General features: G+C 32.1%; 7 protein-coding genes and 1 long non-coding RNA gene across 12 annotated transcripts; 3 read left to right on the top strand and 5 right to left on the bottom strand.

Moving 5' to 3' along the window:
• Positions 1–7,580: 7,580 nt before the first annotated feature.
• LOC148280024 (glucoside xylosyltransferase 1-like) lies at positions 7,581–9,607 on the top strand. The gene is made up of 4 exons (XM_088229040.1): positions 7,581–7,934; positions 8,057–8,354; positions 8,445–8,637; positions 8,983–9,607. Exons 1-4 carry the CDS (start codon positions 7,762–7,764, stop codon positions 9,462–9,464), a joined length of 1,146 nt encoding a protein of 381 aa, XP_088085166.1. The 5' UTR covers positions 7,581–7,761; the 3' UTR covers positions 9,465–9,607.
• Positions 9,608–16,762: 7,155 nt separating this feature from the next.
• On the bottom strand, positions 16,763–37,704 carry LOC148280023 (importin-13-like). Its single transcript, XM_088229039.1, has 17 exons — positions 37,348–37,704; positions 37,064–37,231; positions 36,294–36,410; positions 35,636–35,751; positions 35,368–35,523; positions 33,251–33,446; positions 32,553–32,825; positions 30,918–31,109; positions 27,824–28,091; positions 26,709–26,908; positions 24,381–24,542; positions 23,307–23,465; positions 22,395–22,532; positions 19,567–19,783; positions 18,691–18,828; positions 17,760–17,976; positions 16,763–17,012 (listed from the first exon to the last, which is right to left on the bottom strand). Exons 1-17 carry the CDS (start codon positions 37,498–37,500, stop codon positions 16,901–16,903), a joined length of 2,982 nt encoding a protein of 993 aa, XP_088085165.1. The 5' UTR covers positions 37,501–37,704; the 3' UTR covers positions 16,763–16,900.
• A 3,139-nt stretch (positions 37,705–40,843) lies between these two features.
• Positions 40,844–43,143, top strand: LOC148280022 (uncharacterized). Its single transcript, XM_088229049.1, has 2 exons — positions 40,844–41,367; positions 41,460–43,143. The coding sequence occupies exons 1-2, from the start codon at positions 41,150–41,152 to the stop codon at positions 41,815–41,817; spliced, it is 576 nt and encodes a 191-aa protein (XP_088085175.1). The 5' UTR covers positions 40,844–41,149; the 3' UTR covers positions 41,818–43,143.
• A 3,998-nt stretch (positions 43,144–47,141) lies between these two features.
• On the bottom strand, positions 47,142–51,634 carry eIF3g1 (eukaryotic translation initiation factor 3 subunit g1). Its single transcript, XM_088229047.1, has 5 exons — positions 51,485–51,634; positions 48,654–48,842; positions 48,116–48,383; positions 47,654–47,913; positions 47,142–47,413 (listed from the first exon to the last, which is right to left on the bottom strand). The coding sequence occupies exons 2-5, from the start codon at positions 48,840–48,842 to the stop codon at positions 47,267–47,269; spliced, it is 864 nt and encodes a 287-aa protein (XP_088085173.1). The 5' UTR covers positions 51,485–51,634; the 3' UTR covers positions 47,142–47,266.
• On the bottom strand, positions 50,031–51,307 carry Tmem43 (Transmembrane protein 43). Its single transcript, XM_088229046.1, is given in 2 exon segments — positions 50,031–50,240; positions 50,243–51,307. Coding segments are annotated over 2 exon segments (984 nt in total). The 5' UTR covers positions 51,159–51,307; the 3' UTR covers positions 50,031–50,172.
• A 3,213-nt stretch (positions 51,635–54,847) lies between the features above and the next one.
• LOC148280018 (bifunctional FAD diphosphatase/FAD synthase-like) lies at positions 54,848–61,475 on the bottom strand. Of its 3 annotated transcripts, none has more exons than XM_088229042.1 (5): positions 61,418–61,475; positions 58,986–59,084; positions 58,482–58,835; positions 58,244–58,365; positions 54,848–58,171 (listed from the first exon to the last, which is right to left on the bottom strand). In XM_088229042.1, the coding sequence occupies exons 2-5, from the start codon at positions 59,028–59,030 to the stop codon at positions 58,012–58,014; spliced, it is 681 nt and encodes a 226-aa protein (XP_088085168.1). In that variant the 5' UTR covers positions 59,031–59,084; positions 61,418–61,475; the 3' UTR covers positions 54,848–58,011. The 3 variants fall into 3 exon arrangements, with proteins under 3 accessions (XP_088085168.1, XP_088085169.1, XP_088085170.1); XM_088229043.1 differs by having other exon boundaries at positions 61,409–61,465; XM_088229044.1 differs by lacking the exon at positions 61,418–61,475 and adding an exon at positions 61,050–61,180.
• LOC148280019 (tRNA (guanine(37)-N(1))-methyltransferase) lies at positions 59,665–61,402 on the bottom strand. Its single transcript, XM_088229041.1, has one exon. It carries the CDS (start codon positions 61,286–61,288, stop codon positions 59,816–59,818), a length of 1,473 nt encoding a protein of 490 aa, XP_088085167.1. The 5' UTR covers positions 61,289–61,402; the 3' UTR covers positions 59,665–59,815.
• Positions 61,476–64,552: 3,077 nt separating the features above from the next.
• Positions 64,553–71,186, top strand: LOC148280017 (uncharacterized). Of its 3 annotated transcripts, none has more exons than XR_015822724.1 (5): positions 64,553–64,613; positions 66,261–66,402; positions 66,901–66,994; positions 67,124–67,225; positions 71,053–71,186. It is a non-coding gene; the product is annotated as an uncharacterized LOC148280017 (long non-coding RNA). The 3 variants fall into 3 exon arrangements; XR_015822725.1 differs by lacking the exon at positions 64,553–64,613 and adding an exon at positions 65,030–65,283; XR_015822723.1 differs by lacking the exon at positions 64,553–64,613 and adding an exon at positions 65,785–66,153.
• The last annotated feature ends 903 nt before the right edge of the window (positions 71,187–72,089 follow it).

Below are 72,089 nucleotides of genomic sequence, written 5' to 3'. Positions count from 1 at the left end.
AAAAAATATAAATAAAATGCATACTGCAAATAAATCATGTTTTCGTAATATCAGCATATGGTAATTTTGTTTTTCTTTTCTTTTTCTTTTCTTTTCTTTTCATGGTCATGTCATACCATATTTATATGCTATAAACTTATTAATAATTTAAAAAGGAATGGCCTACGCTCAGACGCTGAAGTCTTTGTGGGTATTTTTTCTAATATATGTTTTAGCTTAATTTTAAGATGCATTTTTCCAAAGTGTATTTTTGTACTTATATTTTTATGTAAACATATGTATGGAAAAATAAACTAATAAAATTAAAAAAATATTATGTATTACAATAAAACAAATGTTTTATTCTGTAAATCGAGAGAACTGTCCTCAAATAAATGCAATTAATTAGAGATAAAAATACATAATTCTCATTCTTTAAGGTGGAGCTAAGCAAACTCAGGAGTTCGGGACGTCAGGACGTCACTGCGACTTGTGAAGATCAATTGTGACGGTTCCCCGTGAATAGTTCTCGCTCTCTAAGCCTGGGTTTTTAAAGAGGGTGGCTACTGTGCGGAGGGCGAGAGTTCTCATTTTGCCAAATCTCCCCCTCCAAACCCAGATCTGTAAAGTATCAGGCTATTATGTAGGGGGCGAGCTTTAACTTCCTCGGGTTTAACCCCGAGGATACAGGATCTTTTATGATGTAAAGCATCACATTCACATATGTGTATATGAGAAATCAAACATTTGAGAGCAGAATTCAGAGTAGAAGAAATAGATAGTTTGAATGAATTAATTTGTGGTTTGAATTCCACGCATGGCGATATCGTTCTTTAAACATTCACCTCACCATTAGGACTTGATTGGAAATTACATGCTTCGGTGCTGTTAAATAAACTGGGTAAGTTCTAAAACAATGTAATCAAGCACCTGTTGCATATTCCAATGTACATGCCATGTATCAAAAGTCAAGGACAATAAACTGTTTTGGGGTAAAAACGATTAGAATACATTTATGAGGGTGGATTGGTGAAGTTGGCGGATGGTAGAGTGGGTTTTCGTTACAACATAACCGATAAATGAGATAAATGTATCAAAACTTTTACCTTTTAATTCGCCGAAATCTTTCGGAAAATTTTGAATATACACAATGTACGAGAACACGGAATCTGTTGTTTTAACTATCGTGATTTATGTGAAACCCTTCACAATACACGCCCTTTGAGTTATAAACATGTATTGTGATAAAATAAAATTGATTTATTAGCTCAATTCGAAATCTACTGATCAAAGAAATTGATTGACAGAATGGTTAAAAACACTTTTGTATTTTATAACATCTATAGGTACATCAGTGTCCTTGGCGTAACGCTTTCTACTTTCATTTTCTTCTTCGTCTAATAAATCACCTTTAAGCATAAGACTGATTTGATAACCTTACCTTCCATGTACCAAAAATTATCTAGATACACTACAATTGGAGTGCCAATGCATGACCTATGCACCACTGGATGCGAATAGGGGGATGATGATTATGAACTCACGTTTAAAAATACTATGTACATTTGTTTAAAGACTGAGTTAAAGACCACGGAGGCAAGTGGATGTAATGTCAAAAAACTATAAAAAAAACATCGACATCTTTTTGTACTTCGCAAACAGCGCGACGTTCAGTAATGTAAAAACTTTCCTCGCAATCTCCTATCCTATAGACGTAACTCAACCCGCATTCCTAGGAGTAGATTTATTTTTACTGAAGAATTCTTACAAAACAACTCGTAAACATGGTAAGTTTAATACGTCATCAGGTTGGAGTAAAAAAAACTCGCACCCAGTTGGAAGTTTCAAAATAAAATGACTGTTTTTGTGGGTAGCAACCGATTTGTAATTTTTTTATGGAGCAAACCATGAGGTAAACACACGAAGTAATCAAAATAAGGATAAAAGTCTGAAATATACGGTTATATTTTAAAACTGGATTATTATCGTGTTTCACATAAAATAAATAAGGTGGAAGTTATAAAAAATAATCAATTTTAAACATTTTCCTTTTCCGATTTAACCCGATATTATAATAAAAATAAACAATATTTTTTCAGTTTCTTTATTCACCAGGGCACTTATTTAATGAAAAAAGCTGATGGATTATTAATAATATATCAAAGTATCATATTATTCCGATTTCAGTGGTATTTTATTTTCCCCTATTCTATACTCGTCAATTTCCTTTCAGCGTATCCCCAACCTTACGAGTATTTTACCTAATCAAACGAGACTATTCCTCCATAGTTTTATCACCGTTTTGAAACACTTTTATCTTATATTATTGGTGAGTTTATAATATTGTATTAAATACTTTTTTTGGAAAAGTGTGGAATAATCGAAATTCTACATGATATTTATTTTTCCATTACAGGTTAAAATAAATTCAATGTGATCTTGTTTGAAAATAAGTAAAAACAAATTCGAATACTTTGCGGTTTGATAATTAAAATACTTAAATTAACCATCATTAAATTGAATGCATTTTAAATAATTAACCGTCCAGAATAACGTTGGGGTCATTTTGAATTAGAACGAGGTTCGAACGAACCTTTGGAGGTCCGCGACACTACCACGAGACCACAACCCGGTTCAAAAATACACAAATGTGACGTGTACCTACCTAATTAGATAGTATACAATATTAAAAACATTTATTGTACTCACATATTATTATTTATTTCGGCATGGAAATGGTCAAAATGTGATACTCAACCGATATCAAGGAATCATTGAAAATGTGAAAATTTAGGCATTTAAAGGTTTATTTATTTATTTATTTTATTTTATTTTATTTAGAAAACATACAGTCATACAAAATAAGTACTAAAAACAACAATTTTTTAACATAAAAAGACCAATTAAGTTTTCATAAATTAAAAAGATATAAACATTAAATGTGACAAAAAATAAATAAGAATTTTAAGTGAAAAAAGGATAATTGTTGACATTTGCGTTTTCTATGGAGGTAATAAATTAAAATAAATAAAAATACCGAATGCACACTCCGAGCCATCCACGCACACACATGAACGCACATATAAAATATACGCAAGCATATACATTACATGCGGCACATATACATAGCATAAACCACTCAAGATGTACATTCAGCAACTATCCCAAATAATCGACCCCATGAAGAAATTTTCTGTACAAATGCAACGTACAGTTAAAAATGTCTACATCAATACTGAGTCCGTTATAATTTCTACAGGTACGTCTGATGAATGAATTCGAGGTATAATTGTTTTGATTATGATTTGTCATTGAGTGGTATCATTCACCAATCTGCCTAATGTTTGTTATTTTCTCATAACCACAATTTTGAAAGAATGGTTGATCACATAAATAAATCAGATTACCATAAAAACAAAAAGTCAACAGATTTAGTGTGTAAGTGTGAGGGTAGGTGGGTGAGTGGATGTTATAATGAAAGGGGGGTGGACATGTGTGTATATATTATAGCACAAGTATCAAAAAGATATAGAATATGTATTTTATTAATTTGAAATGGAGAATTTACTTAGTATAAGAAAAAAATGTGTGTTATAAAATGCACATTTTAAACGTTAATTTATTACAATCAAAGGGATCAATAAAGGGAAAGTTCAAATTATACTCACGAGTTAAACGTATAAGTGGAGAGTTCTGGGTATAGTTTGTACGAACTCCCGGAACATGAAAAAGAAAGCTCGACGTGTGACGGGCGCGGTAGCCAGGGGCATTTAATGATAACTCCGACATAAGAGCCAGGCTATCAAGGCGTCCATTAATTATGTCATGAAGGACCCCCATGTCTAATAGCAGACGGCGAACTTCTAAACTAAGCAAGTGGTGCTTTTAGCAGGAAGACTATAATTTAAATCGGTAAACCTGATTTTTTAAATAGTATTCCGTCAAACGGTCTAGATCATCTTGAAGTTTATGACAGTCAAGCGGATCCTGAGCGGAAACTTTGAGGTATATTTTTTAAAAACTTTGCGTTCCTAAATACAACATAAATATCATAGAGATACGCGTTGTAAAACAATGGTCCCAAGTGCGATCCCTGAGGTACTCCGGAAGAAATATCAGTAAACTCAGATCTGAAACCCTCAAGAACAACAGCTTGGCTTCTATTGCTGAGATGATATGAGATCCATCTGTGAACGTCACCTTTTACATCCGAGTTTAAAAGTTTTATCATAAAAAATTACGTGATCCACTCCGTCGAAAGCTTTTTCGAAGTCTGTGTAGATTACATCAACCTGCTCGAGTGTATCAATGCAACGAAAAACGTAATTTATAAACTCGATCAAGCAGACGCAGCATCTAACAATAACATTAAATTCAATTCATTTCAATTTAAGAATAACTTACTAGCAGCTGTAAAAGAATTCAACGTGAAAAATAAAAAATGACAGATAAAATAAATACGACACATTGCTACATCAACGGGCCACCAACTTCAGTATTTGTAAGCAAACGTTGTACTTAAAAACAAGAATATCTTCACTTGTTAGCTCGCAACTTCTCCAAAGCTAATGGTTTCAAGTATGCCTGGATGAGGGATGGTCGCTGATTCCTTAGATAAACTGACGATTCTCCCAAAATACTGATAAAAAACGAGGAACAAATAAAAAAACTTCAAAACTTAAATAGATTTTTCACAGATCATATTATGTTGTATTGTGTATTGATTTCAGATTATAACTATAACAAAATCCTCTTTTGTAATGACATTCGTACTCTAAATTTTAAAAACAGTGGATGCAATTCTACATTTTTTCTTTTTTGTTTCTTCTTCTTCTTTTCCCCTCTACCAAGGATCCTCAGAACAGTGAACAAAATCTCATTAAACGGTACTGCCCATGTGTTTCTACAGCAAGGGCAAGCATTCAAGAAGCAAGATCCTGACTCGCGATGACACACTTGCCATGTCCGCCTAGATTATGCCATATGCTACCTTTTGAAAAATTAAATAGATTTTAAAACTGATTAGATTAAGTGTTATTGATGCCAATCTGTTAGGGCTTACATAAGCCTGTTGATTGGCTTTAAAAAAATTGGAGACCTTTTAGAAATCTATGTTGTTCAGAAGGTGTTACTTTAACTACGATTGAATAAATACAAGAATAAACCATTTTTTCGCACACTTTACTAAAAGTATTAGTACAGAAATACCTCAATATATAGAAATGTTATTTTTCGAACATTTTTGTGGATTGGTGAGATATGAGGTTCTTTCCATTTTAGGGGGAAATATCCTTGCTTGAGAGATAAATTAATTACTATGTTGAGAGGGATACATGGCGATTTCGCACATTTTACAATAAATTATGGAGGTACTCCGTTACTTCCAGCACTTCCATTTACGTCGAGTTGTCTTCTAGTATTGACAAGATCTTGCCAACCTCCCTTTTAAGTAGGTAGTTAAGATTTTATATATTAAACAGCCGTCATTACAATATGGCGGTGCAAGATGTTCTACGGAATACGAAGTGGAAGGTTTGTTGAAGCAGGACTAAATAAATCATTGAACCCTTGACAAATAGATTGCTCTCTGTCATATTTCTGATATTTATACTCGAAAGATTAAAAGAGTAAGCAGAGCCACCTCGACGTTCTTTTATGTATAACCAGAGTTGCTTGAGGTTGGATTCGATGTTATTTTATATAGATACAACTTTTTTTTTAAAGCAATTTTCCTGAAGTAATTTTTGCCGATGACACAACACAGCACACTCGTCGTAATCGAAAAGTTTATCAAACTTTTTCCATTTGACATGAACTTTATTTTTTAACAAAGAGTCGCTAAACTAAGTGGGAAATGATCGTTTGCGATTACGCGTGTCAAGAGGAATGTGTGTTAAGCTAGGGTTTCCTAGGACAGCGGTGCCCGTATCTTAACGGCCGTAGTGAACGGTGATGCGGTGGACAGCCGTCGTAGTGGTGACTAGAGAGTGGTTTTATTTTTTAACGGTGTTATCAACACCATTTTTATAGGAAACCACTCTCTAGTCACCATTACGACGGCTGTCAACCGCATTAATGTTCACTACGGCCGTTAAAATACGGGCACCGCTGTCCTAGGAAACCCGAGCTTTACAATCATTTCATCAATTAAATCATGAAGTCTGGAGACGGTATCCTCCAACAATAAGCGGAAGAACTGTTAAATGCAGTTCGTTTGAGATAACTTATCACTTTAATAATAACGATCTAATGATCGTAGTTTCCTTTCCGAAACCTTTGAATTGGTAATCTGTTTTCAGACAGTAAAATAAAATACAGTAAAAATATAATTAATGAAAAATTATAAGGAGGTAAACACTTTCCTTCACTAAAAAAGAATTAGAGCGACTTACTTCTGATGCAAAATTACTAAAAAAACAAGGTCGCAACAAACTGTTAATTAGGTAGTATTTGCATATTGCAAATAATATTACCTACATTCATGATATGAGAGTTAAAAATTAAGTAGGTATTTAGATTATACAAAAATGTGTTAACCAATTTATTTTATACAATAAAACTCCAATTATCTGGGTTAATAATAGTCAGATTTTATTGCGATATATATATATAGTGGAATTAAAAGTACATTGAAAACGTATTTTTAAACATATCCAACAAAATAAATTACGCAATTAAATTTCAATTTAAAACTTGTCTTTAATTTTATATTTCCTGGGATGGTATTCCAAACGCTCTCGCGGCAGTAGAAAAAAAGGTGTTATCTACGGCCGCAAGAGCGGTTCCTGATAACGGTTTGGATATTTGGCAATCCAAATGACCGGAATTTAGACAAGCGGAATTCTACTGATTTTTTTTCATCACAGCAGGCTAGGAGGCCCAATTACAGAACACCAAGGCTGGAGAAAAATAGCAAAAAAGATGTAAATTAATAAAATACGCCCTACGGTGAACCGTTATAGAAACACTTACCTACATTGTATCTGTGTATAATATCATCATCATCATCATCATCATCATTCCCCTTTTAGTTACATTGAAATATTGCGATTCGAAAAACCATTAAAATCAATATTTCACGTCCACTCAGCCAGGAATCGAACTCAGGAAACCAAAAATAGTAAGCGAACGCGCCAGTCACTACACAACAAAGCGAACTTATTTCCACTCGATTTCTTCATTCAGGATTTTTACCCGAAAGCAACTATCAAGTCAACAACACTTGTCTAGGGTTCTGGTTCTGGTTCTATTTCACACATATAAGTGTATTCTGCATCAAGCTGAACTGGACACAGAGACATGATTATTTATCAAAGCTTACCATATTTTTTAGGAATACCTAACATATTATTTACATTAAATTTTAAGTAAATAAGCAGACCAACACTCATTCCAATGTTTTATTTATTATCAGAATGTGAACTCTCCGAATTAAAGTTATTTTCAATATAGATACCTGCTTGAGTTTTTTTTTTATAAAACTACTATCCAAATCAATATTTTTATGTTCTTATAGTGTATCATCTATTTATAATTGCTACTACAATCTAAAAATCGTGGTCAGAATATAGTCAATATTGTCATTCATAGTTTATTTTGAAGAATGGTAACATTGTTATGTTTTGACAAACGTCAAAATTTAGATAGCGTGAAAAGTGAAAAATCGCTGACAACCGACAACAAATAACGGATACCGGCCAGTGATATTGCTTATCAGATGTCTTAATTCACGCCTTTAAGTTTAAAATAAACCACGCCAATTTATTTAAAAATGACAAAATCATGATATCCATGAGAAGAAACAATGTTGGCAAAATTCTGTTAGGTCTCTTTTTAATTTACATTTACTATTTCATTTTTAAATACATCTATAGTCTTTTCGGATCCTATGAGAGCCCGAAGGTTGTTCACGATGTTTCAATCCGCCCAATTTCAATGGAGTATTACCCCGAAAGGTATATATAATATATTTTTTGTTTTTTTATCAATACCAAATAATGGCTTTTGACTACAAAGTTGCACATATTTTATATTTATCTGTGATCCATCTATACATGATCGCTCCTGTATTTTTCAGAAATTATAAACCAACAGAAGAAATGGTTGTGGCTGTTGTCGCTTGCGGAGAAAGATTGCAGGAAACATTAACCTTACTGAAATCATGTCTCTTGTTTTCTATGAAATCTCGGTTACGTTTTGTAATAATAGCCGATGATGAACTAATACTGGACTTTAAGGAGAAGCTCATCGAATGGCAGCAAATTCTCAATGGATCCTTTCAGTTTGATGTTTTGAAATTAAATTTTCCAGAGAAGGATGCTGATGCATGGCGTAAATTATTCAAACCTTGTGCATCTCAAAGACTATTTTTACCTGTAAGTGGATTATATTCACACCATATTATAAGTTTATATTATGGTTACTGCTTTTATTGTATTTTTAATGTTTCACGCTACTGTTTTTAGGCATTACTTCCAAACATCGATTCTTTGATTTATGTGGATACAGATACACTATTTTTAAGTCCTGTGGAGTCTTTATGGAGACATTTTAGAGAGTTCAACTCCTCTCAAATTGCCGCTCTTGCATTTGAACACGAAGATCCTAATGTCTCTTGGTACAGTAGATTTGCAAAACATCCTTACTATGGGAAATTAGGTAAGATTAATTTTATTTACATTATTTAACTTTTATGCAGAAACAATAAACTGTCATTAAACTAGTTTACTCTGCATAATAGAGGTAATAAAAGTGCATTTTATGTGAAATATAGAATCAGCCAAACATATCCAATATTTTGCTCGCTAACAGCATTAATCCACCTCCTTTTTAAGTGAGTGACGTATCACATTAATCAACCCTTGATATGCAAAATTCCCAAGTTATTTTTAAAACTGCAACCCCCAACTTATAGAATATGTATTATTACAATTGTATTAATATCTTAAATTTATCTAATTAAACTCTACACCATTTATCTAAAAACGTATAATTTATCTTTAGGGGTGAATTCCGGTGTTATGTTGATGAACTTGACACGAATGCGATCATTCAAATGGGGAGAATACGTGACCAGCGTATATCGGCAGTGGAAGACTCAACTCACTTGGGGAGATCAAGACATCATCAACATTATATTCCATTATCATTCCGATAAGCTATTCCTGCTGAACTGTGATGCCAACTACCGCCCTGACCAGTGTACGTATGGCTCCGCATGCCCCGTAGCAGCTAAGGAAGGAGCCAGGGTACTGCATGGAAGTCGGAGTGCTTTCCATTTCTCCAAACAACCCGCCTTCAGCGCTGTCCACAAAGCTGCCAGAGATTATCAGCTCGGTACAGATCCAGTCAAAAAATTCCTTGAACCCTTATTGGAAAACCTCAAATCAGCTTCTGAATCTAATTGTGGTAAAATGCTTAATGTTTTCACAAAAATCCCAACAAAATTACTTGAAAAAGATAAATTCGAGATCTCCATCTCTTAAGACTCTTCTTAATATTTATTTCTACTTAAAGTGATACTTCTGTATATTCTAACTTAAATTGTATCCACACGCATTTTATAAGAAAAACTCATTAATTTATAACTCGAGGCACCGATGGTTTTGTCTTTTTCAATAAAAAAAAACACTTGAAATTGTAAAATGATGTATGAAAAAACTGCTTATTTTATTGAAAAAGCTCAACTAAATTACCATAAACTGTTGTCTATTAAAAATCCAAGTCTAATTTCTCTTCAATTCAATAAAATAAGCAGTTTTTATCGCCGTCTTGTAAAAATAAAAAAAATTACCGCAATATTGTTACTTAAAGGATGATATGTATTAATCTATAATTATTATGAATTACAAATACTAGTTAATATAAATATTTATACAAGTTATACTTTAACAAGTGAATAATAAAATGTACTCATTCCTCAGTGTGTGTAATATAATAATAATACAATTTTACTACTTCACATAAATAAAGGGAATATTCAACATGATCAGTATACACCTTCGATAGAAGTTGGGTATTGTTTTGCAAACTGTAAAGTGTTCAAACGTTCTGTTGTCTTAAAAACTAGTTATGTAAACATTTGAACACTAAAGCTCTGAAATTACCTTTGTCTAAACTAATTGTTTTTTCTTCTGAGATGAGTGTGTTCACTAAATGTAAATACTAATTTATTCCTTATATTGTGTGTAAGTTTTATTTATGAATGTAAATATGCTGACTTATTAAAATACTTATGTCGCTGACCTAGATTACTCATATTTAGACAGTTGAAGCACTCGGTAAATAAATGGTCGACAACTCTTCTAATGAACGTCTGTGTAGCCTTTTTTCCTTTTACATATTTTCTCTGTTTATACAAAAATATTGTTTGGCAAACAACCTTAAGTTGTTATTATTAATGCTGTAGTAGATAGTAAAATTAACTGAAGTATTGTATTAGTACATAGGTAGTATTATTAATTTTATGTTTGACACAAATATTGTAACCATGTGTACTTAAATAATTTCATTTTTATAAATTATTTACTTTTATTTATAATGTACAAATATAAGGCTCATGTACTGTATATAGTAGTAAAATAACCTGTTAATGTAATGATTCAATTAACTCTTTGATACTTCTCAACCAATTTTTATCCTAATTTTAAAAATCACATTTGTGTTATGTATTCATCTCTATTTTTCACAATACATAATTTGCATCATAGAAGTAAAAAACTCATTCTTAATTTGGAAAATACTACAATCTGTAATATAGAATTAATTAACAGGTTGACTGCCGATCATGCGTTTGTGTGTGACTTATCACCTTAGGTAGTGTGCGGTTTGTCAATCGCACATTTATGTACTTTAACCGTATGTCATTTTTATTTGTCAATATTCCACCGGTAACTGTCGTGGCAAATTGTTTATTATATTATTGTTATATCTGTTTACTAACATTTGCCGCTGCTTTTAGTAAAATATTTTACTAAAAGCAGCGGCAGTCAACCTGATCAATATTCTAATAATTTTAAATATGTTTATTTTTATAGAATTTTACACAGCTATGCGCAACTTAATTGTTACATACATTAACAATGTAGCATGAGAGAACAATTTCAGAAGTGCCATCTAAAATTTAAATTCTTGCATATGTAGGTTTTAAGTAAATAGATTTAAAAAAAACAATTTAATTTAAACTCTTTTATGAATACATTGATTAATTTATTCTGCATATCAAATTTCCCACCGCATTCGCAAAATCAATTGTGGTACCGATATTTTTTCTCGATCTACAGCGTTACGGAGGTTGGCCTGACTTGGTTGTGCACTAATCTTTAACTGAATGTTAAAACTTTCAGATCAAGCTTTCATACAGCAAGCGCAATATTCATTTCAGAAATCTTAAAACCATCAACACATTCCAAATATGTAATCATATATTTGAATGTTGTATATTTTTCACCCGCCCGTTCCTGCGAAGTAACTAGTGTTGCAAATTGCAAAATAATTAATCAATATCTTGGCGACAACTACGAATATTACCACATTTTTTTGTTATCTCCAGTAAACCTTAACACATAAGAAAAAAAATAAATCACTTATTTAGGTATGTTAGATAATTTTTAATTAAATATTTTGTCTATTGGGATCTCCGAAAATGACAAAATATCGAGTTCCCTGAGATAAATATATAAAACATTAACTTGAGAGAAAGAGATGTTTTCTAATTAAATCACTCTTAGCAAGACTCACATATAATTTTGACAAGATGTAGAGACGGTGATTATCGGGCTATCATTTCTCTAACCTCAGGTTACCTAAGGTAACCTTAGGTTACCACACCGTGATTCGAGGGAGTTTTTTCACTCAAAAGGTTAAAGGTTAACCAGGTTGTGGTTTGTGATAGTGTCGCAAACTCTAGATCAGAGGTCTGAGGTCTAAACCCCGCTTTCAAGCGTAAATATATATATATTTATATGTGTTGTAATACCATCCGCCTAGCCATAAATGTATACGTTATAATACCATAGACTAGCGGGACGCAAAATGTACACCAACTGCCGATCATTTTGCCTGCGCGTGCCGATTTTTAATTTTTTTTTTGGAATTGTAAAAACTGAACATAATCGCCGATGGATCGCAATTCTCGATTAGCCTCCCTATATTATATATATATTTATATAAAATATAGGGAGGCTAAGACTTAAATGTATATTTCTGTATATTTACACGCTTTTAACTCTGTAATAATGTCTATATGAGATTATAACACAAAATTCTTAGAGTGATAACCAAAGTTTTGTTATTTGTCTTACTACTACTACTACAACCATCACGCCATTTCTCCGTAGGGGTAGGCAGAGAGAATGGACCGCCACACACGTCTATCCTGGCATACAATCCTAGCCTCTTCCACATTCATACATCTTGTCATACATGCCCTTCGGTTCTGTCTGCTTTTGACATGACCAGACTTAAGATTTTGGTTTATCTGATCATGCCACGTCTTCCTTGGTCGTCCTCGTCTAACGTTGCCGTTCATTTTTGCCATATATACTTGTTTTACCATTCTCTCGTCGTCCATTCGTTCTATGTGACCAAACCATCTCAGAGACCCTTTCTTAATCTTATCAATTATACTTGTCTCAGATTTACACTCTCGCCTGATTTCATCATTCGTAATCCTGTCATACATTGATTTCCCACACATTCGTCTAAGAGATCGCATTTCAACCGCGTTCACTCGGCTTTCATCTTTCCTCTGCCAGTTCCATGTTTCACTTCCATACATAAGTGTTGGGACTAAAACTCCGTTGTGCACTGCCAGTTTAGCTTCGATTGACATATTTTTATTAGAAATTACTGTGCTTAGTGCTCTGTTCATTTTGTTGCCCGCATTCACTCTTCTTTCAACATCTTTTTTTACTCTTCCATCTCTTGAAAACATGCTTCCCAAATACACAAATTCTTCTACTTGCTCGAGACATTCGTTGTTTACATTTATTATGCAGTCAGTAACCTCACTATCCCTTTCAAATACCATCACTTTTGACTTACTTTCGTTTATCGCCAATTTGCTCTCCAGGCATACATCATACATTCTAGAGACTATTTGCTGCAAATCAGCCTTGCTGCTTGGTAACAGAACTGCATCGTCAGCATACAACAAGCAGCTTACTGAAAAATTATCCATTTTTGCTCCAATACCCATACATTCTATCTCTTTCATACAGTTGTCCATGTATAGATTAAACAACCATGGTGACATTACACATCCCTGTTTCACGCCTTTTGAGATCGCAAACCAAGATGTAAATCCCCCATTAACTCTTATACACGCTGAACTGTCCTCATAGAGAGACGATACTGCACGTATAAGTTTATTGTTTACTCCATACTTTTCCAACACGCCCCACAATTTCATTCTATTTACTTTATCATACGCTTTTTGCAAATCGACAAATGCGCAGAATAGTTTTTGACTTTTTGCCAAAAACTTTTCCGTTAGCATTCGCAGCGCAAAAATTTGATCTGTGTCTATCTGTTTGTCTTTCGTCACCTTTCTTACTTTCTCGATTATAATTTTCCCATACAGTTTACCGACAGAACTCAAAAGACTGTGATGGCCCTGCATTTTTTTTCAATAAAAACCAATTTAGGATATACAGGCTATCAAATTAGCAGTAAAAACAATACGGTATTCATACAAATACTTAATAAAATGAGCAACTTCCTTAGTCTAAGGTATTGATTTTCAACCAATCTGTACTGTACTAATTTATTTGTAAAAATCGTAATTTTGTTCTATCATATGAAGTATTATATATTTCTAAAATCTTTATAAAATTTTCAATAAACTGACATAAACAATGTATTAACTGTTGAATACTTTTTATAAAAAAGCCCACGTTTAATTTATTCCATGAACTGTCACTTTATTTGAATAAAAATATTGAAATCTGAAAATGGTGGTGATTTTGTTACTTAAATCTATCCCTAAATACAAACAATGAAAGAATACCTACATTTATTTTTGTTTTTCTGAAAAAAACACTAGTTTCGCATAATCAAAAAGCAATAAATGTTAAAATTGCGATTGCGTTGTTTGATGGATGGTATTAATTCATTTATCCAAAAAGAAGTAATAAAAATACATTTTAAGGCTTAGAGTCCCACAATGACAAGGAAAATAAAGAGGATTCGGTTTGAATATTTTGAAGCACAGATCTACGGTTCCAGCACTCAACGGTTACTGAAATTGATAGCTGAGATCTGCACTCCGGCAATCGAGCAGTTAAGTTACAATAAACAATGAATTTGGAAGTATGTATACTATATAAAATCATGAAATGATATTGTATCATACCACAAAATATGAAATGTTTTTAAAAGTTGTTTTTTTACTCTTGGCTTTTTTTTCCCGGACCAAACCTGAATACGCATTTTTTACAACAATCATAAACTGTACTGTACTGTTAGAAATTTTATATTTTTTTACAAAACCTAACGAAAAAAGTCATATTGTAAATTCAGTCAAATACATTTTAAAATCAAAATAATAAATAAAACTATTCTTAGATGATCAGTATGTGTGTATTCAGATTTCAATTTCAATTTTTTAAATTAATTTCTTTTATAAACGTTTATGTACATTACAAAAATATTTCAATGCATACATAACACAAAAAAATTAATACTAAAATTTAAATATACAAATATGGTTAAATAAAAATACCCAGCAATTATAGAAAAAGGATGCTATCCTCTCTGAACCTTTGTTCACTAATATGAAAGATGTCGATACCTGCTGCCCTATGTCTAAGGTAGTCCATTAGGAACATGAAGAAAAATACTCTCCATTAAACCTATGTTGATCGTTATACCACAGATTAATCGGAAAAAATACATAAGCAAGTATGCATTTCTTCTTTTCTCCAAACTATTGTAGCCAAGCTTTCCCAGTATGAAGTCAGACGGGTACAACCACGGATAGTATCCGCACTCCTTTAAGATATCATAATGACATTGATTTTGTAACAATTTTACTTTCCATTTTTTCCTGCCTATTAGTTTTAAATCTTAATAAATTGTATGATATATTTTACATGGTTTAGTCATTAGAAACTCAATAATACATATTCATTTTTTAATAAATACGTAAACAATATTAAATATGCCCAATTTTCTAAGAGTGATGCAAAATCTCAAGATTGGATTTCTACAAAATAGTATATAAATTTGCTATAAAAATTATAAAGTATAGCACAACCTTGCATTAAATTAACCTTTACACGCCCAGTGTTCCCGTACGGGACTGCAAATTTGAGTTATTCAATGCCCAACAGTCCCGTACGTATTATGGTGCATTTCACTATCGGATTACACCGATTTATGAAAATAGTATTCAAAATATGAATATTAGCTTACCCATATACATAATAATTAGGGAATACTGAATATCACAGGGCGTTCCGTTTGATGTTGGTACGTGAATTAGTAGAACGTGTTGGAATTAAAAAGGCAAATATTCCAACGAAGTCCATGACAGAATCTATTTTGCGATTGGGAATGAAACATTCGGAACATTGTCCGGAAAAACATAAGAGCAAGCTTAGGTGTCGCATATGCTCAAATAATAATAGAATTTTAAGGCTATATTTAAATGCCATGCCAAAAATGTAAAATAGGTATATGAGTAAAATGTTTCAAAATTTGGCATACGAAGAAAAATGTTTAAATTTAATATTTTCATTTTTTTATGTTTTTATTCTTTAACTTTGTGTGTAATTACTATAAAATGTAAAAAATAACAAATAAAGCTTTTTAAATTATAAACAATATTTCATTTTGATAATGCTTTTTATTTTACCTATGACTAATTTTAGAGATATAACTATTTTTAAAACAGCTGTGCATAGGTCGCAAGTCGCGCGAATATTTCACAAAAAATGCTTGGGCAGTAGGCTCCCTTTATTGCACGCGACGCACAAGCGTGTAAAGGTTAAGATATTTGACGTATTTTTTAAAACCTTTGTAGTGTTTTCGCCACTAACCATTCGACCCCTAAGAGTCAGGAGAAACGTAACATGATTTTGCTTACTTTACAAAAGAGACCAAAATCAGTTTTAAAAAGTAGTAAAAATTTTACCTATGTATTATTTATTAGAAACACATTTTTTTAAAACTAACAACTGAATTTTGAAATGTCTGTTTGAAAATAAGTTAAATTTTTAAAACTTTTTAAACCTGTTCTTGACCTCTACTGTAAAGTAGACAAAATTGAGATACATATGTTTCTCCGACTCTTAAAGGGGACACATTGTTCTACATTGCCAATATATTCAAGAGCCAGAACCGTCCAACTATTCATTGATTTTTAGATCATTTCTATAATTAGAATTTTTAATGTAAAACATTTTGATTTTTGAAACACAAAAATTTTGTCTAAATCATAAATAGTATGTAACACATTTTTAAAAGCATGAGAATAGAAATGTACATAAATTTGTAAAAAAAATATTGAATCAGACACTTTGTTCCTACTTATTTACTACTCATTTTCTACATACATACATACTATCATACAAACACAATTTACAAACTTAAATCACTTTAAATTACATTCCATAGTATAATTAGGTCGTCCTTAGATCAAACTTTAAAAATATTGTGTGTTCGGCACTCACTACAGTGGAGGGTTTTCTGATTCAAAATAAGAACCATTCAACGGTAAAGCCGACAGATGACCAAGTCAACTTGGTATAATTTATTGGAGCAAATAAATACTACATAGTTAATAGTTTACCTTCAAATCTTTTAATTCAAAAATAAATTAATTGTTTTTTTTTAGTTAATTGGTTTGGCAAGGTACACATGCAGAATACAGTCCATAGGTCAAGCCTCTTACAATGTGAAGAGGTGGAGAAAATAAGACCTAAAATAAATTTGTGGCTTGTGTCATCTTCCCATACTCTCCTAGGAGCCCTCTGCATGCAAGAGCGAATTCTCTAATGGCTTCAACTAACCGCCTCTTGTGTCCATAATTTCTGAAAATTAAACCAAAAATGTTATCTTTGTGAAGATTTTACTTTAAAAAAAAATATTTAAAGAAAACATGAATAAACTGCAATATTTGGCAAAAGCTGTATGGTATTTTTTATAAAAACTAAAGTCCCACGAAATTTTGACATAGCATTTAGGTGAAAAAAAAAAACCAACAATTTGCAGGGTTTATAACGATGGATCAAGTAAAATGGTCTAATGAGGAACTTCAGCCCTAAAAGAAATAGGAAACAAAAAATGTTTTCTTAAGCCCGGTAAAAATTTGAGTAAGGCAAAGTTTCTTGAAAATGTACGAAAAAATAATAAAAAACATTTTAATAGAGTTGTAAAAGACTTTCGGTTTACGGTAATTCAGCGGACCAATTGGCAGAACTGACCGAGAAGAAGCAGAAGAGAGCTTGAGACGTCACATGCGGAGTAATTTCAAAAATACAAAACATTGAAAAATCATAGCACTGAAAAATATTTTCAAAATAATTGTGTCTTAATTTAATTGTCTATTAACAAATAAAAATAAAAATCGTGTCTGTTGATAAAACATTTTCAAAAACACAAAAACATTCCGAAATTCCGGATACAACCCTCCAGAGATTTTTATATCAAGATAGATTCTTTTGAGAAAAGAATATAGCTCAGCATTTGGACTTTTGATTGAAGTGAACACATTTGTATCTGTTAAGATATCTTTCTTTGTATCATTATATGCTAAAATAAATTGCAATGTAGTTTACTTAATGACAGCCTTTATGAACTTGTCCTTGACTTGTAGTGTGGCATGATCAGAGGGAAATCCGGGATGCTGCAGGGCGTCCTTTAGCCAGGCAGACAACTGGGCTGGGCCCCGGAGGGCCTCTGACTCCCCGGAAGTAGTCTCGTCCCACTGCGCCTTTCCCAGACCCAACAGAACTTCAGCAAATGGGTCTATGTGAGATCTTGGAGTTAGAACACCTGTTTGATAAATTTTTGGTTTTCAATTATTTTTATATTAGACCGCTTGATCTTTGAGTCCATAAATATATTACATAGTGTTCCAAGTTCATTTTATAAGTCTAAGCAAATCAGTAGTAAAAAGAGTTTGTTACTTCTATTATCATCATAACCATTGGAGTAATGAGTTTTTTAGGTGGAATTTTGAAAATAAACCATTCTTGCTACACTTCGGCAGTGTAGTGTAATGGCTAAGACGTTTGACACATGCATAGAAGGTTTTGGATTCTATTCCCGGTGAGAATACAAAAATTAAATATGTTTTTTCTCAAGCTTGGGTGTTCTGTACTGTAATTCACCACTGTAATTGGGCCTCCTGGCCTGTTGTAGTACAAAAAAATACAAAATACACTCAATTAGAGGCATGTGACAATTTATGTTTATTTTTAACTCAAAAGTGCTGCCGAATCCTTCAAAGGATTTTGAAAAAAAGATACATCAATTTTAATGGTATATTTTTTTTCATTATTTTGAAAATGAAACCATTATCTATGCAAATTTATTCATAGTATTTTAATGAATCAATCTGTAATGATAATATAACTCTTACAGGATTTTTAAAAAATTAACGAAGTTTTTAAAAAACATACGTATTTAAGACATACGGCTCATATACATAAACTTGCATCAAAATAGGTACATTTAGTCATTATGTTTACAGATAAGCTATCTGACCTATGCAGTGCACGGTGCGCTGAACGAGGGTGGGAGCCTGTGGGAGAAGGTGCACAGGACGAACTCTGGCCAGTTGAGCCAGAAAGAAGCAGCCGGATCTACAAGGTCCTTGCTCCGGTAAACTGATGGCCATAATTCCTGTATAACATTATTTCATCTATTACTTAATTATTCTTTCCACAAAGACAATACATACATAATTCAAACACAGTTTATTATTAAATAATAATAATTTATACAAATTCCTATTACATTTTGTTTCAGAGTGAGAATTCAACTTAAAGTGATATCTAAGGAATTCGCCATATTATGTTTTACCATAATACTTTGATCACTGGTAGTATAACTGAATTACTACACTCTTTAGAATGCAAAATTTTAATGGAAGCCATATCTTCGGAATGGGGTATCAATATATAGTGAGGATTCAATTTCTTATGAAAAAAAATCATACATTCTACAAAATCTGTTTGAAAGCAGCAAATACTGATTGTGGGAAGGAACAAATATATATGTATATACATACATACTTTTAAAAGATTAATGTTTTGATTGCATATTTTTCTGTGTTTGATGCACTCGGTGCTGTGTAAAATTTTAATTATCTACACAAGTATAGGTAAAAATACTAAAACTAATATGTAGGAAAAAACAGAGAACAATATAAATATCATTTTATTGGCAATCGGAACCTCAACCATTTATCCGGTCCAGAGTTAATATCACAGTCATTGTGACATTGACTCATATTTGTTTTTTCATATTTCTCACTTTAAGTTTAAAAAAATATTATATACACAATATAATAGGTAAATTTTTTCCAATTAAAGTTATATGTTAGATAAGAAGAATACCAATGAGAAAATAAGACGTTACCTAATTGTATAATATTTTGCAATTGGTAATGCATGTGATCTAGAAGTTGGGGTTTTTTAGCTGAAGCTGCAGCTAAAGCTGAGAACAGGGAGTCTAGAAGCGGTGACAGTTCCGAAAGTGAGCGGCCTCGCGTCAGCCCAGATTGGCATTCCCTAACGACCGCCTCGGCTGCAAGACTCAATACTGATCCATAGACATCAGGGAACATAAGCGATATCTAAAATAATATTGCATATCTAAAATAAATGACATTATTATATATTCGTCTTCGCTTAGATCACAATTCACTATTATTTATATTGGTTTTAACAACATTGACGCAAGTCGAATCTCAGGAGTAAATTTATATTAAATCTATGTTTGCAAAAACAGGTAATGATAAATTATATTAAATGTACTATATTACATACTTAGTGACAGTAATGTTCTCATAAAATAATTAGTACAGTAAAACCTCATTTTTACATTCTTCAATTTTACGTTTTCCTGCTTTTTACGCCGAAATGTTTAAGTCACATATTTTTCCATACATTCTCATTCAAATATTCCCCCAAATAACGTTTTTTACGTTTTTCATAACCCCGGTTTTACGTTGAAAATTTTTCGATACTCATTCTGTCTATCAAAAGACGCCGAGCCGCGCACTGCCGCGTTTGCCCAAAATAGTGAATAAAATTAAGGTAAATAAAAAAAATGTGTAAATTGTTGTCTCAAACTAAATTCAAAGTAGGTTCATTGACCATTCTGTTTAAGTGTCTAATTTTGACATCTAAATTGTGACATAAGGTCGATGCATGTTTGGGAAGAATAAAATATTTACATGAATAAATTACGATGCAAAAAGTTAAAAAATTTGTCAATAGAAATATTATTTAAGTTGTTAAGTTGAAGATTGTTTAAACCATAGAATTAAGTCCAGAAACCGCATACGCGCATCAAATAAAAAGCGACTAAACTCTTAGACCCATTAGTTTCTTTGTAGACGTCGCTCAGTACGCAACTCCCGATTTGAATTTAACTATGCCGTGTTGTGTCATTTAAAAGTGTATAAATGCTGCTGGGATCAACAAAAAACAGGATGGGATCACATTTCATGTGTAAGTAGCAAATGCATGTGTAAGTACCAAATGCATTACTCAAATTTTTTATTATTTTTCCACCTGTCAGATTGTCAAAGAAAATAAAATAAATATTTTGTTATTAAAAAGAACATTGGCTTTGATTGATTTAGTGGAATTTTAGCTTCCCTGCTGATGAAAGAAGGAAAACAGAGTGGATAAAAAAATTACAAAGAGTACGGCAAGATGAGTTACGGAAACCAACAAAGCAAAGCATAATTTGCTCAATGCATATTGAGGAGAAACATTTTTATGACACAAAAGGTCATTAATCTAAATGTAAAACTCTAACGATTAGTTCTGTTTCTTAAAGGCAATATTACAAAAAGCTTACTCAACAAAGGGAAAATTAAAACTATCGGGTAGACTGTATTGATATGTTCTTATTAAAAAGGTATTATTTATAGGAATGAGGAAAAAGGTAAAAAGTTATACTGGACTCTTCATTCGAAAAAAATCGTTGATATTTTTCTTTCGGAAATAATTAAAATGGTTTTCTTTTGGACGGGGCATAAACTTTCAATTTCTTTCTCTTTTTATCAAGGCACCTTGGTATCAATCTGAGAATTTAGTTTAACTTTCAAATCATGCACTAGCACTTTGCTCATCTAATGAGAAAACTAATGAAAATTGGACCTCTCGGATTAAACAATATCGTGGTGGACATTTGACCGAAATTATCTTTAAAACATCAAATGTTATTTAACATGACATAAAAATATCAGTTTTACGTAAAATAAAATTAGTTTTATTTTTTAAGTTCAAAGTTCATTAATTCAATTACTATAATTAAATGACTCTTTATTTATCTACTCTGTTGTGTCAATCAACGTTTCCGCTTGTACAGTAAAATTTTAGAAAAGTTAACAAATGGGTTGATTTAAAAATTAAAATTTTCTTACATTTGTGTTATAATAATATTTTTCGCGATCTGGCAACATAACGCGGCGGCTTCACGCATACGCGCGGCGAAAGTAGGGGGTTTTTCGGACACATTCCGATGTATTCAAATATGATTCTACGCTCCTTCTGGACTATTCTTAATTCTATGGTTTAAACAGTTATCATAAAAGTGTGAAACAGTTTTGCGGCGATGTAAATGACAGTTTAAATTCTGTGGTGCCATACTAAAAAAAAGTGATACCATATAAACAAAATTTCCCAATATTTAGGGATAAAATCATTGTATGTATAAAATGGATTCATGTATGTTATAAAATTATGAAAATTTTTTTTTTTCTTGTTTTAAGGTTAAGTACCTATATAAAATTATTTAAACACTTTTTTTTAAATTCAATAAAAAAAACACATTGTGGTATTGATTGAAAAAATACAATTTTTTTTTAATGAAATTATAGGTAATACGAATAATCCTCAATTATGACCGTTTTTAGAATTTTTCTGCAGTTTTTCGTTTCCTCACTTTAGTGTTTCCGTCAGTTTAACACTTTTTTTTCTGCTTCCTTGAAAAATCTAAAACAAGGGTTTTACTGTATACACTCTATTAAGAAAATGTGTCATTTTTAATTTGAGGTACTTACACCTTAATTTACTGTCATTTGGAATTAATTATTCCACTCTCCAACTTTTGGATAGAATAAGAGGTCAATGTTTGAAATCTGATAGTACAATAGTTAGTTAGTTATTTAAATTTAATTTAATTTAATTTTAAAAGAAAACTATAATAGGCAGTAGTAGAAAAACACGTACCAGTTTGGCTATATCAATGACTGATGGATGTGGTTCGCCTTCCAGACCAATATTTAAAATTCCAATGAGATCTGGTAATAATGGAATGCATTCATCCATTAAATTTGTAATTATTAATTTTATTACAGCAAACAGGGGCTGTAAATAAATACGGGATTATTTTTAAATAATATATATTTACTAAAAGACATGTTTTGAGTTTGGTATAACCATATGTTGAACAACTAAATGTTGTTAAATATTTGTATATGACCACTTTCCAACTTTCTTATATCTACAGGTTTCGAGGCATACCCGCCTCTTCGTCAGGACACCAATCAAATCAACATCCAAAACCCACTGTACACTTTTACCATAGTTGTTGCATAAAAATGTAAAACCAACACGACATGCATGTTAATAAGCAACCATGCACTGATTAGGTTATGAAAATATTTTATGTTGTGGGAGAAATAGTTGAAAAAAGAGAGGGAGGGTATAAAGGAAGGGGCGTGAGTTTAATAGGTATATGGTGACCATTACAATGAAACATCGTTTAATGGGCTACATCGAAAGGTTGTTTGATTATTGATCAAAGGAACATTATTTTTCTGACGCCCCTCCCTCTCTTTTTTCTACTATTTCTTCCACAACATAAAATATTTTCATAACCTAATCAGTGTATGTAAGGGTTGCTTATTAAAATACATGTGGTGTTGGTTTTATATTTTTGTGCAACAACTGTGGTGAAGGATTAGGTATAGTGGGTTTTGCATGCTGGTTTAATAGGTGTTCTGACAAAGAGACAGGTACGTCTCGAAACCGGTAGACATATAAAAGTAAGTAAGTGGTTGTATAAAAATATTTAATAAAATGTTTGACGACATATGTAGTTCATGCTTTAAATATTAATAATATATGTTGAATAATTACTTCAGCCAATGAAGAGTGTCTGGCAGTGTGAGGGAGGATGGGCAGCAGCAGGGAGAGGGGAACTCGGGCTGCCCCAACACCCCCTCCACACACCCCACCGAGTAATGCGGCCCCTTGACGCAGGGAACAGCTGCATTCTTCCAATTCGCTCTTTGATAACTGAAACCACATACTGTGTGCATTTACTATGTTACTTTGTATGTAGCAGTGGCATCTATTCCATATAGACAAATAAACAGTACCTACCCTACTATATTACGATAAAAAATATTAATAATATTGAATACAAAAAATATGCATGAAATTATTTGAAGAATTAGCGTGCACAATTGAGCATATTTCAGTTATTCCGTCATACACTCCTGCCTGCCGCCGTTGGTCAGCAGTGTCGAAGAAATCTACAAATTTCGGCTTTACTTACTCACGACAGTTCTTTTTAAACAAAAAAAAAAGTGTATGAATGGGTTCACATACTTTTTACTTCAGTTGACAATGCGTCACTATTAGTGATTGTTAAGCAGCGCTTTGTTTTATAAATAAAAAACAAGAATATTAATGCCATCTTTTGATTCCTTCAATAATTAATAAGAAAACATGCTCAAATGTCAAATCATTTCTTTCATACAATCGAGAATATTGTCCTGTGTTTATTTGGAGAAAAAAATTGAAATGGAAAACTTGATAAAATAAATACTTATTGGGCACAGAAAAAGCATTCAATATCAGAAATCGGAAATAAATCACCATTTCCTATCACTCATAGCGCAAGAAAACACACTAACCTTAGCAAACGCACCACCCTTAGCGGAGCTCCGAGAGCAACTGAGAGCAACTGGCATTTTGTGGGAGTGGTACAGGTTTGGCTGTTTCTTTAATTTTTTTTGAGGGAGATGTACATACATAAATGCATATGTACACCAGCATACTCAATTATTTTCTTTTTTTATTAGATATAAAGTTCTGTTTTTGTATTTATCTAGATAAAAAATAAAATATTCCTCATTTTACACTGTACCCTATTTACTAAAATAAACTATTACAATTTTCTATAGATTAACTGATGCGAAGGAGTACCTGTGAGCTCTGCGTATTCTGCAATATAGTTATAAGGGGAGACAGAAGTGCGGCCACGTGAGGAGCTGCTGTGTCGGGAGGAATGGTGGCCGCTGCACTGCCAGCTGCTTCCATCACCTTCACGGCCACAGTTCCTCCCCAACCTCCGGCTGCCTGACCCGCCTGGAATATTACAAGTTATATTAAGCAGCATAGATACACGATCGCGGAAATAGCGAGATCTCGGATGTAATCAGGAAACATTAATTGATATTTTAGTTTATGGTTTTCTCTATACATTTATTCACATGTATACCAAACAAAAATATTGAAACGTATTGAGCAAAAACTCTTCAATTGTTTAAAAACATAATTTTCAAAATAAGAACCTAAGCAATAAAATCTAAACGGGTGGCTAACTTAGGACTGATGCTACTGGGTGTCGGGATCAGATTACGTTTATGACACTATAAAGTGTCAAGTACCTGATTAATTTATTTAACACTTTATACACATATACATTTTATAAACATATAAGGGTGGGCATATTGCCTTAAGCCAATTTCTTCCTACCTACCCAAACCGTTATGGACATATTCTAGGTATATTTATGGATTCTTATAATTTTATTACTTTTCTTTTTTTTTTAATTAAAAGAGAAATACTCGAGTTCTTATTGATTACTCAAATATTTAAATTTTCATACCATTTCCTAAAAGTCGGAAATAACTTGTGCTGGGAAAATGGAATTCGAGTTGTGGAAGTGGGATTTGAACCTCGGACCTTTAGCCCGTGAGTCCACAATACTACCACGGGACCACAACTCCGTTCAAACTTATTTACTTACTCGGTTCATCTTACATATCAACATATTACAACAGAGATAAAGAACATTTTAGAGAAGGTAATATAGAAGTCTAGGCATCTACAGGGCTTATGACCTGTCATTGTCTAGTTTATGTGGCCACTTTACACACTGTGTAATATTCACCATTCTGCCCATATTTTAAAATCTATATTCCTTCAATTCTTTTATCTATTGATGTTTGTGAAGTTAAAGAGCTGGAACCTTTATTTATTCATCTATGAAGAAGTGTAGACATCATACATATGGTTAAAATTGCATGAAAAAAATCTAAGATTTATGAACTCGGTAAGTACCTGCTCGGCATCAAGTTACAATTTATAACTTATTTTGTAGTTTATGAATGACATCCTTGTTTCTGGGGCTTTTACATTTTTCTCAGTTTTTTTCATGTTCTGTGGTCATGGTCAATGCATATCAAAAGTAGCTTAAGTCATTCCAATCTTTAAACATGAATTAAAAACAACTGTAAGCAACTACAGATCAATATCACTTCTCAATGTCCTTTCCAAAATTATTGAAAAAATATTCAAAGCTAAACTGTCCAATTATCTGGAAAAAAGTCATATTCTTCCAAGAAATCAGTTTGGATTCCGCTAAAATATGGGAACTTCTGACGCGCTAAATGCATTGACAAGTCATATTATTTTAAAGCTGGACATAGGTAAAAAGTGCACTGGAATATTTTTAGACTTAAGTAAGGCTTTTGATACCATTTCTCATGATAAATTATATAGTAAACTTAGTACATTAAATATAAAAGACACCAAACTGGCGTGGATAAGGAGCTATCTGACAAATCGAACTAAAATGATACAAGTAAATGGAATCTTGAGTCACCAATTACGAATCACATTTGGAGTACTTAAAGGTAGCGTTTTGGGACCAATTCTTTTCTTACAGTATATAAATAACCTCAAAAAGAAAATATAAAAATAATAAGCTGTAAAATACTCAAAGTGACAAATCATTATAGATTACGGAATAATTGCATGGGGTGGAGCTAGCAAAAGTGCTATGCACACCTTGGAAATAGCACAAAAGTATGTACTCAAGGCTCTACTCGGGGTCCCTATCAGAACACTCACAAAGGAGGTGTTTGTTATTCCCAGTCATAAGTCCAGAGAACACAATGTTTCTTATGCCGCTTCCAGTCATCTCCTTCGTCCCACAAATATTATCGCAAAGATTCGTACAATAGTATACATTAAAAACTCCAAATCTACGATTTTTAAGATACAGTATTATACATAGGAGGGGAGGGGATATTATGAAGATGCAATTCCATTAAGAAATTAACGGTGATTGACTATTGATCATCATATAATCGATATTAAAGAATTATTTTAGTACTAGTGCTAATCTGAAAGTTACGAAATTTGCATTATGACACACATGAGCAAGTATCACAATCTATATTAATAAAGTAATAAATACCCTTCCAATGCTTATTTTTATCATCGTTTAAATAGCTATTTAGTTACTTGTATTGCGGTTAGCAAGGTAACAGCATGTGCAGCTAGAAATGGTCGGCATTCTCTTGTCAAGGACCGCAGCGCCAGGGCTGCGCGAGGAGCGGCTCCCGGTACACTGAGGGCCATACACACAACGCGCAGGCCTCCACCCACCAGCTCGCTGGCCCCCTCTCCCGAATCCTCGCTGCCTAGCCACTCTGCGTATGCTCCTATACAATCATACATTATTTAATCCTGTATTGTAAGACACGACTGTATCTGGGCCTACTAGCTGGTTGTGGTGAAAAAAAAGTGTATTTTTAACTTAGACCAGCAATCAGGTTTTATCGACACCATAAATCTGGTGATCAATTTCTCCGCTCGCTGATCAGTACAATCAGCATCATCAAACACTTATCCATACCTGATGGTGCACAGGGCACTGCATTTGTTAAGTAAATGCAGGGCATTTTAATCTCTTACAGGAAGGTAAGGTGACCAGTCTTATGCCTCAAGTAACCAGTCCAGGGACAGTGCGATATTGTAGTGTAAAATCACCTCGTAAGCAAATGTTTCATCTGGACCCTCCCAGGACATCGAGCATAGCAGGCGAATGTGCCAACCACCACACTATGAGGCGGAAATAATTCTCCACTCGATTTTCTTTTTCAGGATTTTTACCTGAGAGTAACCATCGAGTCGAAAACACTCGTCCAGGATTCTGGTTCTATTTCACACACAAAACTGTATTCTTCATCCGCCCAGACACAGAACACAAAATAAAAAAGTGATATAACCCAAAAATATCTCAACAAAGTTTTTTTTTTAGTAGGAAATGTGGAAAACTAAACATTTAGAGGACTAATAATATTTTTATGCCAAGAAAAAGTCTATTGATATCCAACCATTAAAACTATAACATTTTTTGGGAAGCTACTATATTTATTAAAATGAACTCATTCGGAGTAAGTTGACGTAGTTAGATTGAATAATAATTTCATTCGCTCAGTACAGTTACTAATCCATTTAAATGAATTTATGTATTATGTTTTGACAACTTTCAAATAAAAAGAATAATCAAATGCATTCTAATATATTCAGGCAAATGATCCATTTCCAATTTAAATTCTTTAACAAGAACCCACCGAAACAATCCAAAGCTGTGATCAAAAGCTGGTGATGCGTGGCATGGTAGGGCAAGTTGAGCAGTGTCCTGATGAGTAGGCTGGGGGGCCCACAGCCCCCGGCTCCTGCAGCCTCGCCCAGCGCATGGAGGGCGTGTAGAACGGCCTCCAGCTGACCGGCCGCCAGAGCTCCGCCCTCGCCCTCTGTCCCCACGGCCCCTGCCAGCTGCTGGAGGAGCTGCCCCAGCTGCTGCAGTAACGCCGGCCCCAACACCGCGTAGCAATACAGCTTTAATACATAATCGTTTTGTTTATTAGAAAAAAGTAAACTTGATAATCGTTCGACCCTAGTTTAAACTGATCATACTTTTATTTTTATTCTTATTTGTATGCTGTATCTGTCAAAAAAATTAAGGGGGAAAGAATGCGAGAAATGTAAAATGCGAGATGAATATCATAAAAATGTTAAAGCAAAGGTAAAGAAAATTACTTTCTATATAATAATCAGCAGTCACTCTCGAGAAGAGGATTTGTTAGGACTAACTATTTTTTTATTTCAAGCGCTAATATGTTAACATAATATACATCATCATTGCCTTCTTCTTCTTCTTCCCAGAAACATGGAAGACGTCAAAAGTAACACCTATACATAAGAGTGGATCTAAGTCATCAGTAGAAAATTACAGACCTGCATCTGTTCTTTCTGCACCAGCGAAGGTATTTGAAATTATCATATGTAGAATCGTCACTTCCCGAGTAGAGCCATTTATTATTGATGAACCACATGGGTTCAGGAAAGGCTGCTCGGTTGAAACTAATCTAATGGTTTTTACGAACTACGTCACGGAAGCTCTGGATGCAGGACATCAGGTAGACTGTTCATATAATGACTTCGTCAAGGCCTTTGATACTGTCGACCATGATGAGATTGGTTTCTCGGATAGTATGTTAAAATTAATGGCGAGCTACCTCCAAAACAGAAACCAATACGTCTCCTACGGTCTATTCGCGTCAGAGTGTTTCCATACTTTCTCAGGTGTCCCGCAAGGACACCCGAGACTCTAACCTGGGTCCATTGTTGTTCTCAATTTTCATTAATAATATTAAAAATGTAATTTTGAACTCGCGTTTTCTGTTGTTTGCGGATGACTTAAAACTGTTCTTAAAGGTGACAACTTCTGACGATTTTCGTCGTCTCCAAGCCGGTAAATCTAATATATCTGAATGGGGAAGGCGAAACAAACTTAGGTTTAATGTTTCCAAGTGTTCGGTCACGTCCTTCACTAGGGCCCAGAAAACTTTTATTTTCGCCGCAAAATGAATGACCAGAATCTGATACGAACATCGAATGTTAAGGATCTGGGCTTTAGATTTGTGAGCACTCTGACATTTCACGAACACATAGAGACAATCAGTGGTAATGCATTGAAGATGTTAGGATTTGTTCTGCGTACTGCCAGGGTTTTCGAAAATACTCGCGTACTGAGAACTCTTTACAACTCCTTGGTGCGAAGTAGACTCGAGAGTGGCTCAATGATTTGGGGGCCACATGAACTGAAGTACTCTCTTATGATAGAGAAAATCCAAAAGAAGTTTCTGAGATATCTCTACATGAGGGAGTGCGGGTATTATCCTTGGCTCTACGCGACCGAGTTTCTCCAGGGTATGCTTGGCTACAACAGTTTAGAGACTAGAAGGAATGTGTATTTGACTACACATTTTTATTGATTGTTGCGCGGTATGATAGATAATTCTAAAATTATGATGAGCATTGGTTTGTATGTTCCTGATAATTACCTAAGACAGCGTCAGCATAGATTGTTTCATATTCCGATATTCAGGACCAACCTGCCTATGGTTATGCCTGTTGGAAGGGCTACCGCTATGCTGAACAACATCGCTCTGGATATTGATCTGTTCCATGTATCCAAAGGGGTTTTCCAAAGCAGGATTCTTCTACTACTTTGACATGAGTCTCTTTCGTGTATTTTTTTTTATTTTTTATAATATGTACGTATTGAATATATTTTTGTAATGTATATGTTATATTTAAAATAAATTAATTGAATTGAAATGAATTGAACACTAAAATCCACAACTGTCACTATAGGAGTCATAAACTTAAAATGAACGGTGTCTCGGCCAAACGTATATATTTCTGCTGGAAGGCCGAGTCGTGGTTGCCATGTGTTTTCCACAGATGTTCTTCGCGGTGTGTTAGGCTTCCAGGGATTGCCGCCTGTGCTGTAGGTGCACTTGCACCCTGCGTCTGCACCCTGATATTGTGCAAACTTCCCGCCCCTCACCTCGCCTCGGTCCCCAGTTTAGGCTTCGGACTTTTTCACGTTGCAAACATCTCGAATCTTCTGAGAATTATGTTCGCTAGGGGAACTGATTTTAAATCACGTCACACTTTGGACACTGTTTTTGACCGTTGGAATAGAACTATTCTATAAATAGCACGCACTTTTGCTGAACGATTACATGCTTATACTAGGTAATTAGTTAAATTAAATTAATGACTAATTATTTATCTGTTCTTATACTGCTAGTTAACTCACAACGCACGCAAAGGCCTTTCCTGGAACGCGCTTTGTGTCCCATGAAATACAAGATCTTTCATTTATTATTCGATGCATAATCTATATAATAATTCCATTTCGATATTTGAGACAGAATTAAGATTTTAAAACTGGAAACCATAGAAGTAATTACGGTTTCCACTCTCCTGTGCCAAGAATCCTCAGGCTTGCTGACACAAATCCCAATTTTAACTTCTTTTATATTCTATCATATCCCTCAACTTCTCTTTTACTTTTCGAATTGTGTATCTTTGTTAACATTCATTATCTATGTACATAAGCATTAATAAGTCAAATCAAAAGTAAATTCCGTTTAAGTTTATATTCACATTTCTTAGGTGTGAGCTATCACAATGACTTTTTTGGTTAATTACCAATATTTCTCTTTTTATCCTATTTTCTTTCTCTGTATTTTAATTGTAATACAGAATCTAACTTGTTTATTTCTGTAAAAATGTTGTAAAAGCCGTTACAGCATTGAAATAAAAAAATATTAAAATATGGTTACAAATAGTCATGTGTAAGATACTTACTAAAATATCAGCTATGTCCTGACGGTAACATCGCATAAGCTCTGCATCCTCAGCAGAGTACGTGGCTGGTGGGGTGAGAAGGGTTGACTTCCTCAATAAAGCATTAGCCAACTGCTCATACCATCCGCGGAGTGCAATCTTCACAGAACATCCACTTCCCACAGTCTCTGGTATATCTCTCAAAGCTTCATCCTGTTTAAAAAATTAAAAGGAGTAATAAAAAATTGATAACATATTATCATTATTTGATTTATACATCTATAATTTTATGTTTATTTTTATTTAAAACAATTTTATTAATGAAGTATTTAGGCACTCGATTGTTAAAAATCTTAAGTATTAGGGCTACCCGAAATTAATGTCATTTATGCATCTATTCCCAACAGTCAGTTACACTTCGACCGCACTAGTGGTTAGTCAAGTTTCATGTTTATTTTAAGTGCATACTCTTTTAGCTACATCATTTTTAAAGAAAGAGAAAGCAACGTTGCCACTAAAAGCATTTGTGATGTATTCGAGGATATTTTGAACGTTCGCGATGAGATGTCTTCAAAATTTCGATCTGGGAATTTCGATTTGAAGAATATCCCTAGAACTGGAAGACACACTAAAGGATGAAGTTATACTGGCTACTGAAATTAAAAACAATCTAACCCATTCTATCGAAAAAAATTGCACGCACACTCGGATATTCATGGTCAAGTGTTCAACGGAGTGTTATAAAAATCAGTAAAAGTGTGGACACAGGGTAAATGGATAACCACATGAGCTAAGCGACGAGCACCTTGCCTGCTAACTCGACCGCATATGTCGAAAATTTTTCAAGTCTCGGATGGAATATTGTTAGACATCCACCATACTCTTCGGACATTTCTCCTTCGGACTACCACCTGTTTCGTCGGCATTCAAATGTTACCAGAAAGATGGAAGAAGGTCATATAGAATGAAGGAAAATATATATTGTAATTAAACTTGTAAAATAAAGAAAATAAGAATATTTTTATTTTATTTTTAAAAACGACATTAATTTCGGGTACCCCTGATATAAAAAATTTGACATTAATCATCGGTCTTTTTTTTACAGATATCCAATTTATTTTTTTTAGTTCTATCGTCATAGCCCTGTTATAAGAATTCCTAATAGAAAAATATTTGAGGAAAATTTCATATTCCATGCAACTTAAAAGCTGGTATTTATTTTTCAGTTTATTATTAATACATTAACGCTATCCATTTTTACATATTTACTTGTTTCTTCTCTTTTCTGAACCTATTGGTACATAGGACAAAGAGCGTATGCAGGGAGAGCAAAGCGGTGAAAAATGTCCACTAAGCCCGCGCACCATTAAATATAATACTATGTAAAATGATTAGACTAGATATTCTTGTGAATAACTTGTGTAAAATCACTAAAATTTTGTAATTTTTCAAAGCAGATACGTAGTTTCATTACTAGACTTATCATGGAAAATTACAAAATTGGTGCTTCAAATATTATTTTAACAAAATGCAAGTAAAATAATTGTGTATATAAATTATCCAAAAGTATTGTTACCCCAAAAATATATTTAGATGAATTTTGATTTTTATGCGCAAATAGATAAATAAAATGATAAAAATAAAATAAATAAGTACCTGGAGAATATACCAAAATCCAAATGCCAAGTGTGAGTGTGTCTCCTGCGTAGGATAGTTTCCCGGAGCATCGGAGCATCGCAGGATGAGTCGCACCAGGTCCTTGGCACATTGCGCAGACTCTTTCTTCCCTCTAGTCTGCTTGTCATCCTCGAGATCTCCTCTCACTCGCATCTGCAGAGAGGAATCCTCCATCGCCAGAGCTGAACATATCCACCGCGCGTGACACTCGCCTATTGCAACCACCACACCGTAGATAGCTCCGACTAATTCCTGTAAATTAAAGCGTACAATACTACTTTGAGACATTATTATTAGTTCTAATGATGGTAAAAATATTTTTATTAATTAATAACCTACCACTGAAAAAACCTGTCAAATTTAAAAAATATGATTAAATGTTTGATAATAATTTAAATCATTTAAGACAAACATGGAAGTAAAAAGGTTTGTAAACATAAAATATTATTCTCAATCAGCATGGATTCCCAAAATCTACATTTCTTTTATTAAGACTTAAATCAATGTACTTTTCTAGAACTTTGATTTATTTGGATGTTTTTGATGGATGCAGAGTAATTTAGTAAATACCAAAAAACAGATTTGTTAAGTTTTAAAAAAAACTGCTTGAAAATGATCAATAGACGATTCATACCTATTGAAAACAAGAATACATAAGAAGTATTAAAAAAACATACATCATTCGATGTATGCACCGCATCTTCTATGAGCAGGATTGGTTCTATGGCATCAAGAAACATTCTCAAGAGAGGTTGACAGGAGTTAGAATGCTTAGCGGCATCTGGTTGAGTTAGGGTAGCATTAGCTACTCCCAGAGCACTCTCACACGCCTCAATCTCGGACGATGATAATTCTCTCCGTTCTGATTGACCCCTGAAAATTAATAATTTTGAATATGAAGTATTGACTTGACTTTATAATTTCAGATTTGAAAAAAAAAGTATTTATCAGAACCATTGACATATAATATATAGACATGAACTATAGAGTGAAATATTTTTAAAAGTAGTGACAGAAAGACACGAAAACATACCCATAGTTACTAAGTACTATTTATTTATACTATGGCTGCATTCAACGAGCATGCATATGCTACGAAAAATTTAAGGACACTCATTTTTGGTGCATACAAAAGTTTGTATTTTAAGGTTAAGAGTCCACATTAGTTTTTGGTGGATCCCAATCAGGTTTTTTCCTTAAATTCCTTATAATTTCGACCCATTTAGGAACGAAAAGATAATATTAACTCACATTAATTATATTTTAAAAACTCTGTCAGTGGACCACTGTACTAAGAAGAGCTTCACAATTGCGCCCCTAGGCGTAGTTTGATGTTTACAAAAAATAATATTTATATTTGAATATTAATTATTTTAAACTTTGTTACTCACTCATGAACAGATATTTACCAATGAAAAGTTATACAATCCTTTTTACAATGTTCATCCGAAAGATTTTAACACATTTCCATGGCACAAGTAGGCATTTTTGTTTCCATTCTAAACGACACACCTAGCTGGTGGTCGAAGAATGACTAAATACACGTTTTTGAGGGCTCAGGGCATGTCTATGTATTAATATGTCAGCGTCAGAACCCAAAAAATGTCCTTACACAAATCTTGATTATCTTGTTTTTTTTTTTTAAGTTTCAATATTTTATTTTTTATTCTGTTTTTAAATGACTTGTTTGAGTTTCTATAACAAAATTATACCCTGCATTTATGAAATATCCACTATAATAATCTCAAATCAAATCAAGACATCATCATCATCATTCCCTTTCCGCACTTGATGGTGCATAGGGCACTGCACTGGTACACCAATTGCAGCATACCTTTGATTTTTTTTTTTTGTTACATTAAGGTAAGGTAAGATGATTAGTCTTACGCTTCAGGAACCAGTCCAGGGACTATGAAATATTCTAGTGTAAAAACACCCTTTTAAATAAATATTTCATATCAACCATGTCAGGAATCGAACCCGAGGACTCTTGCATGGTAGGCAAACGCGCTGACCATTACACCACAAGGCCGACTAATCATGACAACAGTCCATAAATTAGGGAAAAGCATTCATACGGATTTATATTCCAACAAATATAAAAATATTTTCCTTCTAATATTCAAATACCCGAGCCAACAAAAAAAACCTTTAAAAAAATTACAAATACAAACAAAATTTAATCTTTTTTTAATCTAAGCAATGAACATTTTTTTTGGTTTTGGCACTGATAATTTGTTTTGAAGCATATTGCTTTGTAAAAAGTGAACTCATTATTTTTACTCGAAAATATTTGTACGTGGCAATGAGGAACTTCAGCCCTAAGGGAAATTGGATACAAAAAATGTTTTCTTGTGCGGGGTAAAAATTAAAGCATTAATTTGTACTGCAAAGTTTCTTGAAAACGTACAGAAAAATAATGAAAAATATTTTAATAAAAACGCACTACTTTGAATGACGTCACTGGTTCATGTGAATCAACCTATGATCTGAGAGCTATGGAAGATTTCCGGTCTGCTTGTCGCTTCTGGACCAATGGGAAAAACTGAATGAGAATAAGCGGAAATGAACCTCTGACATTACATGCGGAGTTATTTCAGAAATACAAAACTTTCAAAATTGTAGCGCTGACAATACGATATATAAAAATTGAAAAAAAATTTTTTTTACTTAGTTTAATAGTCTATTAACAAATAAAAATATTTAAAAAAACCACTGAACTTCCTCATTGACAACATAAATGATGTTACTATATTGGTTTATTAACATTAGACACAAAACAAAAATGGCTTACCAATACACTGCGTGTAAAATTCTCAGCGAAGCAGCAAAGACAGAAGAACATTCGGAAGGAACAGCCCCACCGAGTTCCAACCATGCTCCCGCACACTGACATGAACTTTGCCATACACTTACTTTTCTATTCCATTCTTCACAACTAACCATTGACCTTCAATAAAATAAATATAAGAATAATCAAACATAGAGGAAATAAGTATGTATCTATAACTTATCGAGTTAGTCGAGCTTATACCTTAAAAAAAATAAAAAGTACATGATACCTTTGGGAATCAATGTAAAGATTCTTAGTGACTAATTCGAGGATTCTTGGTGTCATTTGTTCTAAATTGTTACGAACAACGGACCTACTGCTTCCAGACATTGTCATAGTATGGAACTGAAAATTTTAGAAATACATATAAAAGTTAATTAACACCACATGCAAGTACATAAACTTACAATAACGCTATCTACGTACTTAGGTATAACTATATTCTATATTTAATTTCTAAATTGCTACAGAAAACGCGACACTTCTTACATTCTTTTATATTATTTTCCTTCTTCATACTTTCCGTAAAATGTATTATGGCTTTCCATAATACATTTTTATCCCATTATATGTGCATCCAATAATTATTGTGTAATTCTGTTCTCTCCTATACGGAAGTCATATTCTATTCTATGGTAAAGTATTTGGGCACATGATTGTTGAAAATCTTAAATACAAAAACTAAAATTATCAATATCTAATTTAATTAATTTCTTTTAATATTTTTTTCTTTATGGTTTATTCTAATTCACTTTTTTTCAATTACTATTCTCATGGTTCTGATTCGGTGTATTTCAAAATTATACAGATTTCCATTGTTAGCTAAATATAATGAGACAAAAGTAAACTTTTAATGTGACAGTTAACTTTTAGAAATTTATGATTACCTCTTCTGGAACAACAGATAAGATTTCAAGAACAATTATAGAATTATCGGAAGACATGAGAGGTTCAACGGATTCAAGTAACCCACAGCCACCTTGATGCAATAAAAAAGCAGCAAGCTGAAATGAGAAAATAATTAAATAAAAAAATTAGACAAATTCTTCAAACAGTAGATGTAGTGATTTTTGGGTAAACCCGCATTGAATTTATCTCTTTCGATTCAACCTTCAACCTTCATTGCAAGTGATGTTATGTGGTACGTACAAATGTTAAGTAACTAATTAAGTATTCATGATTTGTAATGCGTTCTAGTTGGTACTGTATTGTATTATTGTCACATCGATGGCTCAGTTCCATGCACGGATAAGTAGAAACTACTAGTTTTGAGAAATGGCTTACCAAAGCTTTGATCGATCTAAATTGACTTATAACAAATAATATTTTATATCACTTTATGTTAAGTATATGTGTATATTTGTGTGAAATATATACAAAATGGTTACTAGCTTCAGGAATAAAGTTGTTGTGGAAAATATCACAACTTTTAAATTAGTTATGGAGCGGAGATTGTAAAGTTTATTTATTCCCACATGAAAACATCTGTCTAACAAGAGAAAAGCATTTTTTTAAAGAGTTATACCTTTGTAGAATTTGAAAGGAGTGTTTTTTTTTTAACATAATGAGTTATACAACTCAAAACATCAATTTTTTTCATTATCTCTCTATAGAACTGAGCCATCGATATGTATTAACTTATTTTATATGTACTTACACTAATGCAAAGCCTGTTGAGTACTATTTTAGGACCCCGAGAAAACATGATAATTGCCTCTAAGATTAGATTCTTAAGTTCTTCATATTTGTCAGGAGGAACTTCTCCCCAACATCTTTGAAGCTTCGTATGAAGAGTTGTAGCGGCAAAAAATTGTATCTCTGTTCCCTTAAAAGTTGAGATAATACTGACTGAGCAAATTAAGAACTCTATAGAAAGGTTTAGAAAAATAAGTAAGTATTGTTAATTTGGCATAAAGCTAATTCAAAAATAGATGTACTCACTTTCTGGGATTGCAATAATTCCCAAACGAAGCTCCACGCCTCTGGGCACCTTTGAGCTGCTGTGAGCCATTTGTGTGCTTCAGCTCTATCACTGTGCTCACTTGAATAAAATACGGAAACCGCATGTTCTAAATTCTGAGCTGTGTAATCCATAATATCACCCTATCCATGAAATTAAAAATAAAGTAGAATACTATTGTGCATTTTTTTTCATTGTGATTCTGAGGTCTCAATTTTTTTAAAACATAAAAGTATATTAGAAACAAACATTAATGATAAAACCGATTAATAAAAAAAATATTTTAACAAGTTCGGCAATCGGCTACAGGCTATTTTCCTTTTCCTATTTTGTTTGACTTTGACAGAAGATGAATTATTGCCAGTTAAAAAATCGTCCAAATGAAATCTAAGGATTTTTTTGTTGCTGAAAATATATTTTGTACAACCATTTATAACTAAATTTCCTCATCTCTTTTGACACAAAATTTTAACCAACTATTGAATTCGGTGTTCTCCGATAAATTTACTTATTGTGAGCTTGTTCTGTGTCAGTCAACTGTTGCTTATCATTTAAATAAAAGATTAATAATCGTAGAAAGTGTTTTTTGAACTGAAAGACGTATTAAAATAACAAGTCATGCCAGTTTCGGAGTATTAAATTTCAAAAGGGTGAATTTACAAAATTATTTTGTTAATAAATAAAAAACCACGGAACTTGAAGGAAATAGTTATATCCGTCTATTATTAAATTTTAGAACTAAAACTTTAAACAATTGTACTAAACATGGACACTATACGAAAATATCAGAATAATATCAATTAAAAATGTCAATGTTTTTTTGTGTGATACCGTATGTGTTGAATTTGTCCCGATGTTTCGACTACCATTGCAGGAGCCATCTTCAGGGTAAACTGAGTCACTCAATTTGAACGCTGAAGATGGCTCCTGCAATGGTAGCCGAAACGTCGGAACAAATCCAACCCACGTGATATCACCCAAAAAGAAATATTTGAATCATAATATAAAATATTTAGGAATTGTTTTTGAAAAATATATTAGATGAACAGAACAAGTAGAATATATAATACAAAAAATAGAAAACTTACATACATATACGTAACATATTTTATCCGTAATCAAACTTAAACAACTATATTATATTTTATGTTACTCAATTATGAATAGAATGGAGAGGCAGTAATAAATCAATATTAAAACCTCTCAAATCTGCCAAAAAATCGATAGTTAAAATATTTTTAAAAAAGCTCTTCAGTACCCCAGCGTCAAGTTGTTGGAGGAGTTTGGGAACTTAAATATAAGGCAATTATATATATATATATATATATATATATCTTTAGAATACTAATTTTTGTGAAAGCAAATTATTTTCCCAAATCCCAAAAGGAACCCCTACACTACCAGAAGTCAAACTCAAGGACGGATCATGGGGTCTACTAACTCTGAATTAGGGCAAAGAAATTTCAGATTTACGGGCCCCAAAATATTGAATATGTTACCCAAAGATTGCAAAACCATGACTCGAATTTAATTAAATAAATTTGTAAAAAAAAACGGTTACAGCGTATGGGTAGAAAAAATCGGTAAATTTACTAAAAAAGATTATTAAATAATAAATAATCAAATTAAATATTGTATAAATGTATAATAAATTGACAAGTAGGTCGTTATGTTATTGTTTACTTTGCATAAAAATATCTGTCTTAAAACAAGTTGTACTAAGTTAGGCAATCTATATATAATCCAGAGAAATCTTTTACATCAACCATGTAGTAGATGAAGAAATAATTGTAATTTTTGTTAATAAGCCGTGATTAGTATCTATTTATTACTACTAAAGAAATGATTGATTGCGTCTGTTCTCTATCTGTACGGGTCTATTTTGCCCGCTGGACGTCCAGTCAACGTGGGCAAACTCAGTCGCAAACCCCCAACCTCAGAACATCCACCTCACCCGACCACCGAGTAGCCGGATTACAAAAGACGCCACGCTTCCAGTCAACGAAGACGACAAAAATATTGTATATATGAAACGCCTAGCGATCGGATTCTCATAATTAATAATTATAATTTAATTTTTTGATATACTTTTTATGTTACAAAGGGCAGATAAAATATTTATATAAATTCTGGTAAAACAGTTTTTTTTTTAATAAAAAAATAATAATAATAACAAAAATCTTAATTGTGCATATTTTCACGTTTCGCGTATCGGCCCGTAGATGGCAGTAGTAAACACAGCTATGTTTATGTTGTTTATTTGCTTATAAAATAATATCTAAATAAAACAGATTTACGTGTGGTTTTTGGAAATACTGAAATTCAAAATGTGATTTTTCTCAAGCCTGACCACGCTACACAATTCGCCACGTGAGTATTTGGTTTGTGGTGAAAGGAAAAACAAACAAACATATGCATATACTCTAAGCAAACAACAGACATGCAGAAAAAGTATCTTACTGAGAAAAGAGAATAAAGTGAGTATTTGGTTTGTGGTGTATTTAAAAAAATAAAATGATTGCAGCCAGGTAGAAGAAGCAGCTTAAATCACATTTAATTATTGTCTTCTCACCAGGAATCGAACCCAGAACCTTCCATGCGCGAGTCAACAAGCGTTTTAACCACTTCACCACAGAGGCTGCCGGGATATTTAATACATTATAACTGTGTGGTTTTAGAAGCGTTATTCTGAATGATGGATTGTTTTTATTATTTTTTTTAATAAATATTTGTCTTCTAAGCATTATTCTGAGTGACAGATTTTTTTTTTTTTTTAATTAAATTTATAATAACATATATTTAATATTTGTGTTTTTATGATTAACCAAGATTATTTAATTATTAGAAGATAAGAACCAAGTTGTGGTAGAGCGTGATGCGATGCTTGGACCTTTGATCCCTGGGTCCGCGATACAAGCCACAGGACCACACTTTCGGTTCATTATTATATTTAGATTGCTCCTAAGGCTAAAAATAATTTGTGAGGCTCAAAAGGGTGAAATTTCACAGTGCCCGAGATTCAAATAATTCAAATGCCGACTGTTTGTTATTATAATTGTATAATAACAAACAGGCAACATACTATATATAATAAACCAGCGACTGAAACCTTTACAAAACATGAAAAAATATTATCATTAACAACAACAGAATATGAATTTACAAAAGAAAACATATTTTAGTAAATGAATTTAATCCGTAAGAGTTTATAAAAAATGTATAAATTAAAATATATATATATCAACAAATAATCTAAAATTCTAACAATATTCTTGAAAATTTTTATAAAGTTTACTGAAAATAATAATAAAATAAAAATGAAGGAACATTTATGCAATTCAAATTTCAAATAAATTAAAATGACTATAAGAGTGATCAGCTGGAGAGATTTTTTCGACTTGTGTTTGTAGAAGATTCTTACCCTAGAGTTATGTAATTCTAGCAGCTCGATTTTTCCGAATCAGTTTATCTATGGACTTTCTACCTTCTCCGAATCAATCTCTGGATCCGAATTTTCAACTACAAAAAAGATATAGTATAATGTTTGTTATAGTCCTACATTAGCTCTAGTATATATAATCTGTGATCCGAATGGTGTCCGGGTGTACAGTCTATGGTGCTCGGCGGATGCCCGAATGATCCCGAATACCGAATTTGACTTATAGAAGTTGAGGTGATCTGCCAAGAATGTTGTGAAATGAAAATGTAATTTTGCCACAAGTCGTATACAATATACGTGATAAGTACGTTCAATAGCATAAATATTAACGTATCACCTGAAAAATGGAAGCTGTTAATCGCCACTTCAGAAATTTCAAATCTTCAGTAATGAAAATAAAATTACCACCTATTCAAGCTGATGACCCATGGAACGCGATTGGAAAAATCAAAATTAAACCCTTCACTAGAAACAATATACTGTATTATTATATACCACTTCAAGGGTTAATAGGTTACTCAGCTTTATCTCTCAATGTGATGAATCCAGGTTTAATTACTAGGTTAGTACAACATAGTAAAAACAATATTAATCAATAAACCATATTGGTTATAAATTTATTTTAATACTTACCCATGCTGTTTTTTATTCCAGATTATTTCCTAGAACTGATGTAACAAATATACTTTTATTTAGTTCAATCAGTGGAGTTAGTTTGTGGTTGTGGAAAAGACCGCACATGTCAGGCGCTGCCCCTGGAAGAAGATTTCCGTGGATCTTCGTGGGAAGTTCTATGTTTGTTCTAGGAAGTGTTTTACTATGGGCCGTTATCCGTAGCGCCGTTGGTAGGAGACCATTTATATCCACAACATTAGGGTTTATTACTGGCGGAGTACTCACTTCTTCCGGAATAGATTATTTCAATTATTTAGATAAGGATATAGAATTCATAGGAGATATGACTGAAGAAACTGCTGTTAGTGATGAAGATAAATATGATATTGATGTTTAAAAAACACTTTATTCATTGTGGTGGCGGATGTATGAATACAGAAGAATAGTCAAACCCATTCTAATTCATTCTAAAAACAGACATTTTGATTCCAAACATTAAAAAATACTCTTCATGTGTATGAAAAGGCTTTTTAAAGATTATTAAATTCAGTTGAATTTAGGAATGGTAACTAGCTTAATTTTTTGGCCGCCCAGGACACAACGTTGGAACAATACAAAAATTTGTCTGTAGTTCACACGTGAGCGCTGCAAAAATAAATACGTAATGACGTTTGTTACGAGTGAGTTTGCAAAATATATTATTTCTCTTGTACCGAAATGTATTGAATTGTTTAAGGACAAACTAAATAATAGAAAGTCATTTTTTCTGCCGGCATTTTGGCATGAAAAAATGCGCGGGAGGAACACGACACATCGAGCAAGTCACTATTGTCCTGCAGTCCTGTCCGTGCGCGCTTACCCAAGGACATTAAGGCCGCGTGCGGTGGTAGGGGTAATCATCGTCCTGCGGAGTTAGCCTGACCATCTATCTCTGTAATGATGTCTCGGAACAATGTCCTGTCCTACAAATTTCTTTTTACACGTGGGCAATAGGTTGGATCCTGGGACAGAACAATATTGTATTATCCACATGTAAATGCTACTTTAGTTTAAAAACCAAAAGCACTTTTTAAGAAAAGTAATGTTTTTCCTTTTAAGTTCAAATTCTGTTTTTATCTCCTTGGTATTGAAAGAATATAATAGCACAATATTTTTCATTAATGGTGTTTTGTACTTACCATATTTAAATTTTGTTAAGATTAAAATCACCATATTATGTAAATCATAAAAATTTTATGAAATACTTTTTACATTTTATCACAAACTCCAAAAAAACAATTAAAATATTTTCAGTCACAAATTAACTTCATGCAGATTTGTATCCTTATTTTGTGTAATTCGTAAGTACATATTTTATTATATTATCCTTTTACTTTTTTTATTTTACAAAAAAATATTCTATGCCTTGTAATATTTTTTTAGCTTTTGAATGGATGGTGTAAGCTTCTTTTGACTTTTTCGTGTCACTATCAATTCAAGGAACATAAAAGCATCTGATACGTTTTTTTTTGTATTTACATAATGCATATTTTTATCTAGATTTATTGTATCGGTCAGTCCTAGTTCATCAAATATAGGTACTAGTAATATTTAAAAAAATATTTTGTAATATTATGCTGTCTAATAAATGTCACAATTTAATAATTAAAAATATGTTTAAAATACATTTTTTTCCAGTAATAACATCTAATACAAACAAATAAAATATGTTGTGGAAAACCAAGTCCTCAATTATTGATTATACATTCATAAAATTTATTTTAAATATATAATATATATCTTGAGAAAATATTACATGAAATTAATTTATTTTTCATTTCAGATTCATATTAATTTTTGTGATTTTACTCTTTTTAAACCAATTTAATAATAAAAAAAAATTAATTAATTCAATTTATTAGAGCTTGTTTGTTTTGAAAATTCTCTATCTCTGATTTGAGGGGTTAAATACCTTACCTTTTTGTTTTCATTCTTGTCTAGTATATTTTACTGTGGTGCGGTACTAATTTATCATAGTTATATAATTCCCTAAGAAAAACTAGTCAATATAACATAAAATGTACTAAAAACTAATTTTGGGAACAAGATTTTCATGCATAGGCCTTGTCTGATGTCATTTAAGAGTATCATCATAAGCATGTTATATCAGACTGGATATTCCGAAATCTTAAAATGTTCCGTTCAAAATTATCTACATACTTTGTGAACTTTAGCAGTTTGATAAAAATGTGTTTACATGTAGGTATATTATTGTTGTAATAAAAATATATTAAAGATTAACTCAAAATTCCAAACTTTACATTTTTGTGTTTGAAGCCATTGTTCACCAAATACATATTCTTTATTCGCTGTTCCTTAACTCGTAAAGACTGATGGTCAAAAAAATTACACAGGTGGCGAAGTGGTTCAAAATAGACCCAGTTTTAAAAGTCGCTTTTTGAGCCTGTTTTGTGGTGTTTTTTTTTATAAAAAAAATATAGAAGTGTACTTTAAAGCAATGAGATGGCATGTCATAAGTTTATTTGTAAGATTTCTCACGTTTTTTCTAATTATAATTAAAAATATCGACCAACTGGCCTACAAATACGTGCTATCCGCTGTATTTTTCCTGTCGGACTATCGTCTTACCGCCCGTCTGCCCCGCTCCATGCCAAACATTGGACAGTAAGTTCGTATTACCTAGGTATCACGTTATCACAATTTGGCGTCCAGTCGGCATACTTAAGTGATAATGAACATTTTTTTAAGTGAATAAAAATAATTCAGCATTTCGACCGCGAGCCCCGAACATAACATTTTGCGTTGTCATGCCAATACTGCTTAGTGCGGATCCTAAGGTTATAGCTATTTTCTATAATTATTTGCTTTAATTGACCCTTTCTTTATTTTGTCTGATTTCATAGATCCACCTTTTTCCTAAACTAAAAAAAAACATTATATCACGGACTTGAAGAAATATAGATGTTCAAACATAGACAAAAATAGTGAAATTTATTCCGTAAACCACTAGGTATAAATACATGTCATAAGACCTGTAAATGTCTGTTAATCTTGCTAAACTCGTGGGCGGGTTAAATCCAGTATTTGTCTACAAACATTTATACATGCTTGAAATATTGTTGAAAATATATGATGCTGATTGATAGTGCCAAGTAAATCTGAGATTTCCGTCAATTTGTATTATTATGTGGGATTATGTCAAAAACCTTTCATATGTACACCTGTTATGAATAGTTTGTATTATTTATTTATTTATTTATTTATTTATTTATTTACGGACAAAGTCCATTATAAACATTACAATTAAAAGAAATTTTTACAAAGGAATAAAAAAATATAAGGAACAGAAATAAGCAGCAAAGACAGATGATAGATTTTTTAGATTAAGTAAAAAGCATAGGCTAACTATACAGATTCTTTAGCTGATTTGTAAAGAAAGACATCCTTACACCATAATAATCAAGATCTTGATGATTATTCTTATTGTTTTAACATTGTCTAAATAAATCATGAATCGGGATTAGCATTTTATCTGTGGACGAGTTACATGAAATCTATACATTGGAAAAGAATGGTCTTTATTTTGCAATTACTTTTCGTTGATAACAGTATTTTTAAAAAGAAAGTATTACTTAATCCTTTAGCATGCTGTTCTCCTAAGTATCATTTGTAAATAGTTGCCAATTATTTTTTATTATTAAATCAATTTTATAAACTAATAAAAAACTAAATACCTTATCACAAAAACTCAGCATCAATATTTGCACTTAAAAATTTGAAATAAATAATTGCAACATTGTTTTTTTATTCACAACTAATGCGTTTTAAGTGTGATTCAAACCCAGAATCTTTGACATTTCATCACAGAAGTCATCAGAGGCATGTTCTATTACATGTTTTGCTTGTGTAGAAGCTTTAAATACCCACAAAAATCTAAAATGTTAATTATTTCTACATTGTTACATGAAAATGAAATATGTTTTTTTATATATGGTAGAATTAGCTCTGCACTATTACATACATTACTCTGTTTTCGAACAAAGTCTCCACAACCCTATTCCCGTTCTTTAATCTGCCTTTAAAATCTTAAAACCATCTATGGGTTTTTTTTTGTGTGTTATCTTCTATCCATATTACTGGAGCTTTTTCCATTGTTTCTTTAATAATATCTCTTGTGTACGGTGACAATTTTGCACTGACCTATATATATATATATATATATATAGTTGGATAATTTATATAGCGCCATTTTTGTGAAAATCACCTCAAGGGCGCTGTACAATTAATAAATATCCCAGTACGTCTTGCAGCTACAGAGCACATGGACGGTTGGGATTCTAGTTCCTCGTTTTCAGTTAAGATCAATCAAAAATTATAACAGATAGGAGCTAGATTACAGGACGTCTTGCAGCTACAGAGCGCATAGACAGTTAGAAATTTAGCCCCCATTTACACATTTTAAAAATTGACAAATAAATTTAGTGTATTAATGATATTTAACAAAATAAAAAATATGAATAATAAAAAGGAGTAAGATTACAACATGTCTTGCAGCTACTAAGCGCATAGACGATTGGAATTCTAGACCCCATTTACGAAATTTAGGTATTTTAAAGTTGATATATGAAAGCTAGATAACCAATCATCGTGCAGCTACAAAGTGCATAGACGAGTGGAATTCCAGCAAAGTTAAAACAATATCAATAAATTTATAAAATATCTAGAAGACACCGATTGTCTTACGACTTCACTTTTTTTAATGGTTCTAACTGTTGCTTTATTTAAACTAAACTCCTTAGCCACAGATGTTGAACCTTGTCCGTTTTGAAGACAATCTAAAAAAAATATTTTAATCTAACAAAATTGGTTCTTTTAGGTTTGGTAATTTCTGCGTTACCTAACATTTTAGTTCATTTATATGGCAGAATATGAAGAAAACACAGATCTCACTGGGCGTCCACGACGTCTTATGTGTGTCCGTCTTTGTCCTAGCCCCTTTCCGCATACCTCTCTGCGCATAGTACCGAGTAGTAAGTACATGCGAGGGATGTAGGAAATTTCAAATTACTGTTACGCATTGTTAAATTTCTTGTTTTTGCGCAGAGTTATTTAGAAATTGCATAAAAAGGGAATTCAGTGTATATTATATTTTGTGTTTTAGCTAGGCTAAACTACTTTTCCCCCATGTTCCACTACTAGTGCATAGGATAGTATGCAGTGTTATTTTGAAAATATTATGTTGAAAACCTTGTCTTATTGATTATGTACCTTAATAGCTTATGTGCTCTCTCGTGTATAAATATATTGTTGTTAATATTTTTCTTTTATTATATTTTTCCTAAAATCTTTATATTTGATACTAATATTGATTCATTTTCTACTAAGACTCCATTTTTCCACTAAGAATTTTCCCGAGGGAGTGATATTGTTTTCGTCTTGAAAAGTAGCTTGCGACACTTGTCAGCTCTCTAGCTATCCCTATGTAAAAAATTATGTCAATCAGTCTCTCCATTGTGATGTGAAGTAAACAAAGATAAATACACTTTCGCATTTATAATAAAAAATTAATATTATTAAGTATGGATTATATTTTACCTTATATAATAACTACTAAATAAATAATTATAGAAGTAAAATAATAAAAAACAAAAACAACATGGCATATTATGAAAAGCTTAAGTACCTTGAAAAATATGGATTAATGGTTAATAAAACAATTAATTTTATTGGCAATATTATTTAATCAAATTTATATAATATTTTTTAGTAATTAATGTTTTTTTTATGCAACATTTCAATAGAAAATTAAAATTGAAATAACTTAAAGCACAAATTGCATGAACTACTCAGTTCTGTGACGCTGGAGGTTTAGACCAATCTACTCCAAGGATAAGATGGTCATAACCGTGTCCATTTAGCACCTGGATTGCTTTAGCCGCATCATTACGGAACTTGAAATGAATGTAGGCAAATCCTTTACACACGCCAGTGTTCTAAAACAAACATATTTTTTAATTATTCATATTTTATTTTCACATCAATGGAAATGACATGGTTTAAATATAAATTTATGTTTTTGTATATGTCAGGAATAAAATAATGCACAATACCAGCGCACTTGAGGGGATTTTCACAAAAATGGCGCTATATAAATTATCCAAACATATATATTATACTATAAAAGGAAGATAAAAAATATTGAGTTAATTCGTGTAAATAATGTAATGTCCCACCTTTTCTTTAGCAAGATACAATTTCTGAACGGGTCCAAAAGCCTTAACCAAGTCCTCAAGATCAGCCTCGACAGTGGAGTCAGAAAGATTTGAGATACGAATGGCGGCTGTGTCGTCTCTCCTCATGGGGCCTGAACCAGCAGCATCGCGGCGAACTCCATCTCGAAGGAAGGGAGCCACGTACTTGCCTCCCGCACCACCCCCAGCCCCCCCTGGACCTCCAGCCCCCTTACCAGCATCTGCAGATCCACTTCCCACACCTGAGAAAATAAAATAATTACCCTCGATATCAATCATTTTTTGTAGCTCTCTCTGCATGCTCTCTCTCAGACTGTGTGGCATTATAAAAATGAAATGAATATTTTCATTTTATAGTTTTGACACGTGGTTTCATATTAAAAATTGTACTTGTAATATATCCACATAGTGGACATGTTTATCTGAGTTCTAACTAATACTTACTCAAATCTGGTTTAGCGGAAGCTAAGTATTTGAATGGACAACTGACAGTCCAATGATCTCCTTGGCATGTGCGGCACTTGAACATAGCATTGTTAGGGTGCGCCTTCAGGGCGTCTAAATCGCTTTCCTCTGGCCTTGTACTTTCTTCACGAGAAGTGATAAACTGCATGTACACATCTTCAGCCACCAAAGTAGTGGCAGGATTAGGACCAGGCTTGTCGTTAGTGGAGTCGCCAAATTTAGGGAGGTTTTTACGCTTGGCAATAGTCTAAAAATAAAATGACAGAAATGATTAGTGCAAGTAAACGAGGAGTCAATATTTAAAAATGGTCTCACAATTTTGATAGAAAGTACTCTTTTTTTAAGAAAACAAATAAATTAAAAATCATTGGGAGAAATATAAGAGCTAAGGACTAAAGCCAAGTTTAAAAAAATGTTCCGGCGACAGTGGCTTGACTATATAGAAAATGAGGTTTTAGTTTCCACCTTGGTTATAAGAAATTTGTAATTAGAGTAACAAATCAGAAAAAATTATTACCTTTGAAACAATCCTTTTCTCAATCTTATAAGTACGCACAATCTTCACTTTCTTGTCATTTTCATTGATCTTGTACTCAGTGACAATTTTAAGACCATTCTCTTGTACCTCAGAACCAGCTGGTAAAGAACCTTGATCTAATTCTACCTCATCAGCCCATGAAGATTTTATCTCATCAGCAACCGGCATCTAATAAAGACAAAAGCAGTTTTAATTTCACTAACTGACATAATTAAACCTTATGAGATTGCCTTTACTAATATAGAAAGGTATATATTTTTGACCTACAAATCCTAAAATGTATCAATAAAGTTTTTTTCTACATACACAAATCGCAATCAATATTAAAATTAATGTATAGAAAAAGGCAAAACAGTTTAATGTCAATTTTTTTATTATAAATATTATGTACATTACATGAATTAAGATTTCTTCTGACCTTAATAATGATTAATTGACTAAGTAATATTAGAAACCTATTTTCTTTCTGGGATTACACTACAAATATGTTTTACAATAATTTTTCTCGTAAATTATCGAAAAATGATAAATAAACAAAACAAATTAGTACTAAAATATTTAACTAATATAGCAGTTTCCTAAAAATTCACAAACTGATTTAACTACTTTTTCCATACTTTTTGTTTTATTGGATAAACAACATCTCATTGGTTAAATTTTGTTGCAACGGAGAGGGAAAACATTTTTGAGAAGGGAATATGTAAGTTTAGGCATTTACAGGGCTTATGACCTGTCATTGGTTGGTTTATGTGGCCACTTTACACACTGCAACATTCAACAAATATATGTTGCAACAAATTAAGATCTAAATAACTCCCTGGGTAGGAAATTCAGCCAGTCTACAAACATTTGGACATACTCAAAACACTGTTAATCTCATTAGTTATACGATGGAGTGCATGAAACCTGTAATTTTTATTGGTTATACACAATAATCCAGTATTGGAAACAATAACAGGAAAGAAAACCAACTGCAAACAAAATTGCAAATTCCACTTTATCAATGAGAAATAATTAAAAGATAAAAACATAAGAATACTAAGGTAGGTACATTATGGTATACTGTTATGACATTACATATGGTATTTTTGATGTATTGGTCTTTTATGAGTCACGCTTGAACAATTTTTTTTTTTATATTAAATATTAGCGTTCTTATAATTTACCCAAATATTTAAATTTTGGTGGCCATTTTCAACGAGTTGTAAATAACTCACTATTAGAAAGTGGAAATCATGTTGGGGTAGAGTGGGGTTTGAACCTCGGGCCTCTCGCCCGTGAGTCCGCAACACTAGCCACGGGACCACAACCCGATTATCAAAGTTTAGAAAGGTATTTATTTAATTCAGGGTGTTGCGGGTGTGAGTATTAATGCGGACTGGTGTTGTAAAATAAAATAATGGTAACAAGGCCAGAAGCAAGAGGATGAGAGAATAAATTGGCGAGTGCACAATCCAGGCTAGTGATGTAATGATGAGTGTTGCGCACGTCACTAGCGTCAGGTTAGCAAAAGGCGACTGCGGTGGCGAACTCGTGGTGAAACCCATGAACAAGACATGAGCAGGAGAACCAATCAGGGTGGAGACTCATAGCTGCCGCTAACATCTGGAACCACCCCACAGTTCGGTAACGCCACGCCAACCATCCTGCGCTGCGATATTCCAGAGTAATCATATCTGCCGCGGCATGTTTTCCTTTCCTAAGTAGCACCAGTGGTTCGTGCGTGGAACGCGGGATGAAAGGGACAACAATACCGTGTTGAAGTAATCCTATAACCGAATATTCATCATCTTGTCTACCGGCGTATGAAAATACAATTCGCAAATCTCCTATTTCATGCACTAACGGATCGACTCCATGGTAATACATTCCGGAGTGAAGTTTAATATCTTGCCTTTCCGGTCGTTCATCGGAAGTTATGTCATAATAATCTACAAATTTTATTTTTATATCTCTTCCCAGAAACACCCAGCCAATTTTGACATTTTCTGCGATGTAAGTCTGCCCTGATAGTGGCATATCTTTAGGATTGTGATGCCCTGATGTAATATAAAACTGATTGGAATCCACAGTATAATCCTTCCAGTCTTGATGGTAATAATATGTTGTCTCGGGATTAGATTCTAGAGTGTCGCCAAAATTATCCATTTCCTTGGTTTCTTCTATCCACTGGTACATTTGAACTCTTTTCTTTAATTTGACGGACATTACTTGAATATTATAGTCAGGTTCGGTTAAAGGTTCCATTATATCTATGGGGCCCGTTAAGTGCACCAGTTTGCCTTCGTAATCAAGTTTATAAGAAGGATTAAAAGGATCTATGGTCTGTACTTCATTCATCACTTCGCCTAAACTTTGGGAGTTGAGAATGGCTTGACTTTCATTCCAAAAAAGTAGGTAAGTCACAGCTAGAAAAAGTAGACAACTGAATAACGTAGTAATCCAAGTAGCTTTAAACTGTTCCAGGACTGAATTAGTCATCATTCACGATTTTTTTTGAGAATTCAACACTGAATTGAACATGATAACTTCAACACAACCCCATCGTTGATCACCGGCTCTAACTGAAATAAACGTGACAGACACTCCATGATAAATAATTACTAAATTGCAATATTTACACATGAACATGCGAACTAACTACATACGTAAGACAATGAATAGTCAATATTACTTTAAATTATATTTATCCGAACACACATATGGTAGGCAGATAAAATAAAACAAAATAAATAAAATTAAATGGGGAAGAACGTAGACGATGTTGTAAGTAATTTGGGTAAATACTTAGGAGTTTTATGGTATCTTACTTTGTCAAGACGTGCAGAAAATATTAGCTTTGGTTCAATGCTATTTTTAAAAACACGGCGCTCTTTAAAACCTTAACGTGCAGCAAGGTTAGAAACTGACTAAGAGGAAAAGGAAAATGGCGGAGGGCGGAGTTGCAAGTCGCAATGCAGAATTTGACAGGAATACGAAAGGCTAGATACTTACGCTGCTTTGTCTATATAACGACCTGTTTTTTAAAGCATCTACCAACTTACACCAAAATAATACATATATTTATATTATCTGAGTCGTAGGTTATGTGTTATATTAGTTTGAGTTTGATGTTTAGCTTTTTTCACTATATCTACATGACACCCCTTATTTAGAGAAAAAAAAAAAAAAAAGATAATTAAAATCATGACACCTGTGAAAGTGCAATCAAACTGATAACAGTGAAAAATTTCCTAAATTTTGCAATTTGCTTTAAAGTTCCGATAGATGGCACTGCAGGTAAACTCTGATGTTTTGAAATCATGTGTGGTATTTTCCGATTTTTCCCTTACTGATACAGTTTATAAAGTCGAAATGATCTTATGTAATGCAAGTTTCGATGTAAATATGTTTTTTGAACATTTCTGTCAAATTTTTCTTAAATGAAGACAAGTGTTTTTCTAATAATTGATAATACCTAATCAATCACCATCACTATCATGCCATTTCTCCGTAGGAGTAAGTAGAGAGAATGGACCGCCACACAAATCTATCCTGGCATATAATCCTAGCTTCTTCCACATTCATACATCTTGTCATACATGCCATTCGGTTCTGTCTGCTTTTGACATGACCAGACTTAAGGTCGTTCCTCACATGTTTTTAAAACATCAGATTTTACCTGCAGTGCCATCTATCGGAACTTCAAAGCGAATTGCAAAATTTAGGAAATTTTTCACTGTTATTAGTTGATTGGTTTGTAAATGGTGATTCCTGCAATATTTTTAAAGTTGGTAAATTAAAATTTGAAATTATGTCACTCCTCTTGATAATTAAAATTTTTACATTTATAATTATTTTATTAAATGGAATGTCAGCGGATCACTAGTTTTAATAGTAATGAAACGTTTTTGTCATCCGTACCTATTTTATGCTCAAATTTAGTTACCTATTTCAGCGATAAGTAGTTATTATTTTATCACTGAGTTTAAAATTCAATAAATGTAAAAATTTACATATATTATTGTGATTTCACTGGAGATCGAATCCGGAACCCTTTGTGTGTAAGGCAAGCGTCCACGGGGGCCACCATTTGGTTTGATTTTTTAAAAATCCGCTTGTCATTTTGTAATGAAAAAATGTAAAGAACCTCCCCCTTCCCCTCCTCACCGCCTATGCCCCTGGGACAATGAATCTACTGAAATCTACCAATTTATTTTCTGTATCTACCAATTTTCACATGATGAAGGTTGGCAACACTGATCTGACAGAAAACATGTGATAAGTGATTCAATGGTAAGGAGATGGGTGAATTAGTTCAATGAAGGTCATGATAATGGGCAAAATGACGAATGAAGTGGGTTCACTAATCAAAGATGCTCACTTAATTCGTCATCTTGCCCATTATCATGACCTTCGTTGAACTGGCTCACCCATATCCTTACCATTGAATCTCTTATTTATTTACTTGACAACAATTGACATTTATTCTAGTCAGTATTACTTTACGGGCTATTTAACGCAACACGTATTGCAAGCTGTAAATTTAAGTTAAAAGTTAATGAAAGCGGATAGCTGCTAAACTGCCAATATGTACAGAAAAATAGATCCATATTATCCGCAGAAGCCGTATTTAGCAAGTGAATAGCCCTATTGATGGGTGAATTCTGACATTTGTACAGCTTCTGAGTGCGTAAAACAATGCATTAGATCTTGCTCTAGTATAATTATTGGGATCAAACAAACTTACATATTCCAGAAATCAGCTTATAGAAATGTTTCCCAAGAAAAAATTGACGAAGAGGTTCGAAGGTGTTGTAATCCAGTATCCCTGCTAGAAATGATTAATATTTTTTTTTTTCTTCAACATATAAGTATCGCAAAAATCGCCTTTGAACCTTCTCTATTCCAAGGATGTGGTTTTATTCAAAAGTGTCCCAAATTAGGGAACAGCATTCTATATATAATGTACAAATTGCAGTAGTATTATTGAATGTATTATGTAGTATTATTTATTACATGTTTTCTGTACACCTCACAGATCTTTTAATGAATATGAACTGGCTTAATGTTAACAATGTTTGATTATGTCCAAATGCTTGCAGACTGGCTAGATGATTTGGACATAATCAAACATTGTTGAATTACTGCCTGGTAAAAGAAGAAGTATAAAAATTGGAAAATTGTTTCCAGGCGTTGCCTAGTAGGTGATTTGGTTCAGCCGGATGAATCTCACCCACGTGATAAAGGTTTCAGCTCTTTCACTTCACAAAAGTCAACAGATGGAAGAGTTGAGGAAATGTGGATGTTCAAACATGGGCAGAATAGTGAATGTTACACAGTGTGTAAAGTGGCCACTTAAACCAGCCAATGACAGGTCATAAGCCCTTTAAATGCCTAGACTCCCAAATTTCTTCTCGAAAACTTTTTCCCTCTCTGTTGAAATAAATTTAAATATGGCTTAATGTTCTTTGCATTGACGTGACGAGTATTTTATTTTTATTCAACAATTCAAACAATCACCATGAAGTGTACACAACACTCAGCTAACTAATAATGGTGTCAACTCCTTCTTAGCAGATCAAGGTGAATACCACGCTTACACAAAGCTGCGATGGAATGAAATACAAACTGAACTTATTTTCGTATTTATACCTCATAATTATCTCAATGCATTGCCTTTTTTTCTACTAGTAGCTTAATTTATTAATTGTTTCCTGGGACATTGATGCATATAAAATCTGATCGGGATTTCCTATAGCTGATCCCTGGTACTATATTCTACTCACTTTTGTCTGTATGACTGGTGGTTTGAAGGACCTTATGCTAATTTGCTATAAAACATTTTTCATCCATCATGGAGTCATGCATTTACCAGTGTCGAAAACAACTTGGCCATCAGATCCTTCTAACTTAATATAATATATTAGTACTTAGGGCCGGTTGCTTGACCATTATTAGTAACTGTCGAAAATCAGAACTAATAGGGACATAAAAAAAATCCGTATATTAAGTATGAAAAAACGAAAAAATTTCCAAAATTTTGAGTATAACTTAGATTAATTTTTAAAAAAAATTACTAAATTTACAAGAAACCGGCCCTTACTGTTTTATAAATAAAATCAGATTGTTAATAAAAAATGATGAAATAAATATATAAAGGTACTTTGAAATTTATAATAATAAACACTTGATTATTTTTGCAATGAATTTAATAAAATTGGTAATGAATTTTAAAAACAAGGCATGATGATAAAATATTATAAATTTAGGTACATAAAAAGATATCATTGTTTTTATTAAGATTTAAAAAAATAAATAATGAGGAATATCACTAAGGGCCTGCCTAATCAAATCAAACCCATGTGTATATATATATATATACCTGCCTGCCTATAAAATATATACCTGCCTATAAACATCATTTTATAAGATTTTTTGCAGTAGCTAACTTTCATAATACCTGTTTTACCAACAAATAGTATTTACAATACAAAAATAGAGAGTAAAAGAAACACACATAAAAAGTGTGGAATTGAATTACGATTTGTATAGGACTCACAGCCGGTACAAAAAGGTTGGTTACATAGAATTAAGATAATTCCATGGTTGGTTAATTCTGAAAAAATTGAAAAGTTTTTTGTTATTGAAATTTTAATAGAAAATTATTATGCATACAACATGCTTTATAAGGTGAGCAATAATAAATCAGTTTAGCTCTGGTCTCTAAACAGTAAACACCGCTTATTACTCCGTCTCTCCACCTTGTGTGTGCTCCCACTCTCCGCGCTTCACTCCACTCTGCCTGCCGACTACCTTCACCTCTCTTGACCACTTGGATCAGGAGGAAAGTCCTTTTCAGGGCTATTGAGGTTTACTTGTAGTTGGTGCAGTCGTACCCCTACATTCCAGCTTTACCTTTTGGCTCTGCTTGGGAGGGCGGCCTCCCGTTTATGCCAGGAAGCCTGATTAGCAGACACAGGTGACGAACCAGCGCAAACACGTGGTAACGCATACGCTACAATTTTCTTCCTCATCGCTGATCAATACTGCTAAATGTAAACATTTTTTTATAATGTTCACACTTCGAATCTTTTTATAATTTGTGCTTTCCGCCATCTTTAAAAAGTCTGTGATTTTGGTTTGCTGGTACAGAAATAGATAATTTTCCAGCTCACTTTTTCAGATTTTTTCAGCAGACGGGTCTGCATTAAAAAAATATATTTGAGATTTTTTGATAGGCTTAGGCCTTGTAATTTCTTTAAAATCAATTATTTTCTTCGACAATCTTCTCAAAATCAATTTAAATGTCTGAAGCCATTTCCAGCAAATCTGCTTCACTATTTCATCTTAATAAGAAAACTTAAATGTTCTGAATGCTCAAATTGTCAAAACCGTTGCCTCTGCAAATTCTAATATGCCAATAATTTAATGTTCTGATGCTTTGGGGTCATTTCCTGCTTCAACTAACATTATCATGTGTTGTAAATAATGTATGTACATTACAGTACATATATCATATGCACAACTGTGTTGTGAGCAGTCGTGTTGTACGAGGGTTTCAGAAAAAAAATTATAGTGTTGGAGTGAAACTGTGTTATAGGAAGGTTACCTGTACTATTTAAAACCACGGAATGTCAGATCTTACTATTATCTACAAATAAATTAGGAAAATACCTTACTAAAAATATTATTATGTTACAAAGTAAAAAATATTAACTGTTTTGTTCTTATGCATTACTAACAATATTTTATGCAAGTATAGGCATGTCTAAATCTTTGTAGACTGTGTTTAAATGTGTCCGTGATTTTAAGTCTGCTCTTTGTAGAGTAGATTTAAACCACAAGGGATTTTCTTGAAATAAATAATTTTCAAGAAAGAAATCTATTTTTAAAATATTATTTACTAAGACTACAATAGTCAACCCCTAAAATCATTTGTTAAAATCTAAAACATAAAATATTCAACACTGATTGAACATCTTCTTTTTAAAGTTTGTTGGTTTATAAGTTTAATAAAACATACATAAACACAGTTTTGGAATGTAAACCTAAAGTCTGTTCATTATTACAAGAATTTCCAAATGAACAAACCAGCAGCGTGATACCTAACGGAGAATGGCCTATTTCACCCATATCATATTAATCTAAACGGCACGGTAAAATTATAGTGGATTGACATTTATTTGATTTGTTAGTACCTATTTAAATTTGATAATATTTATATATTTAAAAAAAAAAACTCCATAGTTAATGACTTTAATAAAAATATCAATGAAAATGTCTAGATTAATATATTATTTTTAAAAAAAGATATTAGCGTTTTTATAATTTACCCAAATATTTCTATTTTGGTGACCACTTTCAACGAATTGTAAATAACACTATTAGAAAATGGAAATCAAATTGGGGTAGAGTGGGGTTCGGACCTCTGATCCGTGAGTTTGCAATACTAGCCACGGGACCACAACCCGATTAAAATAATATAGTAAAACTTAACACAAGAGATTTTGATGATAATTTTATCAAAATCACTATTTAAATTTAGTGAAAACTCCCAAGTAAAAATCCTGCAAAAGGAAATCGACTGGAGATTAGTCGGTCTCATCGTGTACTGGTTATTGGGTTTGCCAGGCATTAAATAAGTAAATAATTGTAAAACAATAATATCGATCCACCATACTGTATTTTATTATGCCGTGTAGATTTTTGCAGTGGTGTGAAATGGGCCAATCATGCGATATCACGCAGTGGGCTCGTGGTTTTCATGTGCACAGCGGTCTAGTCTCTGTGAATGTACGGTACACACGTCATGTTCAAAATATTCATGTGATGCCTAACATAGTTTGAAAAAAGTTTAGTGCCTACCCATTCACAAAGTACTTACTATTATGATCTTTAAATATTAACACTTTATCTTAACAATTATTTTTTATTTATATATTACAAAAACTTGTGTGAATACAAATAATTTTTCTTAAGACATTAAACATTTTTTTGTTTTAATAATTTATTATTTTTAATCCATAAAACTTGATGTACCTATTTATGTTTTCAAAGCCATCCCAATAATAACATTTATATTTCTATAAGCAATTTGAATTTACAAAATATGTTTTTGACGAAATTTTACAATATTTAATACTTTTTTCAATTTGAATTTATTCGTTTAATTATTTATTTGGATAACCAACACCAACAATTATTATATTTAACAAACAAAACATGTAGTCATATGTCTATTTTATGGAGAATACCAAATAATCATAGTTATATTATTTAAATAAATACTACTTTATTTATTAATTGCTGTTAACTAAAATAAATTAAGAGTAGAAATAATATAACATTATAAATGTTAAAATGCTGAACCATTCAATTGTTTCTTAACTCTTCCGTTTCGTTCTAATGTTTCATCTTCAAGTAAGTATGCAGGCTTGTAAATATCTTTACCATTTTTTCCTTCTTTTAAAGATGGATTGGGAATTGTGTTATCAGTGTTTCCAATTGACGTATACCTTTAAAAAAAAAACCAAAAATAAATAATTTCAAAGTTTTTTTTTTTAAACGGAATATTATTGTATAATTACCCTATATCATAAAGACAGCAATAAGGCACTTGGTTTTCAATTAGATAACTCCAAATTTGATGGTAAGACCAATTTAGTAGAGGGCTTACTCTCATAATTTGAGGCCAATCTGAGTCAGTCATCTACAAAATATTACATAATATAAATAATCTGAATTCAGGGTGATCTTTATTCACCTTAATGTGTACAATCGATAATAAAGTAGAAGAAACCAATAAAAAATTAAAAGAGTACCCACCTCAAAGAATTGTAAATGTTCACTAAATGGATCAGTTCTTCTGTTTCCCATTAGACATGCTTTTAAATTATTATTGTCTTTTAAGACTTTTCTCAATGCGTCTTTAATATTACCAGGGACTATGGTCATATTTAAATTGTATTTAACTTGTACATTTTGAATGAAATTTTCTAATTCAGCAAATGGCTTTTCTGGTTGTATGTAAATAATCTTGAACTGGAAGTCTTCATTGCTGGGAAAAATAGTTCTTAATACTTTTAATGTTATATCTAGCAAAACTGTACAATCTTTCCCCCCATTGAAAGATAAAAATACGTCAGGTAGAGAATATTTTTGAAAACAATTTCTTAAAACCTGAAAATGATTAATTTGTGCTCAATTTTTATAAAAATTATCTAGCTATCTGCAGGAAACTTTCATATAAATTGATAATAAAATTAGAATTTAAAAAAAGTTGTATTGTTCCTCAAAAACTAAAATGTACACTTTTACTTTTAAACTTACTTCTTCTGATTCTTGTAAAGCATCAGAATAGCCAATAATTTCCATTGTGGGTGTACTGACAGATTCCTGTACAGCAATTGTTTAAGAAATGTATTTTACCTAGAAAGTAATAACTTGAAAAATTTATATTTTACTAATTAGAAATAATCCTTTTGAAAAACTCTCAGCCTTTAAAAGCGATATTTTACATTTAAGTTTAAAGGAGTAAGATTAAGATTATGAATTATGTATTTAATTCAGAACTGTACATTTATATTTGTGTGCAATGAGATGTATAATATAGAATCAAAACAGTGCCCAATTTTCCTCTCTTTGCAGTGCTTAACCCAAAAAAAAAGGGAAAAAAATATTTTTATGCCCCTTATTGGATTCGGAAAAAATATACAAGAAATACTTGTTTTAAATAGTGATAAACCTTTTTATTGTTTTTAGATTATAGTTATATATATGATATTAGTTTTGACCAGTATAGAGGTATTTATATCCTCATCATCAACCATAAAAGTACTCAAATAAAAAATCTATTCATGTTTAAAGAAATATTAGCAAAGACTAAAAAAGAGTATCAAAAGAATAAAGTTTGGTAAATAAGCAGTATAATATTGTAAAAAATATAAATAAATTATAAACTTAAATTTAAAAAATAAAAAATGTAGGGAAATAAATTGAAACTCCATAATAGATTATGAAAATAAACTTGGTATTTATTTAATTCCCTTATTTATATTTATAAATCTATTTTAAATAGCTAAAATAAAGATGGTTGATGTTGGTACTAAGCTTATTCTTGAGCTAGTATTCATATATTTAGAGAATTAAATATAAAACCGTCAATTCTCTAATTTTGGAAATTTACTGCAAGGTTCGTAATTATCTTCAACTGTTTCCTTATCTCCATCGACCGAATCATCTTTAATTCCTAACAACATATTTTTAGATAGTCGGAAACTAACTCTCATCATTTCTTTTTTGGGAGAAACATTCCTGACATTAAAAATGCCTATCATGTGCGCATCTAGTTTGTATTGTAACTTTTCTTCAACCATTTGCCGAGCAACATCGACGGGATTGTTTTCAAAAGCGAAACAATAAATATGAACTACAGGTTCCTTAAAAGCAGCAAGATTTTTCAAGGTGTATCCTTTCAACAACCCAATAAATGTATTTAGGAACTCCACTGCCAACGCTGGCAGATTCATCGTTATATAAATATCTGACTGATCATCGGTTTCAGATTTCTCCAATAACTCAACAAAGTATGGTGCAATCACATCAGTTATGAAGCATCTACCATCCATGTTATATGCCTTGAATGAAGACCCTACTACTTTGTTCAGTTTAGCATTATGACAAAGCCATTTATAAGAATCTGGATTTAGATCGTTCGCATAAACTAAACACTTTTTTCGCAATGCTGGAATAGAAAACGGACCAACTCCAGCAAATATGTCAAACAATATATCACCAGGTTTTAGCAGTGCAACAATCCGTTCATGTTCAGTACACAGCCTAGGGTTCCAGTACACGAGGGAAAAGTCAAATTCGTAGCAGCATTTATTTTCCTTTACTACAGCTTGAAAATTGCTTTCCCCGCACAGTACTTCCATTGTAAAATTCCTGTATTTATTGTCAATATTGTTTGTTTTATTTACTACAGTTTTACAATCTTTGACTTTATCCAGAAAAACTTGCCCAATTAATTTCTTATACTCTAGATGGTGGCTCTTCAAATTCACATGTACAATATGGCCAATTATTGAAAAACTCGTTAGGTTTTCCTTGTCTGAAGGCAAAACAGCTTTAAAAATTTCTTCAGCCTTCCAATTTTCATAGCCTAATGAAACATCTCGAAGTAAAAAACTTTCTTTTGAAACATCCCACTCCGAAAGACCTTCACGGTCATAAAGATTAATATCATCCCAGCTTTTAATGACTAATGGATTCAAATATGCAATCTTCATAGAAGATAAACTACTTTCGTCGCCATTAGAAATGCCCAAAGTCAAACATTCCGATTGCACTGGTTTAAATTTTTCTATTTTCAGTAAATATTGTTTTATGTACTTTGTGACTGAAGACATACGCGATTCTTTTATCCTTAGTGCTGGGACTTTAACTGTGATAGTAAAAAGTTCACGATTCAAGACTGTCATTCCCCTCACGTTAGGTGGTGGTGTTATAGGGGTCATTGTTTTAATAATTTTCGAAACACGGACTTTTTTAAATTGGTTTGAAATTAGAATATTGAATGACTTAGTGATAGATTGAAAATATATTTTTGTTTGTATCGATAACACATGCATAGAGGAGATGAAAAAGATATAAAACTTAATACAATTATTAGTTTTGAATAAACGTAAAAATATTGACTTATGGGAAATTGTTACTGAACTAATGTAAAAGTTGACAAAAAACGACATAACCTCACTCACAAAATGTCTCTTCCGTCATCATTTGACACCACCATATACCATAGACTAATGATTCAAACAGGGCTGCCAGACTGGATCAAGAGAAAATAGGTAGATTCAGAAAAATAAATCGGTAGATCGGCGGGTGAGGAGGGGGGGGAGGCAAAAAATAATAGACAATTTTTCAAAGTAAAAGCGCCGTTTCGCCTAAGGCCGTTGCTTTAAATAGTCGAAAACGCTTAATTTATTTATTTACTTTTACATAAGCGGCATAAATTGCCTTTAACATGCATTGAACATAAATATGAAAAAAAAAGACATATAAAAATACATAACAAAAAATTATAAAATTGCCTTACTATTACAATAGTAACAAGTAGGTAAATACACATAAGCAACCAAAAGTATTAACGAAATAAATACATAAATATGAAAAAACAAAAAAAAAGGAAAAACATTTTTAAATATAAAGAAAAGTTTAAGAATAATATTGCGAGAGAAAAAAAGAAATCAGACTCGTTTTATAACTATCAAGTCCAGAACCAAATATATCAGCCTTGTCCTCATACTGATTGCCATATCTATGGGGCCTAGGGATAAGCGAGTGCATGTGATAGTTGGTCCTAGAACTTGCAGAACAAAAAGGAGATCTATGGCGGGTATGTCGACCAGGTACACGAAAACATACCAACTCCAGCAAATCAGGAAAGTCAATCAATGAATTGATCACATTATATAGCAATATTAGGTCAGTTAGGATTCTTCTATCAGAAAGTCTTAAAAGATTTGATGAAGAAAACAATTGATTATAATTAAATAAAGCAGCTGGAATATGAAGTTTAAAATTAATATATTTTAGAAATTTATTCTGGACGCACTCGGGTGAATCAGAATGTACACAATAATGGGGCGACCAGACTGGAGAAACATATTCTAAACTACTTCTAACCAGGGAGCAATAAAAGTGACTTGATTGGTGTAATACTTTTAAATTTGTTAGTAACCCTACAAATAAATCCCAACTTATTACTTAGCGCCTCATTTGAAATTTTGTCAATATGTTTGATAAATGTAAGTTTATCATAAAAAAATACGCCAAGATCCCTAATGAAATCAACTCTTTCAATTGTTGCGTGGTTCAACAAATAGTTTAAAATGAAAGGTTTCTTACTTTTAGAAAAGGACCTGGCATTTATCTATATTGAGAAAAATATTATTTTTATTGCACCACTCGTGAATTCTATTGAGATTCATCTGCAGGGTATTGCAATCATCAGTATTATTTACAACGAAATAAAGTTTGAGGTCGTCACCAAAAAGTAAATATTTTTCATCGCTAAAAATTTCAACAATATCATTTATATAAATTAAAAATAAAATAGGTCCCAAGTGTGATTCTTGGGGTACGCCGCTTGTTGCTAAAAAACTATAGGAGATATGGGAATTTGTTTTAACTGCTATTTTTCTATTATATAAGTAACCAATGAACCATTTTAAGAGTTCATCACGTATTCCCAGTCGACCAAGTTTCTGAAACAAGTTAGAGTGGCAAACTTTGTCAAAGGCTTTACTAAAGTTGGTGTATATAGTGTACATAAATGAGCAATTTAAAACCAGAAGGACTGCAATATGTGAATCACTAAAATATATTGATTCTGGCTTGCAAAACTGGCCCAGAATGCAGATAAATCTTGTTTTATTACTTTGAGGTTATGTTGATATTTTAATTTCTATTTCAACGAAACTGTATTTTGTGTAACCATACAAACTCTTCAAGGGTTTAAGGCAGAAATGTTTTGATATAAGTGTATATTGCGAAAAAAATTAATGAAATCACACTAAGTAACCTATATATAATTTTCTTGTGCACAAAGATACATAGGTTGAATGTACTTTCATAAAATATATTCAATGATGTAAGCCTGTCTAAGACTGAGTAAAAATAGTTTTTTGCAGGTAGAAGCATCTTGCAGCATAGAGGCCCTGACATTGATGGCTATTCTCTCTCTCTCTATGTCCTACAGCGTTGCCAGACCCGATCAAGCGAAAAAAGCTAGATTCAGAAAAATAAATCGGTAGATTTCGGTAGATTCGGGAGAGGGGGTAAGGGGGAGGAAGGGGGCAAAAATAAATTTGACAGTTGTTCGAAATTAAAGCGCCGTTTTGACTAAGGCCGTTGCTTTAAATAGTTGAAAACGCTTGGTAAATGAACAATTGAAAACCAAAAGGACTGCAATAAGTGAATCACCAAAATAAAGTGATTTATAATGTCTTCTTTTTCTTACAAAAAATGTAAATTACAATATTTCATTTCAATACTCAAATATTCATTTAAGAAAAGGAATATTTGAGTTGGTTCTTATTCTTATTTTATTGAATGAATGACACAATTTTATCAAAATATATATTATTTTTATTGTCAAACAAAGAAATAATTAACGTTTTAAAGTTCTTTCAGTGCAACTTAAAACTTAATAAAAACTGATAACTGCTGAAGTACTGAACTAATTATTAAAACAATGATCAACTAAATTTAAATAAATATTTAACTGAAGATAAAACCATTTATACTATTTTCAATATGAAAAGTGATCCCTCTACATTTCACTTAATAAAATAGACATACCTACATATACTTATACATTTTTCAATAATGTCATGAAATTCTATGCCATGATTTATTTTACCATATTATATTCAACAATACTATAGCCAATTCCATAATTAATATATCATTCATTGTATACTTATGTACGATAGATAAACAGTTTTTTAAACAAGCAACTGATGGCAATCGAAGTTAGCAAACAAGTAATAAATTATTTTAATATGAATTCGTTTTATTTGCATTGAAATTTTGTTCTGTGGAAAAAACAAGGAAATGTATAAAATTCGGTAGAATTTCAATCGAATTCGGTAGATCGGTAGATTGCTCCCAAAATCGGTAGATCTGGCAACGCTGATGTCCTGGTCAGTTTTACAATCATCAGTCAAACTTGTCAAAAAAATTGCCAAACAAAGAAATAATTCATATTTAAAAGTTCTTTAAATGTAAAAACTGCTAACTGCTGAAATATTGAATAAATTGCTTATAACAATGGTTCAACTAAATTTTAATGGAAAATAAACTATTAACTGAAGAAAAACCATTTCTATCATTTTTTACATTAAAGGTGATCCCCTTACACTTCTTCTCATAAAATAAACAAAGAGATAAGTACGTATATACATTTTTCAATAATGTCATGAAATTCTAGGGTAATGATTTATTATACCACAATATTATATATTTGAAAATAACCGGGAATCACCAAATACCAATACATTCATAATATACTTATGTACGATAGATAGACAGTTTTTTTTAACAATCAAAGGATGGCAACCTAAGTGAGCAAGCAAACTATAAGTTATTTTAATATGGATTCGTTTTATTGGTATTGAAATTTTGTTCGATGGAAAAAAAAAACAAGGGAATATGTAAAAATCGGTAGAATTTCAATAGAATTCGGTAGATCAGTAGATTGCTCCCAAAATCGGTAGATCTATCGAAAAATCGGTAGTATTGGCAACGCTGATGTTCATTTATTGAATTACTCTTATTAAATGACCCTTTACTTATTTACTGTGTTGTGTGTTGTGTCAATAAATGTTTCCGCGTGTACAATAAAATTTTAGAGAAATTTGAAAACCGCTTTTTTTAAATATAATATTTTACATTTGTGTTATGATTATATGTTTTGCGATCTGGCAACATTACGAGGCGACTTCACGCATGAGGGCATGAGCACGGCGGAAGTGAGGGTTTTTTTTGGACACAGTCCGATGTATTCAAATATATATATGATTCTATGCTCCTTCTGGACTAGGTATTTTAGTTCTATGAGGTAAACATATTTAAAATTAAAGTAATCAATAGTTATATAATTTTCCTTAGATTGGCAACATCATTATTAAACCAGAAATGGCAAATCACTGTCAAATCGTAAATGCTAAATGATTTGTGATTGAAAGGTAGTAAATATTATGGAGCACGATGGTCATAAATCATTTACAAATATGGTGCATTTCATACAGCCATAAAAATCCACATGGCACAATAATATAAACTAGAGGGGGTTGATATTTGTATAGAGTATTCTAATAAAAACATTTAATGACATTTTTTTATTTAATGCGAGGCAAATGCAATAAGGTGATTAATTTCCACTTGATTTCTTTTCGTAGGATTTTCGCCTAAGAGCAGCTCTTGATTACATTTTAAATAAATGCAAAATAATATAAGAAATATCAATCCACAATCATTTTACCGTGCCGTGTGGATTTGGATGATTCGTGTAAATTGGGCCTTTGTATTCGATTAACACACACTATTGTATCCTTCAGAAGCCTGTAGAGACACACCAATACTTGGCTATTTGATGGCCTCAACTAGAATTGAGTTACCTATACATATATATAGATCTGATATTCTTCACATATCTTGAGGCAAATAAATTATTCACTTCGTGCATGTTCATAGTTTCATAATCATTAGACCTAATCAAATATATAAAATGCTTACTTACCTTTATTCCTACACATGCAAGATAGGTTATTTATGTGTTATGCTCTGAAAAGTGTGTTGTTTTATGAGTTCTATTATATTGCACCCAGTCACATCAATTACAACCAAACTGGCATTGTGTTATTGAAAATCAAAATGAAGAATCAGGTGTCAATATTTTTAATACTACTTTCACTCAGCGGGTTGACAGGTTGTTAAAGCAAACTTTTGCTTTTTTCATAATCATTATTGTAGTTTTTGATTCAATACAAATGATAATATCATAATATTTTACAAGACATATTTTATTTATTCCAGAACTATTAGGACTCTCCATTAAAGAAACCCAAAATGAAGATAACATATCAAAAAAATTGTCGAGAGCTATCACAGATATTGCAGTGGGGATAAATAATTGTAAATCACTAATTATTTTTCAAGATTTTGGAAAATACAACAGGTTAAAAAAATACTACAATTTTGTATACATATTTATTTATTAATTTAATATGGATAAAAAAAAGTTAACCTCACTGAGGTATAATTAAAAAAATATGACGTTTCATAAAATGTAAATACGAAAATGTGTTCTAAAAATTATTGAACAACATTGCCGCGAGAAAAACGCGAGTAAAAAGGACTAACTGTTTATACCGCTAATTCTGAATTCAAAGCTGTACGTCGCACCCTTTCGCACTGCTTCACATTTGCTTAGCATATACAAAGAAAAACACTATTCTCCACCAAATTCAAGATAAGCTCCGGAACCTATGTTGAATGGAACACAAGTCGGGTGCTAAGTGCCGCATCAACGGTTAACATACCAAAATGTAAATTAAACTAAGAACTAAAATGGTTATATTGATTGTAAATAAAATAAATGTTGTATTGTGTGAAACATGTGACTCAAAACATATTTTTTACTGCTTATAAGGAAAAATATTTTTATTGTTTCTAGAAATAAAAACATAAGGCATCTCATCAAATCATTACAGTCAAAACATATTTCAACAATATTGTATCAAAGTAATGATAAAAATAAAAAAAGACAGGTAAGGGATGACGGATATACTAAAATATATATAACAAACATAGAATTACGAATATTTATAACCATTTCTATGGTCATAACAAATGAATAAATTTTATCTCCATTATAATTAGAATCTTTTTCTTTTTAGGAACTATATTTCAATTATATTATAAATGCTATGGAAGAATCTTCAGCTACAACCAGTTTATTTTTTTGTAGCCCAGTTCAATGTGAGGAAATTCTATATAAGGTTAGTAAAAATTCTGTTACACACATAGAGTTAGATTTATAATTCCATGTGGTCTGTTTGATACATTTTAGAAAAACGGTTTCTTACACGAAATGCACCACTGTTTGTAAGCAGAGATAATGTAGAACTATGTTTTTTTCTTAGAGCCTTCTACCAAAACTTGATAACATCGGCCAAAAACAAATTACATTGATAAACATAAGAACAACAATAACAGAAAGGAATAACAATATAGATACAAACAATAGACAACAAAAATATAAGTACAAGAATAACATCAATATTCAAACACATATCCAAACCAGCAAAAATTTAAATATAAATTGAAATAGGCACTAACAGAAAAACCCACCAACACCTGATAGTGCCTATTTAACAGAAAAGAGAAGCTTACAGTAAAATATTAGAAGGAAGATAGAACTTAATAACTAGAAAAATTACAACAAAATATTAACAAACATAATCTCATATTAATGATAAATTAAAACTATTAAAATTAAAATAAAAAATTAGACGCCAGGAAGTAATAATGACCTTAAAATATATTACATAAACCTAAAAACTATTACTAGTTACTAAAGTGCATCCCTGAGCAGAGTTTGACATTTGCTTAAAGAATTCTTTATTTGAAAATAATTTACTATTTTATGTTTTGGAATTCAAATATAAACAAGTTCTTAGGTACCTACTTAAATTCAATTTTTGAATATCTATTATTTTTAGATTTAGAATTCAATCATAAGCAAGTACCTACCTATTTACCAATGAAAAGTTATAACATCTTTTTTACGTTAATCCAAACGGTTTTTACCAAAGATTTTTTAGTAAAATTTTGTACCTAAATATACTTAATTATGTTAACCTTAGGAGAAAACGCGGTCCGACTTTTCTTCATACAAACGGATTCACGTATTTTCTCTCTGAATTATGGCATTAGAGAAATGTTTTTTTTTTCATTAACAACAATAACAAACCATCACGCCGTTTCTCCGTAAGGGTAAGGAGAGAGTATAGAACGCCACATCACTATATCTTTGCATTCAGATCTCGCTTTCTCTACATTTATAGATCTTCTCATGCACGCGCGCCGATTATTCCGACTTTTGCCGTATCCATCATCAAGTATTTGTTGGATTTGGTCATGCCATGTCTTTCTCGGTCTTTCTCTATTTCTGCAACCTTGAACATTCGCATTGTAAATAGTTTTAGCCGTTCTTTTGCTCTACATCACCAAACTAACGTAGAGCTCCTTTCTTGATTGTTAATGCTTATCTTAACCTTACATAATGTAAGAATCTCAACATGTGTGCATCTATTGCACATATTTTTGATACACATTCGCCTGAAGGATCGTATTTCGACAGCATTCGATTTCGTTCATTTAATCTATGTACAAGTATGAACTCAAATCTAGCAATAGCAAAGCATTGTCGGGTTCAGCTCGTAATATATAAAAGGCAATGTTTGAATGGTTACCCTCGATGGACTGAATTACGGGACCAATTTATGCACATCTTTTGCCATGAGAAGGTTAATAGCTCATAAAATCTTCGATTTAGTACAAAAAAGATAAGAGCATAAATGTCTTTTTTATCCATCACTAGGGTTGCATTCACCGAGAATGTGTATACAAAAAAAATGGATGGATGTAATTTTTTTGTGTATAAAAATAGTTTGTTTTTGAATGTTTACAAACAACATTAGTTTCTTATGGATCCCAATTAGATTATTTCATTGATTCTTTATAATTTCTACCCATTTATTTCTTTTTACTGGACTTTTGGTAAAACCAAAATAATATCAACAGACATTTGATGCATTTTTGAAAATCACATTCCTAACTAAAGTACACCACTGAGCAGAGTTTGACATTTGCTAAAATAATTCTATATTTGATAATAATTTATTTTATGTATAGGAATTCCAACATAAACAATTACTAAGGTACCTACTTAATTTCAGTATTTGAAAATGAATTATTTCATGTTCTATAATTCCTACCCACGTTACTACTTACCAATGAAAAGTTGCAACATCTTTTTTGCGTTTATCCGAACGGTTTTTACTAAAGTTTTGTAAGTATGATTTATTATGATTAATCTTGTCTGCCTTTTCTTCATACAAATGTATTCACTTTTATTTTATCTCTGAATTATAGCACTAGAGAAATGTTTTTTTTACAATAACAATAACAACAAACTATCACGCCGTTTCCCCGTAAGGGTAGGCAGAGAGGATAAAACACCACATCACCCTCATTCAGATCTCGCTTTCTCTACATTCATAAATCTTCTCATGCACGCGCGCCGATTATTTCAACTTTTACCATGTCCATTTTCAAGTATTACTTGGATTTGGTCATGCCATGTCTTTCTCGGTCTTCTTCTATTTCTGCATCCGCGAACATTCACATTGTAAATATTTTTAGCCATTCTTTCGTTGTCCATTTGCTCTGTATGTCCAAACCAGCGCAGAGCTCTTTTTTACACATAATAGATATTTACCTTTGCGTGTCCCTATATTGTTTCATTTTTAAAAAAATGGTTTACTATGGCGACTAGAACCATTCAAACCCCCTTAAAAAGCACATCTGCTGTCTTCGGGCGCACTGTATACAAATATAACTATTTTCAAAAAACGCAAAACATACCGATACAGAAAATTTTATTCAGATATTCTGTAAAAAATAACAAAAACGGTTTAGTTTTGAGGTGCAGAAAATGGTACGTACAGTGAAACATCGATTTTGTCTATTCTAACGAAAGGTCTGACATGCAGTTGTTTTTTTCGCAGAGTATCGGAGAGGAATCTGCAAGACAGTAGCAGGAAAACAGTGTTCGAGCACCTACTTTGGACTAAATACAATAATTGATACCAAACTTTCGATTGTGTTCAGTTAATATATTTAGCAAGAACTTAAATCTAGCAATAGCAAAGCATTGCCGGGTGTAAACTCTCCTTTACCCTTCATGTTTATATCTTTTAAATTTTTCCCACATAACTTTCATTTAACCAACATTATAAAAGAAGTAGGTTCATCACAAAATTAACGTGATCTTCATTTTCTTCCATTCATATATATGTCTCTCTTCTATGAAGTACAATAATGGAATTAATATCCTCGAATAAAAAAAAAAGATTATTGTAGCAAAACACACATATCACCATCCTTATCCACACCCGGTGGTGCATAGGGAACTGCATTTGATTTAAAATTGCACTGTATCTTGATCATTTGATACATTAACGCATGTTGATCAGTCTTACACTTCAAATCTAGTTCAGAGACTAAAAAATATTATAGTGAAATCATCCTTTTAAAAAATGATTTCATTTTGACCTTGCCGGTAATTGAACCTGGAACTTCATGGTGGGCATTAGATTCAGCTCAGGGACCATGAAATATTGTAGTGATAATCACCCTTTAAATTAGTACCTATATCATGTCACTAATCAAATTCGAAACTTCAGGGCTAGTAGACAAACCTAACCTAAACCATTATACTGTGAAGAAAACTAATCTCCACTTGATTTCCATTATGATTATTAAAAATTAGTAAAGCTTACCTACATTAACACACTTATTTACATAAGGAATTTGAACTTAGTGAAATTCTAACTTATTCATGAAACTATTCTAGGGATTTATTGGCTTTTAAACAGTTTAGTTTAACAGCTCACAAATATATTCTAGTAATATGCAAAGGTACATACAAGCGATTGCAAGACATTTTGACCCAGTTAAAATAAAAGATTTGTAGATATACTTACGCGGTGTGATATAGTTCAGTGATATAAATAACTAAAAAGATTAATTTAAATTACAGATTCGCGAAAAGAACTTGATTCACAGGCACCAGCTTTATATATTTTACTGGGGAGAAAGAAAACCAACAAGTAGGTTTATGGTAGCAATTCATGAAGCTATGCGGGTGGCTGTTATCACAAATCCAAAGACGAGAGTGTAAGAAAAAATATGACTAATTAACTTAATTTTTCTTTTAACTTCCTATGTAGTCAGAAGCAGCAGAAGATTCTAACAAAAAATAAATATAAGAAGGTTCTTTAATTTGTCATTTATATTTCTGACAAAAAATGTATATTATTTTTACACACTTACTTATATAAACATAATAAATCAAGCTGCAGAGAATAAGACAAAGAAAAAGTGCACTTAAAAATCTACGAACAGAATTAAAAATATAAAGAAGAAAAGAAAAGTGTTTAAAACTAAAACCTAGTAAAAAATATACTAAAAAAATCAACCAACAAATAATTACAAATTCACAAATAAATTACCACCATTGCCAACCAAATTACAATTCCTTCGGATATGGTACAAAGTATTGTAAAAGGTATAGTTAGTATTTCCAAAATTAACATTAAATGATTGGCATTTTCTAGTTGTTACAATTCGGGATGCGAATGTTGATCTTATATAACAATAATGGAGAGTACATCATAATTATTATATATCCACTTCCTAGTTGGAACATATGATGTCCGCAAAGAGCGTACAGGGATCTTTGTCGGCTGCCAGTTCCTGTGCATCCTCCCAAGCCAGGTTCACGTCCTGCAGTTTGGACATGACCTGCCAACAAACAGTTAAATCAGTGGAAGTCCAGGACATTGAGAATCTGATGTCTGTAAAGTAGGCGAGTGTGGTTAAGGCCCACAGTATATGGCCCAGTCAACCTTATCATTTCCGCTTGATGACAGCTGTCACCGGAGTTTGCTGCGTCCGTTCTCTTATTTCTTCATTTCTCAATGGACAGTAGAGTAGATTGATAAGTATTTTATATAAAAATATGATGCCATGTTTAAATCTTCGATTACTCAGAGTTATTATAATAATGGCGAGTCA

The sequence above is a fragment of the Micrasema longulum genome, unplaced genomic scaffold (genome assembly GCF_059751315.1).
Source record: "Micrasema longulum isolate JH-2025_06_02 unplaced genomic scaffold, ASM5975131v1 h1tg000630l, whole genome shotgun sequence".
Lineage (NCBI taxonomy): Eukaryota > Metazoa > Arthropoda > Insecta > Trichoptera > Brachycentridae > Micrasema > Micrasema longulum.
This window is presented reverse-complemented; position numbering and strand designations above follow the sequence as displayed.

Bases quoted from the DNA above. Each gene is read 5' to 3' on its own strand.
- eIF3g1 (XM_088229047.1), bottom strand. From the start codon at position 48,842: ATGCCGGTTGCTGATGAGATAAAATCTTCATGGGCTGATGAGGTAGAA. The intron at 48,384-48,653 runs GTAATAATTTTT...TTTTATTTTTAG, and splicing joins AGAAAAGGATTGTTTCAAAG to ACTATTGCCAAGCGTAAAAA. The intron at 47,414-47,653 runs GTGGGACATTAC...TGTTTGTTTTAG, and splicing joins TGTATCTTGCTAAAGAAAAG to AACACTGGCGTGTGTAAAGG.
- LOC148280019 (XM_088229041.1), bottom strand. From the start codon at position 61,288: ATGCATGTGTTATCGATACAAACAAAAATATATTTTCAATCTATCACT.
- LOC148280023 (XM_088229039.1), bottom strand. From the start codon at position 37,500: ATGGATTACACAGCTCAGAATTTAGAACATGCGGTTTCCGTATTTTAT. The intron at 35,524-35,635 runs GTATCATGTACT...ATTTTATTGAAG, and splicing joins CTTTACATTGATTCCCAAAG to GTCAATGGTTAGTTGTGAAG. The intron at 22,533-23,306 runs GTAATTATTCAA...ATTTATTTACAG, and splicing joins GACACTCTTCATTGGCTGAA to CCCCTGTTTGCTGTAATAAA.
- LOC148280024 (XM_088229040.1), top strand. From the start codon at position 7,762: ATGATATCCATGAGAAGAAACAATGTTGGCAAAATTCTGTTAGGTCTC. The intron at 8,355-8,444 runs GTAAGTGGATTA...TACTGTTTTTAG, and splicing joins CTCAAAGACTATTTTTACCT to GCATTACTTCCAAACATCGA. The intron at 8,638-8,982 runs GTAAGATTAATT...ATTTATCTTTAG, and splicing joins TCCTTACTATGGGAAATTAG to GGGTGAATTCCGGTGTTATG.
- LOC148280018 (XM_088229042.1), bottom strand. From the start codon at position 59,030: ATGGAAATTATTGGCTATTCTGATGCTTTACAAGAATCAGAAGAA. The intron at 58,836-58,985 runs GTAAGTTTAAAA...AATCATTTTCAG, and splicing joins CTTTACAAGAATCAGAAGAA to GTTTTAAGAAATTGTTTTCA. The intron at 58,172-58,243 runs GTAATTATACAA...TTTTTTTTAAAG, and splicing joins TGCTGTCTTTATGATATAGG to GTATACGTCAATTGGAAACA.
- LOC148280022 (XM_088229049.1), top strand. From the start codon at position 41,150: ATGGAAGCTGTTAATCGCCACTTCAGAAATTTCAAATCTTCAGTAATG. The intron at 41,368-41,459 runs GTTAGTACAACA...TTTTTATTCCAG, and splicing joins AATCCAGGTTTAATTACTAG to ATTATTTCCTAGAACTGATG.